The sequence below is a fragment of the Acinonyx jubatus genome, chromosome D2 (assembly GCF_027475565.1).
Source record: "Acinonyx jubatus isolate Ajub_Pintada_27869175 chromosome D2, VMU_Ajub_asm_v1.0, whole genome shotgun sequence".
Taxonomy (NCBI): domain Eukaryota; kingdom Metazoa; phylum Chordata; class Mammalia; order Carnivora; family Felidae; genus Acinonyx; species Acinonyx jubatus.
Window position 1 is genome coordinate 72,268,073 of NC_069393.1, and position 71,480 is coordinate 72,339,552.

At 50.3% G+C, this 71,480-nt stretch overlaps 1 long non-coding RNA gene across 1 annotated transcript; it reads right to left on the minus strand.

Moving 5' to 3' along the window:
- Positions 1 to 47,172: 47,172 nt before the first annotated feature.
- Positions 47,173 to 58,246, minus strand: LOC113600129 (uncharacterized). Its single transcript, XR_008292094.1, has 3 exons — positions 50,143 to 58,246; positions 48,295 to 49,136; positions 47,173 to 47,797 (listed from the first exon to the last, which is right to left on the minus strand). It is a non-coding gene; the product is annotated as an uncharacterized LOC113600129 (long non-coding RNA).
- Between the last annotated feature and the right edge of the window lie 13,234 nt (positions 58,247 to 71,480).

The window sequence follows — 71,480 nt, forward strand, 5'->3', positions numbered from 1 at the left end:
TGTCGGCCAATGGGGAGAGGGCAGCGGGCGGCAATGCTCGCACCCAGTGGGCCTCCTCCACGCCTAAACTCAATGGGGGCGTTTCGGGGGCTCGGGGAAGTTACATTTTGTGGCAGTGGTGGTGGAGTCCCCCCGGGCGCCCTCCACACCCCTGCCTCAGTGGAAGGCAGCTCAGCTTCCTTCGTCACCATCCTTTGCTAGGACAGCCTTTGTGACAAACCAACGTGTAAAACCGAAGATCAAATCCGCATCCTCTGTGAGACCGAGCGGAGAGACACGGTGTGATCTGCCCCAGCGACTGAGGCTGCAAAGCCCAGGGCCGGCCCGTGGACTCAGAGTGTCAGAGCTGGAAGGGCCCTTAGAGGCCAGGTGCCCTAATACTCCCATTTCACAGAGGGGAAGCCTGAGGCCCAGCAAGACAGAGGGATGATTTGCCCGTGGCCCTGCAGTCAATTGAGTGGCAGTCTGGGGTCTCACACATCAGTTGGTCCTTGGCCAACGCTCTTTTCCTATCATTACCATCTCCTATCCGCTTGGCTTCTTCCCGACTTTCAGTCACCCCGTCTTTGGAAAACCCCTCAATATTACTTTTCTACGGGCTGCTGTAACCAATTACCAAAAACTGAGTGGCTTACAACAACACAAATCTATCCTAGAAGTCCGTGGCCACAAGTCTCACTGGGTCAAAGTCAAGGTGGCAGCAGGCTGCTTTCCCTTCCGGAGGGGAGAATAATTTCCTTGTCTTTTCCGGCTTCTAGAGGCTGCTCACATTCCTTGGCTCATGGCGCCTGTTGGCCATTATCAAAGCCAGCCGTGGCCAGTTGAGTCCTCCCATCACCCTGCCATTGACTGTTCCGCCTCCTTCTACTTTTAAGGACACTTGGGATTACCTTGGGCTCACCAGATAATCCAGGATAATCTCTCTATTTTAAGGCCAGCTGACTGACAACCTTAATTCTATCTTTAACCTTATTTCTCCTTTGCCATGTAAGGTAGCACATTCAGTTTCTAGGGATTTGGAAGGAAACATCTTTGGGCGGGGGTGTGGGTATTATGTTGCCCTCCACGTTCTTAGAACCCACGTTCTAAGGCCCAGGTTTCTTATCCTGAAAGACCCACCCAGCTCTCTTGTTGGATTTCATGTCGAGCTTCTTAGAGGAGGGTCTGTCCTCTCCACTTCCTTCTCGTCATCAGCTGTGCTCTTTCTTTTCATTGAGATATAATTGACATACCACAATTTTCACTCTTTTAAAGTGTAAAGTTTAGCAGCTTTTTTTAAAAAAAATTTTTTTTTCAACGTTTATTTATTTTTGGGACAGAGAGAGACAGCGCATGAACGGGGGAGGGGCAGGGAGAGAGGGAGACACAGAATCGGAATCAGGCTCCAGGCTCCGAGCCATCAGCCCAGAGCCCGATGCGGGGCTCGAACTCCCGGACCGCGAGATCGTGACCTGGCTGAAGTCGGACGCTTAACCGACTGCGACACCCAGGCGCCCCAGGTTTAGCAGCTTTTAGTGTAGTCACTAGCTATGCAACCACCACCCCTATATAATCCCAGAATGTCATCATCCTACAATGGGAGGCCATACCGAGTAGCAGTCACTCCCCGTTTCCCCCTTCCTCAGCTTCCGTCAGCCACGAAGCTACTTTCCGTCTCTATGGACTTACTGATTCGATCCTGGACATTTCATGCAAACGTAGTCACAGGACATGTGACCTTTCATGCCTGGCGTCTTTCACTCAGCGTGATATTTTCGAGGTTCACTCACGCTTACACGCCTTGCAACCTAGCTTCCGGGGACCTGTCCCATGCTTCATTTGCTGAGCTCCCCCAGGCTGCCACTGTGCGGTCCCCAAATTCCATAGCCTTTCCCGACCCTCCATGCGTCACTAGTGGTATCTTCCTCCTCAGAACATTTCGTTCTTGGTGTCCATCATGATGCCTCTTCTCGGTTCTTCTTCTGCCCCTGTGCACTTGCTTCTTTTCCTCTGGCCCCCCCGTCTCTCCTTGTCTTCTGAAAAGATCTGCACTCCAATGTCCAGTCCTAAGCTCTCTGCTATTTCGTGTATCCCAGGGGTTCTAGCAGCTCATGGGCAGGCTTTTGGATGCGCCCTCCCTAAGACCGTACACGACGCCTCATACGCATCATAGCTTTTGTCAGCTTGGCAAACAGGTCCGTGAATGGTAAAGTGTTAAAAGTCATAGCTACGTAAACTTTCTGTCTTCGAGAGCCAAGTCAGCCAAGGCTCTTTGTGTGGCGAGAGGCAGGAACCCAGCTTCAGGTGAGCTGAACGAATGGGAAATTGAACAACGTACGTGCCAGGAGTAGCCAAGAGAGCCGAAGGCAGCGTAGCAGCTTTGCAGGTTCTGGGGACTGGAATCCGGAACACATCGCTGTCGGGATTTTCCCTCTCTCCGTGTCTCAATTCTGGTGACAAAGCTCTTCTCCGCCAGTTCCAAATTAAAAGTCCCGAGGCAGGACTTTGGGCACCCTGTGTTGGGTTGCACGCTCACCGTTGGCACCATCATGGGGCGAAGGGGGATGTGTGCTAGGATCAAATGGCCTAGGCCTGCTGTCTGCTCTTGTACTTTATGGGACAGGATGCAGTGACGGTGGTCCTGCCAGATGCTCATGGTGGGAGAGGAGGAAGAGCAATTCTTCAAGGTGGTGTGTGTGTGTGTGTGTGTGCTCGATAGTGAAAAATGGCAGATGACTCCTACAGTTCTCAGCTGCCAGATGCCTACTGATATCTACCTGGTTGGCCCAATGGCACCCTCAAACTGAGCTTCTCTGGCGTCCCAGTCTTTGTCAATGGCGCCACCCCCAGCAAGTCTCCCAAGCTCCCCCCAGTTCCTTGCCCTCCTGAATGGTTGTTACTGCCCTATCTGGGTCCTTACCAAGTCCCACCAAGTCCCACCAATCTTAGCACTCCATTGTCTTTCCAGACATCGTTCCCATCCCTAGTGCCCTCGCTCTAGGTCAGACCCTCAGTGCCCCTGGCCCAAGCCACCTTCCCAGTGTCTTCGTGGCTCTTCCTGCCTCAAGGTAGGTTCGGTCACCATCTGTGGAGCCCCTACTCTATGCCAGAAATGTGCCGAGCATCAGGGCTGGTTTTTAGTTTTGAATCCTCATAACAAGTCCATGAGTGGAACAGTCTTATCACTAGGAAAAGGAGGTTCAGTAAATAAAGGGCTGGCCAGTAGGGGGCAGGGGTGGGGGAAGGAGGATTTGAATTTGGGTCTCTAATTCCAAGTATAGTGTCTATTCTGGTTCCCCTCTGCTGTCTTTTCAAATATTTTCCAAATGAACTTATGAAAGATTGAATCATGCTGATTTCTTTTGCCTCAACAGCTGTTCTGAAACCTTCCCAGTTTGCAAATAAGAGCTATTTTTCCCTAGGTTTTTCTGTGTATTTTGAGACAGGTGGGGAAGGGCAGAGGGGGAGAGAGAGAGAGAGAGAGAGAGAGAGAGAGAGAGAATCCTAAGCAGGCTGTGTACTGTCAGCTCAGATCCTGACGCAGGGATCGAACTCATGAACCTGAACCATGAGGTCATGACCGGAGCCCAGCCCAAATCAAGAGTCAGATGCTTAACTGTCTAAGCCCCACAAATGAGAGTCTTTAAGCAGCCCCGGGCCTTGCCCATCACTCACAAAGGGAAGTGCTTCTGGGTGCCCTGTGATATCTGGACTTCCCTGAGAGCTTGTGAGGATCCTCCCTCCCACTGGGGGCCTGGGGCTTGAGGGAGGGAAGAAAGCCTGTTTCCGGAAAGAGTCAAGCAAAATAAGCCAGTGGCAAGCACTTAACACTGGGCACTTGACAGCGGGCAAACACCTGATAAATTGGGGGTGGCGGTGGGGGGGTGGGGGGAGCGGGGACAGCGCAGCCTCCTCTGGGCGGCTCCGGGGGCCCCGTCTTCATCTAGTTGTTTACGTGTTTTCTTTCCAGTCTCTCCCCACTCCCCCAAAACAAGCCCCCGGCAGGAGCCTTGCCTGTGTTCCTCTGAGCCGGCTGTAGACGCGTGAGTAGGTGCTCAATAAATATTTGTTGGATGGGTGGATGGAAGGCGGGATCAGATGGAGGGATGAAGAAAAGAGTTTCCAGTTCAAGTCCTAGAATGAGATGTTTTGAATTGCCTTCACATCTGGTTATTCCACTCAAGTGTGCCCAAATGGCAAATCAGCAACGACAGGGCCTCTAAACAGTTACTTGATGGGCTCCACGCTAAACGCCCCCCCCCCCCCCACTCCTCCCACAGTTAGCTTCCTGCTGTAGAATGCTGGGTGGACCTTGAATGAGGCGGTGTCTACAATCGCAACTTCACAGCCATTGATCTTGAATTGATTAAGGCAGCATTTTGAAAAGGGGAAACTACAAGAACAGGGACAAAGGACCCTATGTATTGAGAATTTCACACCGTCCATTCACCCCCCTTGCTCCACACGTCTAGTGTGTGTGTGCTTTCAAAAAAATAAACAAACAGTTAGTGAATTGCTGTGGAGAGAGGAGAGGAACTAGGTCTAACTTTCTCTCAGCAGGAGGGTCGACTGGCTGCCCAGAGCCCTGAAAGGGCATTTCCAGCCCTCATTAGTTTTAACTGGAGGGTCTGTCCATCCCCCCTAGAGTGGGCCGCTCATCGGGGCTCGGTCGGTTGGGGCTTTCTGAGTGGTTGTAAACTCTTCAGATCTTTTTTATTTTTTGTGGCAATTCCAGCACTTGGCAGAGCCCCCGGAAAGAGCAGAAAACTTGGGCTCTCCTCTTGGCTTTGCTTGGCTGAGCTTGACTGGGCAAATGACCTCACTTTTGGGGCCTCAGATCGCTCATCTGTAAAATGAGGGGGTTGGACCAGAACAGAGGTTTCCAAACCTTTTATTTTTATTTTTTATTTTTTTTTGCCCTGGAATCGGTTCTTTAAAAAAGCAAACTGGGCCACCTCTCTCCCTAATAATACGTTAAAACAAAGTTGGGGGGAAAAGATGGGGTAGGGAGAAGCAGCATGGTCCCATACTCCCCACGCCCAATCTCCCGTCCGAGAGGGGGCCTCCGGGGAACCCCTGGCTTCTGAGGCACACAGTTTGAAAACTACTTCAGGCTCCTATCCAGTTCTAATTGGAATTGCTCCTCATCTGAAGGAGCTCAAAGCTTGTGACACCTAGGAGTTGACATGGCTGCTAGGAATGGGAGCCTGACAAATAAGGGCTTGCGGAGATTAGGGGGCTGTTTATTTACTCATTTATTTGGTAACGAAGTCCACAGGCGGGCACCGTGGGGCTAGTGTGGCGGCTGCACAGCATCTTCTGGGAGAAGAGACCCAGGCTCCTTTTATCTTCCTGTTCTGTCATTCTGAAATCATGGCCGCCATTCTCGAATTTGGCTCCTAGGCAAAATATGGCTGCTGAAGTGCCAGCCATCACATTCACACTCTAAACAAGAAAACAGGGGGGCGGGGGAGGGAAGGGCAGATAGGCACACGCCAGTTCTGTCTGTTCCCCTTAAAACCTTTCCTGGGATTCTAGCTGATGTCTCCTTGGCCAGAACTGGGTCACATGACTACCTCCAGCTTCAAGGGAAGCCAGAAAAACTTACCATCCCTACTTTTTAAATCGACGTATATTGGCACTCAGCATGAAACCAGGGTTCTAACAAATAATGACGACGAAGACAATGGATACTGGGTAGGCCACAGGAAATACTGCCATGACAGCTCACATCTATTGAGCACTTATCAACTACCGGGCGCCATGCTGAGAATTTTGCAGGCATCATCTCATTTGCTTCTCATAACTGTCCGGGGAGGTCAACACTCGTCATCCTCATTTTATAGCTGAGGATGTTGAAGCTCAGCAAAGGAAGTGACTTGGCCAAAGATCCCACAGCAAAGAGATGATGAAGGCAGGATATTAACCTAGGCACACAGATGCTAAACCCTTCATCACCAGATTATACCTCTATGCTGAAGATCAAAAAATAAATTACACCCGAGGCCTTTCAATCCTGTTTCAGCATCTTAAAAAAAAGGGTGGGAGGATTGTGGGGTGTTGGGGGGGGGACACAGAGCCCTCTACACAGAGTGCCAGGGCCCCCCACCTTTTCTGCTCCTGGAAGTGTCCCTATGGTCTTCCTCCTGGGAAGGAAGGCAGGGGTAACACACTGAATTGGCTATGATACAGTTACCGGAAGGTAAGTCTTTTAGATACAGTTTGGAGGGAGTTCAGGGGAAACGTTTTCAGGGACTTGACTTGCAAGAATGATTTATGAAGCAGGGTTAAAAGAGCTAAATATATATGGGCTGGCACAGTGTGAGAAGTGAGAAGGGGAAGGAGGAAAGCAGGAAAAAAGGAAAGCACGGAGTGAGCCCGAGCGTTCCAGAAATCTAGGGGAGGGCTGCGGCAACGTGGGCCGAAGGGGTCACGACTCCCCTCCGGTTGACAACAGAAACAGAGCGAGCCTTTGGTTCCATCCCCCAGATGTTGCTTCAGCTCTGCGATGGGAGGTGGTGGGGTCTCCTGGGAGCCGAGGGGCACCGTCGGAAGTGGAGCCATGCGCTAGGGGAGAATGGTGGAGGCGGAACTCAGAGACATGGCCTCCCAAGAGGAGTGGGCAAGGTCTGCAAGCCCAGCTTTCGATTTACGGGCCGCCTCGGCAACGTTTTCCTCTTTTGATCATAGCAACAACGTTATCCTCGTTCTGCCGACGGGAAAGCCAAGGCAGAGCTGGTTCAAGTGACCGGCTCAGGGGACATCGCACACCTCCCGTCCAGGGCAGATCAGGAACGGCGAGGGTGGCCAACGTGGCGTCGTGACTCTGTCTAATGGCTGGCACGTGCGAGGTGTGCAACAAACGCCATCTCTCCGTGTCTAACACAGCTTAGAACCAAACGCGTGGCCGCATCCCCCTTGTCAGTCTGGACGGCTCTTCCGGGCAGTTTCACTTCCGTTCGTTCATCAGGAGAGACCCTGGAGAGAAGGAGGAATACTGCCCCGCTGAGACTGACGAGTAACGCAGACCAATTTCGCACGAGCCGACGCTGAATGCGAGAGCTACAAAGCTGGGAGTTTATTTTATCATTCATTTTTGTCATGGGGGTGGGGGGTCTCCTGGGGTATCGGTGACATTCTGTATCCGGATCCATCTGTGAGATTCATTGAGCTTTATCGTTGCATACTTTTGACCCAAGTACTAAATATATAGAAAGGCTCTTTTTCTTAAAGGCACCATCAACAATTTAAGATCCTAAGTTGGCACTCTAGGTAAGATTATGATATGATGGGGACTGCTAGGCATCCCCTAATTTCACACTCTTCCTTCTTAGAAGGAGACTTTTGATTTTTTTTAAGTTTATTTATTTATTTTGAAAGAGAGAGAAAGAGAGCAGTGGAGGGGGAGAGAGAGAGAGAATCAATCCCAAGCAGGCTCCACATGTGTCTCTGACATAAGGACCTGAACTCACAAACCGTGATGTCATGACCTGAGCCGAAACCGAGGGTCAGACACTTAACTGGCTGAGCCACTCAGGCACTCTAGGAGATTTTTGGTTTTCAACTGGTCCCAGAGCCAGCTAGAGTAAAAACTCCACCTTCCAGCTTCTCGTGCGACTGGGTATGGCCTTGTCCGTAAGTCTGGCCAGTGGGATGTAAAGGAATTATAGCATGCAACCTTCAAGAAGTTGCTTCACTCAAACGACAGGCCCTTTTTTTCCTTCTCTTCTCCTTCCTACATCTGCTGGTTCAGATGTAGATCAGACGGTTGGAGCTTGGCAGCTATCTTAGTCTGGGAGGAAGAAACCATGCCTTGGGTGGTGGAACTCAAAATGGCTGCTCCCTGGACGTCCTGAAGCTCCCGCAGCAGCTGTGAGCTATTTTCCTCCAGATCTCTTTTTACAAAGGTGAATACACGTCTCCCTCGCTGAAGCAACTGTTTTGTGTTTTCTGTTATCTGCAGCCAGACTTAAGCTCAATTGGTGTATATGATGGGCACCACAATCAGGTTACTTTGAGGGGGGGGAGGAGAGATTGTGACAGACTTCAACATTATTGGTTAAACCAAGGTGTTTTATAATTTTGGGGGGGGGGTATATCTGAGTATCACATGTGAAATCTTTTTAAAAGGCATCGGCAGATACAGTGTCAATGCAAGACCATGAGATGTGCATAAAAGGAAATCAGCGACTGCCAACTTTTGGCTTCGTCCAGGTCTGGATTAGCTTTGGTGTTAGGTTCTGAGTGTAGGCTCTGAATAAGCTGCATGGACAGAATAAACAAGACTTGAAGGGGAAAAGGTGGGTTCAGCTTACAGGTACAAACCCAGTGTCTGGAAGCAAGAAGGGAAGGAGAAGAAGGAGAAGACTGGGCACCACTCCCTCCCCCAAGCTCCTAAGACCTCGTCTGAGTTAGGTCAACAGGAAGCTCTCCTTGTGGACAAGGCATGGGAGGGTCTCTTGACCCCATCCCACCCTCCTGTTCTCCACCAATCCCCACCTTCATTTTAAGGGAGGAAAGGAATATTTCACTGAACACATCTTCTTTTCTCTTCTCTTCTTTTCTTTTCTTTTTTCTTTTCTTTTCTTTTCTTTCAAGTAAGCTCTATGCCCTACCTGGGGCTCAAACTCATGACCTCAAGATCAAGAGTTGCATGCTCTATCTACTGAGCCAGCCAGGCACTCCACGGACCACCTTTTCACTGCCACAAACCCAACTCTATGTGGTTTAAGTAAAACATGAGCATACCCGCCACTTGAGATCGCATCCTACCCCTCGGAGCTAGCCACGCGGAGCAGTATAGTGAGCATGTGGTTCTTGGCGAGGCCAGAGTGAAGGCTGGAACCCCAGGGAGATCAGGCAGACATCTTTGGTACCCGGGGGACCTCGGCCTGGATACCAGTCGCAGACACTGTGGGCTATGGGGGCCGGGGCAAGGGCTCTGCTGTTGAGGGGGGTAGGACTGGGAACTCCTTGAACATGTAACTCTGGTGCATGCCTGGGATCAGGATGTTCCAGAAGAGGCAACCCTACTTCTTGCCTCGACTGGTCCTCAGCCTGTCAGCCACACCTCCCCAGGACAGGGCCCAGAGCCCAGGAGGCCACTTTCTCCCACAGGTGTGACTCTCGAAAAATGGCACCAGCTCTGAGCATTCCTGAGTGCCATGGTGACAGACATCACAGAAACACGTGGATCGACAGGCATCTCTGTGGGATATCTTGAACCTGCTGAATCATGTGTCAGACAACAGGCACGCTGGACTTCTGAGGATCCAAGTTTGCGGCAGCCAGAACAGCTTGTGGTGACATGGACGTCTGTGCTGTGCCCGGGTAACCGTACAAGGGATAGCCCTCATCTCTGTTGTTAGAGGATATAGGAAGTCGTGCTCGTTCCATTCCCTGGGAAAGTCATGGAGACCACGTGGCTTGAGATAGGCATTGAGAGAGCCAGGCAAAGGCTTTCTCTTGACTTCTACAATGAGAAGCACGGAAAGGCATTTGGTTTTCCCACCGAGTTATCTTTACTGAAAAGTTGGGAATGTTCTGGTAGTTCAGACTCCCCGTGTCTGACTCAATACTGAGTAGTAACACTTACAGGCACCAATATTGTTGTTAAATGGGTTTTGGCATATATTATCTCATTAAATCTGTATGCCAAATCCAAAAATTTGGTAAATGGGTAATAGGTAAAATTATCCCCAAATCAAAGCTGAGCGAGCTGAGGCTTAGGAGGCTTACATGATTATCAGATGTCACGTAGGTAATTAATGATGGAGTACATATCCCAACTCAGACAGGTTGACTTCAGTGCCTCCTGTTCTTGGCATATGTCTGCTGTGCCATCGTCAACATATAGCAGCCCCACCTTGTCCCGGGGGGGATAATTCCAAGACCCCCAGTAGATGCCTGAAACCACAGATAGGACCGAACGTTGTACGTACCAGGTTTTCCCCTATATGCACATACTTACGATAAAGTTCATCAACTAGGCACAGGATGAGAACAACATAACTAATAATAAGAAAGAATTATAACAATGTACTGTAGTAAGAGTTACATATGAATGCAGTCCGTCTTTCTCAAAGTGTCTTTCTCAAAGTATCTTATCGTACCCACCCTTCTTCTTCTCGTGATGATGTGAGACGATAAAACGCCTAACCGATGACACGAAGTAAAGGATGTAGGTAGACGTTGCGTCAGTGTTCTGACAACGTCAGGAGGAGGATCATCTGCCTCCGGACCGTGGCCAACTGTGGGTAAGCAAAGCCAGGGAAAGCAAAACCGCAGATAAGGGGGTGGCTACAGCATTGACCTTCATAAGCCTGTGCCTCATGGTCACAAGGTGGTTGCCATCAACCGTACACAACAATGTCTAAGGGCAAGAGGTCAGAAGAAGCCATATCTTTTCCTCACATCCCTCATGAAGAATATGAAGCAGTCTGCCTTCTGGGTCTCCTTTTGTGCCTCAACCATGTCATATGTGCATTCTGAAGTCAACCACTGGCAGGGAGAATGGGATTACTACTGTGACGGGTTTGGCTCTTGACAAAGGCTACACATTAGAATCACCTGGGAAGTTAAAAAACAAAACAACAACAACAACAATAAAACAAAACAAAACCCTACGTCCGGGTCCCAGTTCTAGAGACTCTGTTTTAACTGATCTCACATCCATCCGTGGCTATCTTTAAAATCTCCCCAGGCACTCTGATGCTGAAAACCCTTCATGTAGACCAATCAGGATTCCTCCTGGGGGGAGGGGGGAAGGCTGAGGCTAGAGGTGGGAGGGAGCAGCCCGCCATGAAACACATGGTCACCTGATCCCTGAACAGAGCTGGGCCTTTTTTTTTTTTTTTTTGGTTTTTATTCAGAGAGAGTGCAAGCAGGGGAGGGGCAGGGAGAGAGGGAATCCCAAGCAGGCTCTGCACTGTCAGCACAGAGCCCAACGCGGAGTTCGATCTCACAAACTGAGATCATGACCCGAGCCGAAATCGGGAGTCAGATCTTAACCCACTGAGCCACCCAGGTGCCCCTAGCTGGGCTTCTATTTAGCGAGAAAGAAGGTGGGGCAGTGGGCCAGGGACAGCGATGGCAGCTGACATCTGCCCTCCCTGCTTTCTTGGAGGCCAGGATTCTGGGGCAGTTACAGCACACGTAGGAGATTTCTTCCTTTCTGGGCATCAGATGCTTTCACTGATACAATCGGTAGCTGAGGTCACACAAGAAAAAGAGGAAATGAGAGGCTGGGGGAAAGGCTCCTCTGGTTCACTACTTTTGTGAAAAATGTGGGTGTCAGACTTCGGGTTTTGCAAAGTCTAGTCCTTGAGCCCCAGGACAGCTTAAAATGCAGGTTCCTGGGCTATACTGCTAGGCTATCTGAAGGGAGGACCGGGGGTTGGCGTGGCAACAGGTACCTCAAGAGATTCCCCGTATACTCTCAAGCTTGAGAACCATTGAATTAGACGCAGCTGAAACGAAGTACTAGCAGTCAAAGGTTTCCGTTTCTCCGGGAAGGAGAAGCTTGACTATTCATTTTCTTTTGGGTCCCAGTGATTTGGGAAAATGAAAAATGCTCGTCTTAAAGTTGGCTCGTGGGGTCAAAAAGAATCAGCCCTGAAAATTAACGTGGTGATGATTGCCAGGCTGCTGGGAGGTGTCCTCCGTGGTGGGCCTGATTTTCCAGCCCGGGAAGCCACTGTGTGCTGGGAGGAGAGGCAGTGTGGAACGTCCCCTGAGGAGGCCACGGCCCATGGCCCAGAACGATCCTTCCAAATCTGCCCCCTTTAACCTCTCTAGCCAGTTGCCCCTCTGCCAGCTCCTTTGCTTACCCCCCACCGAAGCCCTGGGGGGGGGGGTCTCCCCTCTGCCCTACCGCACTGAATCCCCTATGGTTCACCGAAGGCCTCCAGCCCATGGTTTTCACTGCCCGCCCCCCACGTCCCAGCTGGCAAACTCACATCTTGTGTTCTAATTCATACAATGAGGAGCCGTTTACGGAAGCCAGTCCTGAACCCCCTCCCCCCGCCAATGCAGAACACGCCTCCTCTCTCATTTGTGCCTCAGTGACTCCCCAGGAAGACTTCCTTGGAAGCACTTGTGGCCCTTTATTGCATGGGCAGGAGCATGCGTCTCTTCTGGCGCTGGACGGCCCCTTGAGCAAGGCTTTATCTCTAGAATCCCGAGCCTTCTGACCAGCAGGAGCCCATCAGGTGCTTGTTGATGGAATGGATGATGTTTGGCTCAGACATCTGTTTGGAGCCGTATCTACGACATCTTGTGTTGCTGGAGAATCTCTCCACTTTCCTGGGAGCCAAAGCCTAGGGGAAATGACTCTTGCCCCCTCACCCCTATCCTTTGACTCCAACAAGTACAAAAAGCTAAACTCTGCAGGGCAGAGCCCTCTAAAAAGCAGGAGAAGCTTCCAGAGCAGGAGCTCAGTCTGCTGGGACGGCTGAGGGCAGGCTCTTCCTTGAGGGTCTAGAAGCCAGTGTGGAGGAGAGAGGGCAGGAAGGAGGGCAAGAGGAAAGGGGAGGAGCGGGTGGTGAGGGCTTCCTCGGAGTCACATGCTTTGCCATCCACTATCTTCTGTTTCTTCCCCATGAAAGCACTTCAAGTGGGTGTCCCTATTCTCCCAGGAACCAGTAGAGTGCGGTCAAGGGAGAACTTGCTCAAGGTTTTATAGCAGGAAAAGGAGGGCAGTCCGTTTTTAAATAAACATCAGGTTGGGCTAGGGCATGCTGGGACCTCCACTCATGGGAACCAACATGAGAGAGAGGCCTCCCACCTGTCTGGGAGATGGGTCCAACCAGACCTTCCAGAACCAGGCCTCTTACATACACACCCCCTTTATATACTGATATAATAAAGCACAAAGCCCTTCCGTTGTGCCGCAAAAGGCTATAAAAGGAAACACTCTGTAAAACGCGGGAATGCCAGATAAGTCTAGAAAAGGTGTGCCCCTGGAGAGGAGAGATTTTGAAATCAGATGACCTGCCACTTCTTAGCTCAGGGACCTGGGGCAAATGACTTCACCCCCCCGAACCTCAATTTCCTCATCCGCAAAATGAAAATAACAACGCGTGTCTTGCGTAACTATTCAAAGATTAAGCGTATGAAGTACTTAGCTCAAGCCTGGGTCACAGTAAGCACGCAGTGAACGAGCTATGTTATTAATGTTGTTAGTGCTGCTATCAGGATACGTTTTTGTGTCCTCCAAGTATACTGCTAGGCCCCAAGAGGGCAGGAACTGTAGTTCGTCCTCATCTCTGTCTCTCCGGGCCCCAGACGTTGTCTGGCGTGAAGCTGGCACTTGGTAAAGGTCTGATGGGTTGAAGTCAAGACTTGTTACTCTTCAGCATTAGGTGGCACTTTGCCCTTCTTCAAACCCCCTGAATGTATTATTCCGTTTGAGCCTTGCCAGATGCCTACGGGGCAGGCAGTGCAGGTGATGACTATCGTCCCCATTTTACAGCTGAACAAAACTGAGGCTTACAGAGATGATGCTTCCTGCCCAAGCCACATGGCTGAGCTGAGCTGAGCTGAGGTCAGGCTCTTCAGACTGTGGGTTTCGTGGCCACTGTTTGCGAAAACCAGTCCACAGGATGAAGAAGAAAGAAGGTGTTGCAATGAGCTGAGTTGGAAATCCCCGGAGAGACACCCCCTTCAGGAAATCCCACGGTTTCTTGCCCATGGATTCGGAAAGGGCTTCGGAGAATGACTGAACTGAGGTCATCTGGTCACGCTGATCTCGGCCCCTTTTCCTGCCCAGGCTCAGCCCTGATCTATATCCGAGGTGGATCCCGGCTGGACAGTCCTGGCCCGACCGGAAAGGGCCTGATGAGCTCTGTGGATCTCAGCACATTTCAGGCAGGGACTGCCCGGGGCCCTTGGAGGAACTGGAGCGAGAGGCCTTACCCAGCTGCGAAAGACACCTAAGGTCTGCATCCTGGCCTGGCTGACAGCCTCATTGACAGGTTTATCACCAGCTTTTATGACTTCCAAGCTTAGTCACTGCTGAAGTCAGCCTGCTCAGAAGCAAACACTTAGCAAAGCTGTGACCCAGATGCGTCAGGAGGGAAAGGCACACCCCGTCCCTTGTAGAACTGGCCTCCGGAGCCAAGTGTAGGGACACGGGAGGCAAGGAGGCTGTGGCCATGGTGTATTTCAGCGACCCACGTGGTTGTCCTTTTTTTTTTTTCAAGTCTCCATTACTGAGTTTTTAGGGTGTAGGAAGCAGATGCCTGCTCCCAGCAGGGACAGCCTAACTCAGGGCAAGGGCATCTGATCCCATCCCCAGGCCTTCCTAAAGAGCTGAGCCTGAAGGGGTGAAGCGGGAAGGGTTGGTACGTCCTCTGGCGGACAAATCAGACCCCCTCCTGGCTTCCAGTTTACATGCTGAAGACGGAAGCCTGAACTCCGACCCGAAGCAACTCTACCCCGGATTCCTATTCCTGCTGTTCCTCTACCCCCCGCCCCCAACCCAACATGGCCTCTATTCAAACCAGAAGCCTCTCCGGAACCTCTCTAGCCTCGACCCAGGCCTGTGGTCCTTTGTCTACCTGGAAACGGTACGGGCCCAGATGGAGGGGAACACACCTGGGCTCAGCCGTGTGTGGCAGAGCCCTGGGGAGAATGCGGAGCCCTGACCTTGGGGCCACCCTTCCCGCTGTAAGGACACAGGCCTCTGCTGGCGGCCCCCCCTCCAGCTCATTCGGGGCCTCCTCCCCAGGCCGGAGAAGAGGTGAGGTGCCAAGTTAGCTGGAAAGTGGCTCAGACCCAGAGTTGGGCTTTGTGGCTCATAGCTTTGGCTGGGAAGAAAGAATTTGGAGCATTGCGCTGAACTTGAGCTGGCTTACTTGTCGAGTTCCTCCACGGCGTAGCTTTAGGGCACTTGGGTCATAGCGTCTGCTCTCGTTCTCCAGCTGCTTGTTTAACTCTTCCACCCCGGATCAAGTCAGCATTGCCAGTTGCCTTGAGCTTACCTGCCGGGGCCTCCGCACTGATGTCCCAGTTGGAATGACAGCTCCCTTCCAGCTTCTGGAAGAGTCATCCTTTTTAATTTTGTTTTTTCCTCTATGCGGTTTGTATCCTCTTAAGTATGATCAATTTCCTTCCCTTCTCTTTCTTTCTTTCCCACACATACACTGAAGTTTTGTTCTAAAAGCCGCTCTTGATCTCTAGCTAAGGGTAACATTGCAAGACCTACTGGAATGCTGTTAAAGGAGGGGAAATTCAGATACACGGGATGCGGGGCAGTGTCACTGGTAAGTTTACAAAGGGACTGGTATAAGCTGTGCACTGGGCAGCTCCAGGCTCTGTCGGCCAATCGGCAACTATATCGCATCCAAATTTAGGTCATCACGAGGGCTGTGTCACTGCACGATTCCACTGAAGCAGTCCCAATACCCACATTTTGGACTTTGGCCCCAGAAAGTCCTCGATTTGAGTCCCAACTCTGCCACTCGCTGATTTTATGGCACAGGCCAACACATAAGCCTCAATGCCAGCCTCTTCATTCATAAAACCGCAGGGAATGATCCTTATTTTCAGACAGTTGCGGTGAGGCTGAAGTGCTGTATCGGCTAGCTACTGCTGTGTAACAACCAACCATCACATCTCAGCGACAGACACAGTGAAATGTTTATTTCTCCTGTTCTCAAGGGCCGGTCAGGCCAGCTGTTGCAGCTGGGTGTACTGGGAAGCTCGGCTTGGAGGCACGTGTCTGGCTCCCTCAAGTCTTACCACGTGAATCTCCCTGTGGGCCCAGCCCAAGTGGCAGCAGCTGTCTGGGGGCGGGGGGGGGGGGGGATCTCTTCCCCTAACAATGGGAGAGATGCAAGAAAAGACTGCTCAAGCACATTTCGGGCCACGGCTTACATCTCGTCCCCTAACATCCTGGGACTAAAGTGAGTCGCAGGCTGAGCCCAGGGACAGGGATGGGAAGCAGTCTGCCCACAATTGGTCCACGGCAAGAGTGCGGGAGCAGGGAGGCGTGAAGAACGGGGCTGGTCCACCACAGACGGCAATGCCCCTTCAAAGCAGCCATTGAGCTCTGGGCATGTGGTAGGTGGTTAGTCGATGGCAGCTCTGATCACGGCAGGACTCCTTACGGTTTGCTCAGAGCAAAATGTCGTGGTCTCTTCCTTGGCTAGTAGCAAAGGCAGGAATGGAATCTGGGCCTCGAAGCATCTTGCTACCATTCAACATTTTCTAGATGGTCCCATCACCAGCCTCCCATGTTGGACCTATCCCAACCCCTCACGCTGAAGGAGGGAGGTAGGGTAAGATGTAGGGGTGTAGCAGTGGCACCCTTGGGCCCCAGTGGCCCCAGATACGTCCAAGACGTGGAGACTGACATCAAAGGAACAAGCGATTGGCCCCATTTGCTTAGTGATGGGGAACTGGTGGGGAGGACAGGCTTTAGGTTAGAAGCTTGATTCTGCCACTGACTGGGTGACTGTAGGCTCCCCCAGAAGGAAGCCCTGAGTGGTCTGTCTAAATGAGGTCCCCCCCGTCATTCTCTCTTGGGGCTCTTTTGACCCTTCCTTCATCGTGTTTTATGGGGATGTGCCATTGTACATTTGTTTGTGGGCTCATTTCTTTAACGTCGTGGACGGTGAACTCCACGAAGGCTGGGGGGGGGGGGTCAGTTATTACCCAATGCTTGTTTCTCCCAGTGTGTGTTTCTCTGCGGGATACATGAGTCGATAAATCCAAACTCCCTGAACTTTGCTATCTTCGTGTGAAATATGAGCTAATAATATGTCCTTTAAAGAGTTTTGGGGAGGTGGCTGGGTGGCTCAGTCAGGTGAGCATCCGGCTCTTAATTTCAGCTCAGGTCACGATCTCATGAACCGTGAGCTTGAGCTGCACATCTGGCTCTGTGCTGACAGTGCAGAGCCTACTTGGGATTCTTTCTCCCTCTCTCTCTGCCCCTCCCCTGCCCTCCCTCTCTCTCTCAAAATAAATAAACATTTAAAAAGAATAGAGGGGCGCCTGGGTGGCACAGTCGGTTAAGCGTCCGACTTCAGCCAGGTCACGATCTCGCGGTCCGTGAGTTCGAGCCCCGCGTCAGGCTCTGGGCTGATGGCTTGGAGCCTGGAGCCTGTTTCCGATTCTGTGTCTCCCTCTCTCTCTGCCCCTCCCCCGTTCATGCTCTGTCTCTCTCTGTCCCAAAAATAAATAAACATTGAAAAAAAAATTTTAAAAAGAATAGAGGTGGGTTTTTTTTTTGAGAATTGTAAAGGAAACTACTAGGAGAATGCCTTCGACGGGGCCTGGCACGGCGTGGGGACACGGTAGGTGGTCTATATGCCCAGCACTCTACCCTTACTTCTTACCATTGGGTGGTTAAGTGTGCAGAGTCTAGAAGATTTTCAGAGCAGACCTGTACTTCTAGTTTCTCTTTCCAGCTAATTCCTCATCTCTACAGTGGACATTGGCGGCCTTTGTTCTAGATTCCTGGGCTCCCCTACTCAGCTGCTCCTGTCTAGCCAGGAGGGAAACCCCTCCTATGTGCTCCCTCTCTATCACGACCCCCTTCCTTAAAACCCGAGGTCCTTCTGACTCAGGGTGGTGATTTGGGGAGGACATACCGGTGAGGTCTCATTGTGATTAAAATATCGAAATCCTCTCATACAAGATGGCAAAAAAGGATGAGCTGCGAGACTATAAACCCACAAATGACGTTGGCCCTGGCCGTCCAGGGCGGAGGGAGGTGCTGGAGAGGAGGCCGGCAGCCTTTGGTGGCATCGAGTAAACCGAGGAAGGTGAGTACCCTCCTGCCACCGCTGAAGAGCAGCCAACCTTGGTCAGTGCAACAGAGCGGGCGGTGGGACGGGTGGTCACTGTGGCCTGGGTTGTACCTGTTTTGTACACGCCCTTCCCCTGGGGATGGTCCCCTGGTGGGGTGGGGGGGGGGGTCCACGGTCACTCAGCGTCACTTGGTTTTGCACGTGCTCTGGAGCAATGGGAGGACAGTTTGGCCCCTTCCTGGGTCAAAGGTGACTTCTTGCGTAGCACTTCTGTGTTTCTACGCTGTGTATCTTCTCTTTTTTACCTTGAGCCATGTGTTGGTGAATTTATGTGTCGGCTTGACTGGGGTCGGATATTTGGTCAAACATTATTCTGGGTGCGTCTGGGAGAATGGGTTTGGAGGAGATTAACATCTGAAACTATAAACCGAATAAAGCAGATTGCCCTCCCTAAGATGGGTGGGCCTCATCCAATCAGTTGAAAGCCTGAATACAACAAAATGCTCGCCTTCTGGCAGGAAAGAGAAAATTCCCCCTGCCTTTCCCTGACCCACACTGAAACACCGGCTCTTTCTGGGTCTCGAGCCTGCTGGCTTTTGGACCGGAACTTCAACCATCAGCTCTCCTGGCTCCCAGACCTTCGGGATGATACATGCAGTAAAACCTCGGATCGCGAGTAACTTGCTCTGCGAGTGTTCCTCAAGACGAGCAAACATTTCTAGTAAATTTTAACTTCATAAATGAGCGATATCTCGCAACACGAGTAGTACGTGATGCCGAATGTCACGTGATCACACCTGAGCCAATGGTTCTTGAAATTCACTTTGATATGCAAGCGCTTTGGACTAGTAGCATGTTTCCAGAACGAATTACGCTCGCAAACCAAGGTATATGTCTCCTGTTGGTTCTGTTTTTCCAGAGAATCCTTACACAAGCCCCAATTCCTCAGACTCCCTTTTGCTCTTTGACGTTGGGCATAGGCTGGCATCCAGCCAGGGCCCTGAGGAGAAAAGCCTCCACTTTAGGGATCCATGGCCACGGGTATCATAGCCCTAATTTCTGCTGTGTCCTTCCCCCCTGTGTCCTTCCCCTCCGGCGGCTTCCCCATCATCTCGCTGAGTCGTGCTCCTGGGTGGGCAGAGTGATCCGAGAAAAATGTTAAACTGGCCCGGAGGGGTCATTCCCTAAAAGCACTACCTGAGTCATAGGGAGACCCCCACAGGGGCCAGGCTTAGTGGGTGGTAGTTCCCGTCACTTTTCCCAAAGACCCGAGGCTGAATGTCAGGGCTGCTAATCTGCTTCCCGATGGCTCCTGGCTCAACCCACATGGCATTAAATCCAGAATTAAAATTCAGGGCTTGCTCGGGACTTGCAGGGCAGACTCAGCTGTTTTCCTCCGGGAAAAAGCAAAGCCCCAGGCTGGCTCAAGAAGCGTCGGCGTGGTCGTTTGGAGCAGAGGGGCCGCTGCGTTGACGGACTGTGTGCTGCGTGTTGAGAGAAGACAGAGTCCCTGTCACTACAGCGTTTACAGATACAACAGGGGAACCTGGGAGGGTCGCTCAGGAGGCTCAATGACCCTTAGAGAGGAAACGGCTTCCTGCCGGGCCTGTTCCTGCGTGGCAGCGCCCCCTGCAGGCCGGGGCACCCACATTCCTGCCCTCAGAGCTGCTGCCTCTGCCCCCTGAGCCTCGCTTTGGTGACTGTTTTCTCCTCATTTTCGAGTAATATTCTTCCAGAGGCTGCCTGCGGCCACAGCAAGAGGAAGGCGGGAGCCAGAGGATCCAGGCTGGCAGGCTACACCGCCCGTCCTTGTCCCTCGGGAAGCCTGCTTTACCCTCCACTCAGCTGTCCCCTCAGGCGGGCACCCAGCCAGCCTTCTCGGTTTATCCCAAGGGCCCAGTGCATAACTCAAACCTGGGGGACCCCAGGTGGAGACCCCACTTATGGGAGGAAGAGGCATGGAGTAATTCTGGAGGGACCGTCCGGATTCAAATCCCAGCTCTACCCCCTCAGTAGCTGTATGACCCCGTGGGCACCTATGTGCCTCACTTACTTCATCTGTAGAATGGGAAGATAATGGTTCCTACCTTCGGGGTTATTCCAATGAATGTCACTGATGGATTAAATGAGTTAAGACCCAGGGGCACCTGGCTCAGTCGGTTAAGTGCCCGACATCGGCTCAGGTCATGACCTCGCGGTTCGTGAGTTCGAGCCCCACGTCAGGCTCCTGCTGTCAGTGCGGAGCCCGCGCGGGATCCTCTGTCTCCCTCTCTCTCTGCCCCTCCCCTGCTTGCTTTCTCTATCTCTCTCTCTCAAAAATGAATAAACATTAAAAAAAAAAAAGAGTTAAGACCATAGACCACAGAGTCAGGCTTATCACAGGTACTCAGTTATGTTGAGGATGATATTCCCATTAATTATAGTTAATTACAGGAGGGCCACCACGACTTTTTCATCTGTTCAAGGAGATGATACTTGCCAAGTGTTGCCTGCACAGGGTTCTGAGCAGGTTCTCTGAATTCTCATTCCTTTTCTTCTTGGTGAATGTCCTTTACGCTCACGGTTGTCTGGAGACTCGGCATTAATCAATAAAGCCATAGAGATGTAATCAAGAGTGGCGACATTTCGCTCTAATACGTTGCCTTGTCTTGAAAGGCCTGGCAGTGGGGGGCAGGTCCTCCTCGATCCCAGGGTTAGGAGTGGCGATGGTTGCCCAGAGGTTTGGCCTTTTCATGGCCCAGGCCCCGCAGGCCCTACGAAGTTAGCCTGTCTTCGTGTCGTCACCCTCAAGGCTGCAGGACTCAGGAAAGCCCCAGCCTCTGAAACCACCACCAGCCTGGGATGGGGCACCTGGCTCTCAGCACTCCTGTGCTTCACAGTGAGTGCCACCCTATCTCTCTTTTTCTTGGAGTGCCTCTTCTAGTTAATTTTATGTGTCAAATAGACCAGGCCACGGCGTGCCCAGATATTTGGTCAAACGTCATTCTGGGTGTTTCTATAAGGATGTATTTGGAGGAGATTAACATAGTCAAATTGGTAGCCTGAGGAAAGCTGAGTAAAGCAAAAAATTATCCTCCTGAATGTGGGTGAGCCTTGTCCAAGCAGTTGAAGGTCTGAATAGAGCCAAAAGGTCGACCTGCCCCAGAGTAAGAGAGCATTCCTCCTGCCTGGCTTCCATCAAACTGGGACATCAGTATTTCCCTGTCTTCAGACTCCAGCTAAAACATTGGCTCTTCCCGGGTCTCGGGTCTGCCAGCCTTTGGATTGGAACTTATACCATTGGTTCTCCCGGGTGTCAAGCCTTCCAGCTTGGACTAGAACTCCACCATCGGCACCCCTGGGTCTCCAGCTTGCCCACTCAACCTGCACATCTTAGGACTCGTCAGTCTCTCCATCATCGTGTGAGCCAACTCCGTATGATAAATCTCTCTCTATACCTCCTCTTGGATCTGTTTCTGCAGAATCCTAATACAGTGCCCACTCTGCAGGGCAGGACCCCATTTTCATGCTCCACAGCCCTTCCAGAATCTCCCCCATGTGGCCCAGGAGCCCCCTCTATAAAAAGCTCCTCCAGAATCCTAGCATTCCCAAAGGGGCATGTCGCTGGATGCCCCCCACGCCTATGACCCCTCCTGACCCATAAATGCCTGGGTACTCAGGGAGCCTCACTCGGCACCCACAGGGGGCACCCACTACCAATCCCTACCCCGTCCTGGCTTCACTTACCAGGAGGGGGCCAGAAAATCCTATGAATAAAATGCATCAGCGAGCCTTGACCTGGGTGTTGGTCAGAAGCTGGTGCGGGAAGAAGCAATGTCACAATTAAGTAAATGGATGACCTCAATTCGGAGATAGTGTTTGTCGAATTGAATCTTCGGCGAGGTAACTTTCCTCATATGAGTAAAAATGATATTTGGGATTAAGTTTTCACTGCACTGAATGCATTTACTGGATTTCTGCTTCTCGTCAGTAGAAAGAGGACGTAACCTTCACGAAGGTGGTCTGTGGGGACCGGGACAGCTGGCATAGCCTCTGAGTGCCGACTGACCACAGGGGATTAAGGCCGAACACAACTCATTTCACACGGACAATAAGCTGATTTGTTTTTGTTTTCAAATAAGCCTTATTAAACTGGCTGCCGCTGGTGTTGGATCTGCGGGAGCATCACAGGGCAAGGCTTTGAAAGCCACTTTCAGATCACTACTCCTTGCTACTTCAAATATGGGAATAAGCTGGGGGGCCCGGCTCTGCCCGGAGCCCTGGGGAAGTTCCCGAAGGTGTACTCCCAGGAGGCAGTTGAGCGTGGACAGCCTTGCATCCAGCTGCTAAGTTGCGGGGGACACGAAGCACAGGTCACGTGGGCCGGGCTGAGTCTGGCCTCTCTGGAGCTCCTCAGGGGTCCTTCCCCCGACGGTGCCTGACTTCCCACTGGGATAACTTCGCCTCCCCCTTTTCCCATGCTCCCCACTGGCCCCACTAAAGACCCTGCCGTAGTTCTAGAACAGATCATAAATTCTCCAAGTGTGTTCTGGGAAGGTCTGTGAGTCCGCTGGACCCTTTCAGGAGATCCACAAGGTCAAAACTATTTTCATACTAGAATATGATGACAGATTTTGCCTTTTCCCCCTTCACTCCCTGCCCCCCTCCCCCCCAGTGTGCCATACAGTTTTCCAGAGGATCTATGACACGTGGTGACATCATCACGCTGGTGGCCGGTAGGATGTGTGCTTGTGTGTTCTAGTTTGTTAGATGTTTCTCAGTTTTAATTTTGAATGCGGAAAATACTGACAGATAAAAACCACATACATGTAAGTTCTTTGGAGTTCTTGCTATCTTAAGAGTGTGAAGGGATCTTGAAACCAAGAAGTTTGAGAACCTCTTTTCTGGATCTTTCTTTTTCTCCTTCAAAGTGAGGTATTTATTTAGTATTTATGTATTTTTTTAACCATTAACGTGTAAGACTGTGCTACCATTTTTATAGGGTTCCTATTTCTTCTTTTAAAAAAAAATTTTTTTTAACGTTTATTTATTTTTGAGACAGGGAGAGACAGAGCATGAATGGGGGGAGGGTCAGAGAGAGAGGGAGACACAGAATCGGAAGCAGGCTCCAGGCTCCGAGCGGTCAGCACAGAGCCCGACGCGGGGCTGGAACCTGTGAACCACGAGATCATGACCTGAGCCGAAGTCGGACGCTTAGCCGACCGAGCCACCCAGGCGCCCCTCCTATTTCTTCTTTAAATGTGTAACTGACCAAACTTCTGTATGTTATTCCCCCAACTTCACTTTTTCCCATGAACTTGGTAACTTTCATCATGTGAGCAAAAAAAAAAAAAATTTTTTTTTAATTGTGGTAAAATGCAGAGCGCAAGATTTAACACCTTAATTAGTTTTAAGGGTACCACACAGCGGCATTCAGGACATTCACACCATTGGGCAGCCATCGCCACGGTCCTCCTCCAGAACTCCTTCTATCTTACGATACTGGATCTCTGACCTATGACACGCTGCCTCCCCATTCCCCCAGCTCCTAGCCCCTGGCGACCACCCTTCTTTCTGTCTCCGTGGATTCGACTCGCCTAGAGAGCTCAAACGAGTAGAATCGTACAGTATTTGTCTCTCTAGATCCTTCTTGCTTCCTTCCCGCCGGCAAAACTACCTGGCCGCAGGGTCCATTGTGAGATGACACAATAAGCGGTCGACGAAGTGTCCCTGTCCTATAAAGAGGTATCCTACGCTCACGTCATTCATATCAGCTCTGGTAGCAATGGTACTGGATGGCACAGACACACTACGGGCCTTGCTTTAGAACCTGCCTCCTCGCAAACCATAAGACTCTTAAACACTGAGGACAAACTGAGGGTTGATGGGGGGTGGGGAGGAGGGGAAAGTGGGCGATGGGCATTGAGGAGGGCACCTGTGGGGATGAGCACTGGGTGTTGTATGGAAACCGATCTGACAATAAATTTATATATATACACACATACCTGCCCCCTCTGCTTTTATGTATGTATGTATTTAAATTTGAGAGCGAGAGGGAGGGAGGGAAAGAGGAGGGGGGCACAGGGTGAGCGAGAGAAAATCTTAAGCAGGCTCAACATTCAGCATGGAGCCCGATGCGGGGCTCAATCCTACAACCTTGGGAGGGGGTTCTCAACTGACTGAGCTACCCAAGTGCCCCGTGGCTGCTCTGCTTTTAAAACCATGTGGCCTTCGTAGGGCCTTGGTAGTGCTCCAAGCCTCAGTCTCCTCCTCTCTGAAACTAGGGTAAAGACTCCCTCCTCCCAGGGTGGTTGTGAGAATTAGAAAAGCCCAAGGGGGAAAAGGCAGGGAGTTCGGTGGGAGGTCTATGGCTGTGCAAAGGCCCAGTGGTGAAGGAATGGGTGGCACAAGGAGGGCCGGGCAGGTGGGAAAGGACAGCAGTTCACTTTGCCAAATGCAGAGTGGAAGGTGAGCAGAGAGAAAGAGGCCACGAAGAGCTGCACCACGAAGGGTCTCACGGCTGCTTGGAAACATCGGGCTTCCTTCTGAGGGCAATGGGGAGCCACTGAAGGTTTTAGACAGGAAGGGGACAATCAGAGTTGCGCTTCAGACCAGTCACTCCCTCAGCGTGTGAGGAACGCGTTGGGGGGGCCCAGTGGGAGGGTCGGTGAGGACAGTGCCCCGGTCACCCAGAAAGAAGCCGAGATGTCACGATACAACAAAATGCTACAGAAATCCCCTTGAAATATCGTTGCCCTTTTCTTGAAGTTTCTCTTCCCTGCTTCACGTTTCCGCTTTTCTTTCTCATCTACAGTCTCTAGAAATGGCTTCCTTACCCCGAGCAATCCCACATCTGCTTGCGCTCGCGCCTCTCAGTGTGTGCAAAGTGTTATCCGGGTAGAAACTGCCCTCACCCCCCAGGCATGGCCCCTAGGCCCCTCCCCAGCCCTCTATCTGCAGGAACTGAACACAGTAGTCACTGGAAGGAAGCTGCCGTCCGTGAGAGCAGGTCTGCCAAGAGAATCTGAGCCCATGTCTCCATTAAAATGTTTGGTTCTCCTCGTTTCCATCGTCCTGTGCCCCTCCCCCACTCTGGGCCTCGGGACCACCATCACCTCGAGAGAGGATCAGTGCAGCACAATGCGCGGAACAAGAGTTCAGGTTTCGGCCTTGAGTTTTGAAAACCAGAGTTCAAGTATGGAACAAAAGATCTGGAAGGCGGTGATCGATCCAAGCCAGTTGGCTGCTAGCTGCTCAGAGAGGAGATCCAGTGTGCCCCAAGGAGGGCTGGGCAGAGGGGCTACTGGGAACAAGAGGCCTTACTTAGGTGGGCTCCTCTTCCCCCCCCCCCCTTCCTGTGTCCTGAGCAGCGAGGCAGGGGTGGGGGTGGGGGAATAAGCATGGATAGCTGAGGGCGGAACCGGCTGTGTGCACAGGACGCAGGAGAGGGTGCAGGCATGTGCCCAGGAAAGGGCTTTGGGAAGCTAGCAGGGACGGAGCAGGGCGGCGGTATAATCTGATTTTACATTTTTTAAAAATGTTTATTTATTTTTGAAACAGAGAGAGAGACAGAACACGAACGGGGGAGGGGCAGAGAGAGAGAGGGAGACCGAACCCCAAAGCAGGCTCCAGGCTCAGAGCTGTCAGCGCAGAGCTCGACGTGGGTCTGGAACCCACAACCTGTGAGATCATGACCTGAGCCGAAGTTGAATATTGAACCAACCCCAGCCACCCAGGCGCCCCTGATTTACATTTTTTTTAAGAACACTCTTCTCAGGGTGGAGAGTGGATTAAAAGAGTGAACCTGTTTGGTATGGAAAAGGGTAAAAACTTTTAGCTACTCTCAGCTTGCCGCTTTCTAAGGAGGGTGGATCCTATGGTCTGAAAGTCCCTTTTGTCTCGCTGCAGCAAAATGTAGGAACAGAGGCTGGGGATAACTGAATTTTGGCGTATTAGAAAAGGGAGGGATTTATTATTATTTGGGGCAGTTATTTTTCCGAAAGCAAGAAGAAATATGGGGAGAAAGAGACAGTCAAGTGAAAATCAAAAGACCAAAAATGTTTGGGAGAAGTTTTAGCAATAGGTATATTGAATTTTGAGATGTAATTTCTATGCATCCTAAGATGTACCTCCTTCTGGTTCTCCCAAGGTTCCGGTATTCTGTACACACATGAATAACTGTGTGTGGGTATGTGTGTGTGTGCGTGTGTGTGCGTGTGTGTGGGTGTGTGTGTGCTATAGAAAAGGGCTCAGTCCAGGGGCGCCTGGGTGGCTCAGTCGGTTGAGCGTCCGACTTCAGCTCAGGTCACAATCTCGCGGTCTGTGAGTTCGAGCCCCGCGTCGGGCTCTGGGCTGATGGCTCAGAGCCTGGAGCCTGTTTCCGATTCTGTGTCTCCCTCTCTCTCTGCCCCTCCCCCGTTCACGCTCTGTCTCTGTCTCAAAAATAAATAAACGTCAAAAAAATTAAAAAAAAGAAAAAAAAAAAGAAAAGGGCTCAGTCCCAACGTGACATCATGAAGCCTGGGACAGAACAGCATGTGTGGGAGCACAAAATGATCCCAAATAAAATCATTTCAGCGTTGCCCAGAGTAAGGAATCGGAGGTGACCCTAAAACTTCAAACTCCTCCCCCCCTTCCTCCAAGAACTTCCAGAAAACTTGGCTGGGCCCCGACTTGGGAACATCGGCAGAATGGGGATAGGGAGCACTATTACTTAGAATACAAGGAGCATGTCCTCACCAGCTGGCATCTGAGCTGTAAATATCTCAGGGTTTGCAAAGTACCTTCGAGTTTACAAAGTAGTTTCACATGTTTTACCTGAAAGTGAAATGAAATCGGAAAAAAAAAAAAAAGGCTTTCCCTGAGAAATGATCACCCTTTGGGTTTGGCGTTGAGGATTATTCTGAAGGAGTGTGAATTGCAAGATCTTTCTGAGACGCTCTCTGGCAGTGCCTCTTTCATTTGAACACACACTTCCTCGGGCTCAGCACCCATCCACTCCAGGACTCCATGTGCACCCCACGAGAGGTGCACGGCGATTACCACAGGGTCGTTTCTAGTAACAGCAACGTCAAACCAAAACAACCAACACCCAGAACAGCTAAGGCTCACCTTGCAAACAACCTAAATGTCCATCCACAGGAGACTGGTTAATAAGATCACGGTTACTGTGGAATGAATGGTTGCGTCCCCCAAATTCATTTGTTGACAACTAACCTCCAATGTAATGGTATTGGGGGGTGGGGATGGGTGGGATTAGGGTTCGAGAGATGATTACATCGTGATGGTGGGACCCTCATGAATGGTATTGGCGCTCTTATAAAAGAGACCCCAGAGAGCTCCCTTGCCCCTTCTACCATGTGAGGACACAGTGAGAACACAGACATCGCAGAAGCCCAGACACGTAACCTGCCAGCGCCTTGATCTTGGACTTCCCAGCCTCCAGAACTGTGAGAAATCAGTTCCTGTTGTTTATAAACCACCCAGTCTATGCTATTTTCGTTATAGCAGCCTGAATGCATTAAGACAATGGTACAGCCACACAGTGGGATGCAATGCAGCTGTTAAGAAAGAACGAGTCAGAGCCACATCGCACGAGCTGGAACAATACCCCGGATGTAGTGCTAAATATTTTTTTTTTTTAAAAAGCAAGTTGAGAAATAATGTGTCCTAGTTTTGTCTGGGGGGAAAAAAAGCCAATAGGTCAATAGGGTTTTATGAGCATTAAAAAAAAATCAATGATGAATCCTCAGAAGAGAGGGATTAAGAGAGAACTCGCATATATCTTTCCCTATAATACTTTACATGTTGTATAATTTCGTTCTGTATTTACACAACAACGTAGGGGGAAAAATCTCTGTTTACTCTTAGGAGGAACTGTTATTTCCAGCAGTGGGGAAGATATCCTCCCTGGATGCCTGTTTTTTTTCTGGGGGTCGAAGCAGGACATCCCAATTCCTGATTCTCTGCCCGTACCCCAAGAAGTGCCTCCTGTACAAGAGTGTATGTCTGTGGAGGGTGAATGGGGGCAGGGGAGGAAGGGCATAGCACCAGCCAGTTCCTGCAAACCCCTTATCCCACACACCTTCATCCACAGACCCTCCTGAATAACCGAAAAAAGCTGAAAAAAGCCCGTGTGGACGATGGGATTTCTAAGGTGGAGGCTCAGCTCCCACGTGCAAAGGGAGTAGGTGGAAAATTTCACGAAACCCTGGAGATGGCTGGCGGAGTCCCAGGAAAGCTTAAATTATCTCCAGGCTTGAGTTTTTCCTGGTAGAGACTTCAATTCTCCTCGTCCCCTTGCGCGGGGAGTCCAGCTGGCAAGGGAAGAGTGAGCAACATTGGCCCCTGCTGGCCACGGCCACTTCCGCCGGCCAAGTCTCTCCACTTCCGGTCTCTCTGGGCTCCGCTCTCTCTCCATTTCCTGTCTCCCCACTTCCTTTCTCGGCCTTTGCCTCCCGCCCAGTCTTCTTACCTGTGTCTTAACCCGCCACTCCCGGGCCTGGGAGCCCAGACCCCTCTTGGACTCAGCCCTTCCCAAGTTGGCCCTTTACAGGGGCCAGAGCCGTGCCCAGGAGGCCCCCTTGGGCTCCACAAAGCTGCCCTGCTTGGAGCTGTATCAGCTGGGCTCCTTTCCTGCTTTAATTTTCTCTTTTCCCTCCTTTTTAGCTCCAGGGTGAGGAGAGGCTGGAGGCAGAGGAGGCTTTGGGAAGCTGCTCCGCCAGGCCAGCTATGACTTGGCCGAGGAAGGGATCCAGGCTCTGCAGACGGGACAGGCAGCACAGAGCAGACGCTCAAGTTTCTCAGACTTCCTTGACCCCCAAGGTTTGACGAGAGGTGACTGGCCTCTGGCTCCTCCAGCAGTGCCGGCCACGATGGTTCCCGAAGCACACTCCCTCAGGGCCCTGGCCAGAGCCCCAGCAGACTGGGGGCGTGGGTCGTTTGGCACAAAACCTATTCGGTGAACAATGACTCTCCCCACATAAGTGGCAACTTTCCACCGGGCAGAATTTATTTTCCACTTGAGAAGCTAATGAAAACCAGTCATGGTGAAAAACCCAGCCAGAGAAAGAATGTAGGCTTTCTTTTCTTCAATAGGAGAATCACTCCGGACTCTAGACCCAGGGAGAAGAGGGGGTCCCCAGACTCCTGTCGGGACCCGAGCCTTGGGGTCAGACAGGCAGCTGAGTGGGGTTGGCATTAGATGCGGGCGCAGGAAACGTGCGCACTCTGGTGGGGGGTGGGCGTGTGGGGAATTCCTGGGCAGGGGAGAATTCTGGAACATCTAAATATAGTGGGAACATCAGAGCTAGAGAGCCCAAGAGAGATGGGAACTTAGCTCAATAAATAACTCACTTTCTTAGCTGTTTCTCTCAGTTCCTGTGCTGAAGTGGGTGCAGGGAAATTCTGTGCTGAGTCTCAAATGCTCCAGGTTTCATGTTCTCTCTTCATGGCTTAATTTGACCACCGCTTTTCGCATCTCGACATGCTGCCTTCGCTGGGGTGTTGGGCCTACTCGGGCCCTCTTGACCCGCAGAGTGCCCTGCCTCCTGCTCCTCCCCCCCATCACCCGGGATACTGACAGTATGACTCACTTCTACTGGCCTGTGATCTTTCAGATGCTCTCTCCCCTGCCTAACAACCTTCCGGGGCCCTTCTACCGCGAAAGCCTCTGAGATGCCGGAATTCAGCACGCGACGCACACCGCCTAACTGTACTCTTTTTCGCCCCAGGTCCTTTTTTGTACGTGCTGTTTCTGCTCCAGAAATTCCCTTTCCCTTTGGCCGTGCCTCCTGGAGATTCTCTGCATCCTTCGAGAGGCAGCTCGGGTATTGGCCTTTCTTCACCACAACCTGCGCTGCTCTGAAAAGTCAGTCCCGAGCGCCTAAGGCAGCGTGTACAGGCTCTGGTCAGAGCACTTTGGACACCGAGCCGCGGCCATTCAGACCTTGGCCACATTGATCTTTCAGAGCCTCAGGTTCCTTGTCTGTAAAATGGGGTGACAGGACCTCCTGTGTGGGGCTGAAGCGGGGTTACTGATGAAGGGAGGCATACGAAGGGGATTACATTATTAGACATTATTGGACAGTTTGAGGCACTGTATTTTATTTATTTTCATGTCCTGAGACAGAAGCCAATTGCGGGGTTTTCTTTGTGTGTTGATGGCTGCTTTGTGGTGCGTTCTCTGTCTCTCTCTCTCTCTCTCTCTCTCTCTCTCTGCGTACACGTCCCTGTTAGGACTGAGTCCTTCATAAGGATACTGTCCTCATTCCCCCACTGTGCACAGCTTCCCAGAAGTGCTCAATTAAACATCAGCCCAGCAAACAGAGGCACAAAGGGGAAGGAGAAACTGTTCAAGCCTGCCAGTCCTGGAGGGTCGGCACTGTGGTTGCACCCATTTTACAGATGAGGAAACAGGTTCAGGAGGTGCAGACTTGCCCGAGGCCAAACAGCTCGTAACTAGAGAGGCTACAAGTTGAGCGCAGGCCCTTCTGAGTCCAGAATTTGGGTGCACAGACGCCAGGTGCAGAGTCGGAGGAAGGCACGGCTATACCAAGCGTGTATGCATTCTGTAGTTGGTGAGCACTTTCTCCCGAGTTAGCCTGTTCACTCAGCGGTAGCCCCAGGAAGGTTCTCTCCAGCTTAGAGCTGAAGAAATGGACGTTTGCACGAGGTCGGCCCACTGCATCCCGGTTCTCTCTAATGGCAGCGTCTCCCCTTGCTGGCCAGGCATGACCTCCCAGGCCCTGGTAAGCTTGTCTTCAGGAATCTGACCCCTGCTACAGTCCCAGTCACCCCTGGTGCGTCCTCAGCAGCTCCCACGTCTCCGGGCTGAGCCCAAAGAACCAAGCCTTGCGTGCAGACAGAGGGGTTTGGGAACCCTGAGGGTCTGTCAGAGCGAGCGGCCTTCCGGACTGGGGCTCCCATTGCAAGGTCGACCTCAGCCACCTGACTCCGGGCATCACCATCCTCACTAGGTATAAAGGCTCAGCTCCCTGAACAGGGGTCCGATCCTGAGCTGATTCTTCTTCAGGAGTCACTGCATCTGGGCCCTGGAGTCCCCCGGGGGATCCCTGTCCAGTGGTGAGAATCAAGCTGAGCCCTGGCTAAACAGGTACCTCCATTTGGCCCCCAGATGCTATTATCAGAATGGCTGTCCCCAGATGTACCCTTCAGGTGGGATGGGGCGGGGCTCGCCCGGCTGGGCGGGAGCTTTACCTGGGGCCTCCACTTGGAGGTTTGGGTGACGGGCCAAGTTTACTGCCATCAGAAAATTAACAACAACAAAAAAATGTCTACGTATGTGTCAGGCAGGGAGTGGGAGGTGTTAGGGTAACAGAAGAAGACTGGCTTGTTACAAAATGCCTGAGTATCTCTGCAGAGTTCAACATGTACAGGAAGAACACGGAGTGAGTTAGCCGCTCCCATGTGGCACAGGGCACTGCGCCTGGACTCCCAGTGATGGGCAGATGGGCTGAGGCCCGGCCGGGCGGGGACCCTGCCCCCGTAGCCCTCAGCCTCCACAGCCCCCCGGAGAGCAACGCGGGGTTAGCTGGGAAGGTCCCTGTTCGCGTGGGAAGCCCAGGGCACGGCTCAGGTCACTTCCTCCCATCTGAGGGGCAGGAGCTGAAGCTCAGAGGCTCACTCTTCTCCTCTGGTGTCCCCATGACACACATGTGACAGCTCGGTACTTGTCCCGCAGTTCGGGGATACTCTGTTCTGATTTGTCCAGTCTTCGTTCTCCCTGATTTTTGGCTTTAGAGGTTTCTATTGACAGGTGCCCGGGCCCAGAGACTCGTTCCTCCAGCTGCATCATTTTTAACAGCTTTGTCAGGGTTAGGGGTGGCCGTGGTAGGGCTTCCTCGGATTTATTATTTTCAACAACTGGGGGCCAGGTTCTTTTCTGTCTCCGTCACCAATTCCCACCCGTCCTTCAGGCTGTGTTAACTTGCCGGGCTGCCCCAGCAAAAGACCACAAACTACCCGGCTTCAACAATGGCAATGTGTTGTCTCACATTTCTGGAAGCCAGAAGTCCAAGGTTAAGGTTAACAGGGTTGGTTCGCCCCGACGTTATTTCCTCCTTCCTGTGAGGCAGGATCTGTTCCAGCTTCTCTCCTGGCTTGTGCTGGTTTGCTGGCCATCTTCGGCCTTCCTTGGCTTGTAGACGCATCGCCCTGATCTTTGCTTCCGTCGCACCTGGCATTTTCCTGTGCTCATCTGTCTTCAAATTTCCCGTTGGCCGTGAGGATATTGGCCCTATTGATTAGGGGCCCACCCTAGTCCAGTATGACTGATTATATCTGTAATAACTCGATTTCCAAATAGGGTCCCATTCTAAGGTACCAGGGGCTAGGTCTTCAACACATGAACTCGGGTCGAGGGAGACCACATCCAGTCTGAAACAAAGGCTCATCAGGGAATCTCACCTCCTCCAGGAAGCCTTCTGCACCCGCTTAGGCTCATGCAGTCCCTGTTCTCTGGAACCCCCACAGCACATAGTGTTAGAGGAACTCAGTGGCCTCAGCTGTGCCTGGCTTCCTTGGGTGTTTACATTCTGGTCTAAGGCTGGACTGGACTCCAGGTCGGTAACATTTCCAGTGTTGGAACACAGCACAGCGCAGCAGAAACCCTCTGATCTAATATTATTGGGACTGGTGGTTAGGCGGTAAATTGGAAAGCCGGAAGGAATGTCAGTGGAAGGCTGGCCAGTGACACGGGTGCCGCATGCAGCGGGCAGCAGATTTATGCAGGAATAGAAAGCAGAGGTTAGGCGCTGCATTGGGTGAGTGGAATTTGGCTAGGAGAGATTCCACATAAAAAACAAACAGCAGCCCTTGAACCCGAGATGAATGAAAACTGGATGCAAAGTCATCGGACCTCCCATTGAGAGTGCATTTTTTTTTTTTTAAAGGAACCATCAACACTCTGGACCATTTAAGATCTCTGCCTGCTTTGGATGTCGAGGGAAGTAGCCCTACAGAACCATCTGGGGACTTTAGAGCGGAAAGGAATTCTGGGTCAGAGTAAGGGGCCCCCGCGGAGCCTGGATTCAGAGAAGTAAAGTGGTCTTCTGACAGTTAAGCTGCAAAACAAACACAGTAGGTCAGAGCAGAGAACAGCGAGGACATTGTTTCGCGTGACTCGCGGCCTTCTCGTGTGAGAATGTGGTCATCGGAAGCGAGTGCATGTGAGCTCGTGTGTCTGTGCGTGTGTGTGTGTGTGTGTGTGTGCGTGTATAGTCCAGGGAGGCCCAGGAAAGAGAGAGGATACTGCCTTTGCTTAGCCAGACTAAGCCAAAGCCAAGCAGGGAGTCCTGGCTTTCACCAAGGGACAGAGGGGACCAGGGGTCTAGGAAGGTGAGTGCCCAACCCGAACCAAAGCTCTGTCCACTGGGGGGGATACAGGAACATTGCGGGTGCATTGAGGTTTTATAGTGTGATGCCTCTATGATTAATGTGACCTATACCCTCACCACCCACCGCCCATCCCTTCATCAGATTCCAAGCTCACCCAGCCACTGACTGGTGTTCGGAGCCCTACGCGGAAGGCACATGCTCACGAGCGGAAGTGGAGACCCAACCTGTGAGGACAGAGGCTCGGGGCCCGAATGGGGCTTAGCCCGCCTGGGCACGAAGGCCAGTTTCTCTCCTCACTGGCTGGGTGATCTTTGGACAGTGGCCTCATCTCTCTGAGCTTCAGTGTCCTCACCTTTGAAGTGAGTTTAATAACAGTACCTGCTACATAGGCTGCCGTGAGCATTCGCAAGATGATCCGTGTAAAGTGCTCGGCACAATGGCTAGCACAGGGCAGGCCTTTAAAACGTATAAGCTACCGTCATAATTACAAGTATTGCAACAATTTATACATCAGCCACATGCCCTTGAGAAACGGACCAATCCCAGGGGGCTGACTGCAGCCAGCTTCTTGAAGTCACAGCATCCGTCTTCATTGTCGTACCCCAGTGCTGACGGCGGTGTCTGTGTACTAGGTATTTTTTGTGCACTAAGTATTTTTTGAGGCAGTGAATGGATGATTGGGTGAATTAGCGAGTGGCAAGTCAAGTTTCTGGTCTGGTAGGTTCAGGACTGGAGTTAAATTTGAAAAGGTAAGCTGCCTTTTTTTTTTTTTAATATTTGTTTATTTTTGAAGGAGAGAGAGACAGAGCATGAGCATGGGAGGGGCAGAGAGAGAGGGGGGAGACACAGAAGCAGGCTCCAGGCTCTGAGCTGTCAGCACAGAGCCTGACGCGGGGCTCGAACCCACGGACCGCGAGATCATGACCTGAGCCGAAGCTGGACGCTTAACCGACTGAGTCACCCAGTCGCCCCCGCAAAGGTAAGCTGTCTTATACGCCTGGTGACCAGCCCACCTCTCTCTGGGGACAGCTGACCCCAACTAACCCTAGCACACTCCTAGCTCGCTCCTGGGGGAGGTGGCAGGGGGTTGCAGACAAGGAGCTCCCCTCGCAGCCACTTGGTCACCAGCCCGGAGTTTGGGTCATTTCACCAAACTTCCCAGGCTGCTGAGTTGGGTCGCTTACACCTGCTTTTGTTTTATAGCAGTTTGGGGGAAAGCAAAATCGTCACTGAGCAAACGCACTATCCTCCGGTGCCTTGTTACTTACTCCAAGTATGTTCAATGGACCAGCGAAACTGATCTCAGCGAGGAACTTGTTAGACATGCAAACCCTTAGGCCAGGCCTATGGAATCAGAACCTGCGTTTCTGACCCCCAGGGACAGTGTGTGTGTGTGTGTGTGTGTGTGTATCAGAGTGACAGAGCGCTGCTCCAGTGCAACTTTCATGGCGAACCCACCCTCTACCTAATTGACTCTGGCAGAAAAATCCAGCATCTAGCGGTTGCCACCGCTCCCCAGCTCCAGAATTTGCATCCCAGGGGCTGCCCAACAGGACAGAGGTTTGTGCTTCTTCCTGCCTTGTGATCTCCCCTCTTCTTTCCTGAAACTCCTATACTGCTCCACAGCCCTGCCTTCCTTTATCATTTTAATGACATCCCTCTGCTATTTGCTGATTGACTCAGTATTTGTTTCCCTGAAAAGCACGTTTTATTTCAAGGGAGTTGTCCACGTGAGCTCTACTGCTGTGCTCTGTCCCGTTGCTCCTGGCGGGTGCTGCTCCAGACCTGGCATGCACCCTCCGGGGCTCAGGAGCAAATAGGATCCTTAGACTTCCAGACAATCCCTGCGCCCCTCTGTGCTTTCTTCACCTGCTCAGATGTGCAGACCTAGCACGGAGGAACGCCCTCCCTGCATTCTTTCTCCCCGTTTCTTACCTGCTCTGGAGAGAATTCAAACACAAGCCAATGACAAACAGAAAACTCCAGTGACAGCCCAAGAACTCCTAAATTTTCCAGATTGCTGGCACCACTTCCTCTACCTTTATATCCTTGCATGCCTAAGCAAGCCTGCCCCTCCGGGCCCAGCCCCAGCAGCTGCAAGCAAGTGCCTGCTCATTCCAGATGCTTTGAGAAATTGCTGGGGCTCCAGGGATCAGTCTCTTCCGATCTCTTCCCAGAATGGGGTACAGCTAAGGAGCGTGGTCCCTCGGAGTGGGGAACAGAGAATGGAGCCCAGAACTCTCTCAAATCCAACTTTTTCAAAGGCTCCCTTGGCTTCTCACATGGAATATCAACCAACCAACCAACCAACCAACCAATCAACGAAACAACCAATAAATAAACCTGGTGAATGCGCCATAGGAATCCCAAGGCAGATAAAGAAAAGCTCCCAGTTGGCAGGGTTGTGGCAAAGAGCTCTATCTCTATCCTGGGCAGCTGTATGTGGGAACTCAAAAGAAAGGTCTCGAATTTTCCTCAGGCACCCAGAAATTACGTTTCTATCCTCAGAGTCAAGTTGAAAATAGTGGTTGGAAATCTTGTGTCACTTTGCCAGAGAAGGGGGATTGGGAGATGATGTGATTCCCAGTTGGTTCCTGTGGTCCCGCATTTGCAAAGGGCTTGGTAAGGTAGAGACTCCACACTGGCCCCCTTGTGCTCTCGATAGGTGCGAGGAGGCCAGTATTTCGCCTCCAATCCTTTTATTCTCTAGAGCAGAGTTTTTCATTTTGGGTGGGAGAAGCAAAGCCATTGAATAATTCATTTCGTAATGAAGAGTTAATCATTTCTTAAAGCCTTCCGCCTCTCACCAGCTGACCCTATAATTAGACCAAGCGTGATCATTTCCTGCTGGCTCTCCAAAGCAAGATCTATTAGTCAGGGTCTATCAGGAAACAGATGACATGCTCAGAATAGGATAATTTAACAACTCCTTTAAAAAAAGAACTATTTACGAGAGGTGTAGGGAAATCAAATGGGATAGTACAGGCTATGGGGCCAATAAATGACTGTGGGACTCTTACCTCCCTGGGCCTGAATGGGTAAGGGCAGAGAGCGTTACGGGAGTCTGGAAGGAGACAGTCGAATGGAGAGGGTCATTTTGAGAGGAGATGGGCCCGTCGGCTGGGGGCCTTAGCCAGCCTGAGCGACCCTGCGAGAAGGGAGCCAAAGGAATGACTACTCCAGCCTCAGTCTCCTTCTTCTCTGGGATCTTGTGCTGCACCCTCACCCAACCCCCACCTCCCTCGCCGACCCAACCCCATCAGGAGCCTCTTAATGTAGTACAGGTGAGTCACTCTCGCGGGGCAGAGAGTAGGGAGGAGGAGGTAAAGAGGGCATCTGGGGCGGCCAAGAGGAGACGCACAGCATTCGTCCTGGAGACCCCATCTGATTAATTCCTTCTGCGGCTACAGCGACACAAACATCTTGTCATTTTGCTCCACTCCTGTGTCATCATCAGTATGCATGGTGTAGATATCTTATCTCCTAGACCATCGCATTAACTTTGGGGATAGAAATTGTGTCTTGTCACACATTGCCCCTGGGTTCCTCTCTTGCACATGTAGGTGCTAAGTGTGTGTGTGTGTGTGTGTGTGTGCGCACGCGTGTGTGCGCACGTGCGGGCATGTACATCATTGAGGACGGACTAAGTAATACTGCAGTAATGACCACCAGATCTCGGCGACCTTGCACAACAAATGCCTTCTCTTGTTCGTGCTACCTGTCCAGGGCAGGTCCGCAAGGGGCGCTCTGTATGTCATTGACTCTGGGGGCCCAGGAGAGCTTCCTCCTGACACACACACATCCACAGTCACAACAGAAGAGGGAGGAAGAGGGAGTGAGTAACATACTGGCTGAAGTGTTTGCCCAAAGTGTCACTCTGGACAAATGTCACTGGCCAGAGCGCGTCTCATGGCCATGCCTGACGTTTACAGGGGGGGAAAGCAAAATCCTTGCATTCTGAGAAAGCGGAGAGCCAGAACTATTTGGTGAACAGTCCCCACAGTGAGCAAGGATGGTGTCCATCAGGGAGCCATGGAGGGGCAATTCATGTTTTTGAATTTAATTGAACAGTAGGTGTTAATAAAAATTAAATGAATAAATAAATCAGGTGCCCAGGGATGGTAGAATTCAAATGATTTCTAATGGGCAGACTGGCTTGTATTCCAGCATCTATTTCTGGCCAGTTTTGGCAGAGCCTGTTCTGTTTCATATGAACTGCTCCCGAGATACGGATTCTTTCACTCCCCCCCCCCCCCACCAGGTTATGTCTTATTTTCCAGATTTTCATGTCCTTGGCTATTCTTAAAGACTCCAACAAATCAGAGGGGGCACCTGAGTGGCTCAGTCAGTTAAGTGTCTGACTCTTGCTTTCGGCTCAGGTCACGAACTCCTGGTTCATGAGATCGAGCCCCACGTTGGGCTCCATGATGATGGCTCAGAGCTGGCTTGGGATTCTCTCTCTCCCTCTCTTTCTGTCCTTCCCACATGCTCTCTCTCTCTCTCTCTCTCTTTCTGTCTCAAAATAGATAAGCAAACTTAAAAAAAAAAAGACTCCAACACATCGGCATGGCTGTGCTTATTGATCTTGACGCCTTCTTTGGCTCTGCTCCAAGGAAAAGGTAGCTGCTGGCTACTCTCCTTTCCCGCTGTATGTGGAATGTTCCCCAGGAAGGGTGCTCGGTGCCATCCACACACTTGCCCAATCCTGGGCCCCCAGGAAATCCCTGAGCCTCACAACACGTCACATCACCTCACAAATAGGAAAGGAAGGAATAAAACTTTCCAGATCTGGGCAATCTCTCTATTGAATGAACATATTTCAAAAATGTAATCCAAGTTCTCAGCATTATTTTCAAAAGTAGAAAAGCCTATTCAATCATCTTCAGAAATTGCACCTAAGAACTGTGTGGGTGGTGCCCCTGGCCAACTTTACCATCAGTGTCTTGTCTGCTCAGCTTCTCAAAGAAATTGCCTTGAAAACACATGAAGAGGCTGTGACCAAAGGTGTGAAATAAGGTTATATACAAAAACCAAAAAAACAAAAACAAAAACAAAAAAGCCCAGACAAGGTTACAGTGTCCCTTCTCTGCTCCCTCCTATTTTTTTTTTCTTGTAATCTTTTGCACACCACAAGCCCTGAAAGGAAACACCTTAAAGTGAATTGTTAAAGGGATTTTGATGGCTGGACTTAGGCAGATAGATATTTTCTTTCCAATGGCAAACCAGATCTCTTGGAATGAACATTAATTCACGAGAACCGTAGGGGCCTCTGGGCGGCGAGAAGGATGAAAGGGGCCCTTGTCACGTGAAATGTACATGATAGAGTGATTGTAGCAGGAATCTCAGAAGCCGGCAAAAGTGATGGCTGGCAGGGTCCTTACCTGTGTCCCCAAAGGAGCGTGGGTCAGGTCAGCTCTGGAACCTTCCTGAGGGCCTTTTTAGCCCTGCCCGTCTTCTTCAGCTTTTCCAGCAATTTGAATTCTGATATAACCTGCCAGGCAGGGAATGAAAATGATCAGAAATAGTAGCTCACACTTTTCTAATGCCCTTCCTGATTAGTATAAGCTCGCTTCAGAGAATTCCAAAAGTATGAAAGATAGAAGAAAATAAAGAAAACTGTCTTTCCTCAGCCAGTGATAATCACCATCGATGTTCTGATACCTCTCTCTCCCTTTTTTTAGCTTTTAGTCTTGTCTTCATTGTTTTTCTTATTGAAGATAATTAACATACAATATTGTATTAGTTTCAGGTGTACAATGTAGTGTTTTGAAATTTATATACATTATGGAATAGTCACCACGATGAGCCCACCACCATTGTCACTGTACAAAACTGTTACAATATGATTTAATGTTTATTTATTTTTGAGAGAGAGAGAGAGAGAGCGAGCCAGAAGGGGAGGGGCAGAGAGAGGGAGACAGAGAATCCGAAGCAGGCTCCAGGTTCTGAGCTGTCAGCACAGAGCCAGACGCAGGGCTCGAACCCATGAATCGTGAGATCATGACTTGAGCCGAAGTCGGACACCTGAGCCACCCAGGTGCCCCTACAATATTATTGATGACATTCCCTATACTGTACATTACATCCCCGTGTCTTATTTATTTTAAAACTGGAAGACTGTACCTCTTAATCCCCTTCACATGACTATTTCATCCATCCCTCCACCCCTGGCCCTCTGGCAACCATCAGTTTGTTCTTCTATCTATGAGACCGTTTCTGTTGTTTTTTATTTTTTGTTTGTTTTTTAGATTCCGCATATATGTGAAATCATGTAATATTTGTCTTTCTCTGTCTGACTTATTTTACTTAGCACAATACCTTCTAGATCCATCCATGTTGTTACAAATGACAAGGTTTCATTCTTTTTTATGGCTGCCTAATATTCCAGTGTGTGTGTGTGTGTGTGTGTGTGTGTGTGTGTGTGTGTGTGTTTTATATATATATATATATAAAACATCTTTATCCATTCATCCAACCTATGGAAGCAGGTTGCTTCCATATCTTGACTATTGTAAATAATGCTGTGATGAACATAGGGGTGTGCATGTCTTTTCAAATTAGTGTTTTCTTTGTTGATTTTAAGGTTAAATATTTCCATCATTCATTCATCCTTATGTTTTGAACACATACTATTGTCCTGTTCTCAGCCCTAGTGATATAACAGTAGAACAAACAGACCAAGTGTGGTTCTCATGAAGGTAAAATAATATCAGAGACAGTTATTAAAATTCAGTGAGTGGAAAGACAGCAAGACAATTGCTTGCAAATTAAGCAGCGTGCTTCTAAATAACTCATGGGTCAAAGAGAAATCTCAAAGGAAATTACAAAATACATAGAACTTTAGCGGGAGCTAAAATATAACATCAACCTATGTGGGGTGCAGCTAAAGCAGAACTGAGAGGGAAATTTATAACACTGAGTTCTCCCAGTAGAAAAGAGAAAATGTCTCAAGTTAGCAACCTAAGTTCTCACTTCTAAGAAAAAGAAGACCAAACCTAAGTCAGCAGAAGGAAGGAAATAATAAAGGTAGAAGCAGAAATCATTGAAACTGTAAGTGGAAAAATACAGAAAAGATCAAATGAGAAGCTGGTTCTTCAAAAACATCAATAAAACGGGTAAACTTCCAGCAAGACTGACAAAGAAAAAGAAGACACAGATAACCAGTATCAGAAATGAGACCGGGGATATTGCTATGAATCCTGCAGCCATCAAAAAGATAATAAGCAGATACTTTAAACATCTTTACGTTCATAAATGACCACTTAAAAGAAATGGAACGACTCCTCAAATACCACAAACTACCAAAACTCGGCCAACATGAAATAGACTGGCTGAAAAGGCATTTAACCATCGAAGAAACTGAGTTTATAAAATTTAAAAAGCTCCTGAAAAAGAAATCTTCAGTCTCTGCTGGTTTCCCTGCAGAATTCCTCCAACGTTTAAAGAGTTAACATCAATTTTACATCATCGTTTCCAGAAACTAGAAGAGGAGGGAACATTCCTCAACTCCAGTAGTGAAGCTAGTGCTCTCCTCATGTACCCAAACCAGGCAAAGTCGAGGGAGGAGACTTTTGGTTTCCAGTCTGGTAACGAAAGGGTTTAGAAGGTACCAATTTATTCCAACAAATAAAAAGCCGAACAGACTGAAAAATGCACCACTCTTCTTTGATCCATCAAAGTAGTGAGGTCACAGGGCAAACCACGGCGCCCCCCCCCCACACCCCCCAATTGGAGACACAGACCAGAGGATAGAGAAAATCACAGTTTGCCAGGGCAGAAACCCACCAGCAGAAACCTCTGGGGAAATCAGTGAGGGGGTTGAGGGGGAGGAACCCGGAAGTGTAACGGACAAAGGGTGGGAGGCTCAGTGCACACCAGTCTGTGAATTAAAAACTCCAGGGGGCTCCATCATGGTGGCCCTCACGGTTTTGTGAGTTTTATCTCCAGGAGCGCCACCAGGTTCTCGCGGTGAACATCCCAGAAAAATCCCCCTGTGCTTCCAGCAGGAGGGGTGGAAAAAGGGAACATTGTAAAGATAGTTCTGTTCTTAAGGAGACTTGCCCTGGAGAGAAGCTATTTCCTTGAGACTAACCTATTGGGGTTTTATCAGAGCCTAATCGCCATGGGTGAGGAGAAATACTAAACTCGAGCCTGGTTCAGTCCTTCGTGGAAAGGAAGGGGAACACACAACTTAGCTCCATCCCATCCTTTCCCACCTAAATCGAGGGTGGGTGGGGACAGATGTACCTGTGAAGTTCACAGTCCATGCCCCTGGACTGCTAAAGACTGCTTCCCCACAACCTACACCCGCCCCGCCTTACCAATACATCCCTGAAGCCCTATTTATTAACAGGCAAAAAAAAAAAAAAAAACCCACAAGAAACCACAGTTTGAAGAGACTGAACAAGCATCAGAACCAGAGTCGGATACAGCAGGAATGTTTGAATAATCAGACCAGGAATTTTTAAGAACTATGAGTAATACACCAAGGGCTTTCCTAGAGAAAGTTCTTCCAACAATAGCAGAATACATTCTTCTCAAGCTCACATTCACCAAGTAGACCACATTCTGGGTCATAAAACACACTTTTAGCAAATTTAAAAGAAAAGAAAGCATTCGATGTCTGCTTTCAGACCGCAATGGAATTAAGCTAGAAATCGATAACAGACAGATAGCTGGAAAATCCCCAAACACTGGGAGACGAAACAATACGCTTGTAAATAGCGCATGGGTCAAGTGAGAAATCGCAAGAGAAATTTTAAAATATTTTCAACTAAATGAAAATGAAACTGCAGCTTACCCAAATCTGTGGGCTGCAGGGAAGGCAGTGCTTAGAAGAGAATTTATAACATTAAACACATATATTAGAAAAGAAGAAATATCTGAAGTCCATAATCTAAGCCTCCACACTAGGAAACTAGAAAGACAAGGGCAGATGAACATAGCTGGAAACCTAGACGATCTTGGGTATGGAAGTGACATTTTAGCTATAACACCAAAGGCACCATTCATGAGAGAAGTAATTTGTAAGCTAGATGTCATTAAAATTAAAAACCTCTGCTCTGCAAATGACAATGTCAAGAGAATGAGGAAAGCAAGCTACAGACTGGGAGGAAATATTTGCATAAGACCCATGTGATAAGGGACTACTACTCAAATAACTCTAATACTCAACAATAAGAAAACAAACAGTCTGGCTTTAAAAAACCAGCAGAAGGTCTGAACCGACCTTCCCAAAGAAGATACACAGATGGCAAAAAAAAAAAAAAAAAAAAAAAAAAAGAGAGAGAGAGAGAGAGAAGAAAAAAAATAGCTTATCATAAGTCATCACATGAATGCAGACTAAAACAAGACACTACCACACATCTATTAGAATGGCCCAAATCCAAAACACTGACACCACCAAAACGCTTGCAAGGATGTGGAGCCACGGGACCTCTCATTCGCTGCTGGTGGGAATGAAAAATGGTGTAGCTACTTTGGAAGATGGATGGACAGTTCCTTCCAAAACGAAACATACCCTTACCATACAATCCAGCAGTTGCAACCCTTGGCATTTACACAAATGGCTTGAAAACTTATGTCCACACGCAAAAAAATCTGCATGCAGATGTTTATAGCAGCTTTGTTCCTAAGAGTCCCAAATTGGAAGCGACCACAATAAGCCCCCAGTAGCTGAATGGATGAACCAACAGTGGGGGCATCCAAACAATGGAATGCCATTCAGCACGAAAAAGAAATGAGCTACCAAGCCATGGAAAGACATGGAGGAAACTGAAATGCATATCACCAGGTGAAAGAAGCCGGTCTGGAAAAGGTTCCGTATTGTATTCGTCCAACTATATGGCATTCTTGGAAAGGCAAACTGTGGAACCAGTAAAAAGATCAGCGGCTGCCAGGGGTTGACGGGAGGGAGGGCAAATAGGCAGAGCACAGAGGATTTTCAGGGCAGTAAAACCAGTCATTAGAATATACCACACTAAGAGTGTTCCCTGATGTAAACTGTGGACTTAGGGCAATAATGATGTGTCAGCGTAGGTTCAACGAACGTACCAGCCTGGTGCAGGTTGTTGATGGTGAGGGAGGTCGTGCATGTGTTCCGGCAGGGGTTATATGGGAGCGCTCTGTACTTTCCACTCAATTTTGCTGTGAAGCTAAAACTGTTCTAAAAAATACAGTTTAATAATCAAAAGAGAAAACCACAGTCCACTATCTTTCATGAACTCAGATACAAAAATTCGCAACAAAATAATAGCAGATAGCATCTGCATTCAGGAGGTGGGATGGTTTAATGCAGTGAGCTAAGACTTCAAATTCAATTACACTTTCTTTCAATTACCAGCTTCCTGTTTGGTGCAATGACTCTGAGCCTCAGTTTACTGATAGGTTAATCAGAAATAGGACCTATCACTTAGGACTCGTATTTGCATTTAGTGGATGGTGTAATACATCTAGAAATAGTCAATGGACCTTATTATTTTGCCATGTTTGCTTCGGGTTTTTTCTTACAGAGAAATAAAATGCTACAGATGTGCTTAAACATCTAGTTCCATATCCCATTCTCTTTTTCTCCCCCCTCTGTTTCTCATCAGGGATCGTTATCCTGAAGTGGTTAATGTTTATATTTCTGGTGAATGTTTTAATAATATTACTATTGAGATACATCTTAAAAATATTTATACAGCATGGTTTGTATTTTTTAAGTAAATGCAAATGGTGTTATTTAGTGTCTCCAGTATCTATCCCTTGGTATCATGCACACGCACACACACACGCACGCACATGCACACGCACACACACATTATAACAACCGGGAGTGTACTGAACGTGCTTTTAGAAACATGAGCACCTGCTTTTGAAAGTTTGACATCCTATTACAGCTAACATGACATCCTGCTAGAACATACACTTCCTGAGAGTTCAGTGTTGTTCCTCCAGCGCCTAGACCAGCGCCTGGCACGTTGTAGGTGCTCAGTAAAATACCAGGGACACGAGGGAAAGATCCCGTTAGTCCCCTCACCTACTCCATGAGTATTGACCTTCCCATTGGCGCAGCAGCTGGGAGACAATAAAGAATTCGCCTCCCATCCCTAAGTTGGGAAGCGGCAAGTGTGGGATTTAAAGCCACCTAATTGGCTGCCACAGCTCAAACACTTCTGACCTCTCTACGCTGGGCAACTGAGCCCACTCACGACTCTGGGGTTCTGGGAGATGGTCATCTCCTTTGGGCGGGGCTGTGGTGGGTCTTCCCCTCTGTAAGAAACCAGGGGAAGGGTGGGCTCCACTCCCGAGAAGAGGGGCGAGCAGCAGAAGTTGCAGGAGGCAAGATATCCAGGGACATTTGCAGGACTGAGGGAAGAAGTCAGCCTGCTGTATGTAAATATGCCAAGAGGACAAGAGCCTTCCCGCTCACAGGGTCTGGGGCCGAGCTAGTGGGAAAGGAGACTGAGGGGCTTGACAGAAGCCTCAACTGTCCCAGCAGACATACTGAGGAAGCAAGCTTGTGGTATAAATAAAGGAAGAATGAAGCATTCAGTCACTGAGTATTTGCTGCCTATTACACACATATACCCACACACAACCCCCCCCACAAACACATCCTCCAACATTCGCTCATGCACACACTTACAGACCACACACACACACACACACACACACACACACAGACACGTCACCGCGGCCCACATGGCTTGACTCTATTTTCTTGGCATTCCCAGCCTCCAGAACTGTAAGAAGTAAGCGTCTGTTGAGTAAGCCACCATGATGTTTTGTGACGGTAGCCCAAGCCAGTCAACCCCACCAACGGCCCACAAGCCCCTGCACTATCTTGCTCGTCTCCCCCTTTCTGAGCACCTCTCTGACTCCTCTTCCCTGGCTCACTCCATTCAGCTGCCCTGGCCTCCTGACTACTCCCTGAATGCACAGAGCACAGTCCTACCCCAGGGCCTTTGTACTTACATCCATTCTATGAGGAAGGCTTGTTATACTTCCATGGCAGATGCCTTTGCTTCCTTCCATCCTTTATTCAAAAGTCACCTTCTCAATGAGGCTGGCCAGGAAAACCCTTTAGAATTGCAACTCACCTCCCCCACCCGGCACTTCCCACCTCCCTTACATGTTCTACTTTGTCCTCTTTTTGCCATGCACTCACCCCCTTCTAACTTACGGTATTCTTTATTGTTTATCATCGATTGCCTGTTACCTCCTGCAAGAACGTAAGCTCCAGAAGAATAGAAATATGTATCAGTTCTGTTCACCGATGAACCCCAAGTGCCTAGAACCATGCCTGGAACACGGCTCCCCCTCAATACGTGTTTCCTGATTGAACGGATGGACTTCTTCACCGCTGGCGCCAGGCGTGGAGACCGTGTCATACCAGCATTGCCCAGCAGATGGCAGCCGATTCACGCCAGAGACAGCTGGGAGCCTGCACTCTTGAACTCCAGGTTCCTCCCAATTAAATCCAAAATAACAAGCCAGGAGACAAAAATCCGGTTTAATTTACTCTTAATGCAGCCTTGTATTTGTAAGAAAGAAGTTGTAGGTAGAGGGTGAGCTGCTGAGCTGATAAAGCGTTTATCTAACACGAGAGACTGTTTACCCACAATTCAAGGGTAAAAAAATGAAAACAGCTGTCGAGAAGAACCAAGCAAGGTCAGAGTCCTCCCACGGTGGGGGAAAATGGGGGTGAAGAAGGTTTGTGGCCCCGGATCTACATCCTTCCTCCAAAGGATGGAAAAGTGACGCTGGACCACTACAACCGAGGGAAAGAAGGAACGCTAGAAATTAACACGGCACCTGGGGAGTGGAAGTTTCCCGGCTTCCTCAGAAGGTGCCAGAAGACGCTCTGTTACAAGAACCTTGGGTCTCGCTCTGCAATACCGTCCTCTGGGCCCCCGCCAAGCCTCCCTCTTCCTGGGTGCTTCCGTCACTCGTGTCATCAGGGAGACGAGTTGCAGCCGTAACCAAGTCTTCAGAAGCCAAGATCAGGTGCTCCTGCCTTTGATCAGATTCAGCCTTTGAGTGAGTCAGGTTAGGGGGAGGCTCCCAGGCAGACACTGCTTGCGAATCTGCGTCTGCTGACCCAGAACTATCCAAGCCAGCTGGTCAACCCGGATGCCGCTGCAGTGAGGACGAGAGCTGCATGTACTGGGTGCTCCCCGTGCACCAGGCATGCGCGGAGGGCACCGCCTGCATGATCTCATTAGCCCTCTGAGCAGCTCTCTGAAGCCCATGCTGTCCTCGTCCCCATCTCACAGATGGCACAAGAGAGACACCGCCTGCCCAAGGACCCAGTGAGTTGCTCTCCAGCTCACTCTCAGCCACTGGGAGGGGGGCATCTGCTGAGATGCACTGTGGATCCTGACGAACTTCAGAGAACAGTTGATGCAGCCCCTTCCGTTCGCAGATGGGGAAGCTGAGGCCCAGAGAGGGGGAGGGAGCCGCCCAAGTTCACTCGGAGAACTGAGAAGCCCACCCACGCTTCTATGCACCAAGAAGTATCCTGCACCTTAACATCCCTGACTCGTGTTGGGAGGCCACCCCAATAACCAAGTCGCAGGCTTTTATTTTGCGCTCGCAGATTCCAAACTGGCTTCAGTCCCTGCTGGCAGTACGCACTTCTGCATAAGCTCTTGTCAAAACAACAACACATCTCAGTTTAAGAGTTTCATCAAATTTAGGAGCCTCTCCAGCCAGGCGCACTGGCCTCTCGTGATGTGAATTCTGGCTTCTGTGGCTCGTTGGCCGATGTTCTTGGTCAAGCCACTCAGCCGCTGAGCCAGTTTGTTCATCAATAAAATGGGGATAACAACATTCACAAAAGGGGGTGTTATAGGCCCGTGCTAACACAAATGTAACAGGAGCCACAAATGCAAGTCACAGCCGTAATCTGAAGTTTTCTAGTAGCCACTTAAAAAAGAAAGATAAAGGAAGGGCGCCTGGGTGGCTCAGTCAGTTGAGCGTCCGACTTCGGCTCAGGTCATGATCTCGTGTTTCACGAGTTCAAGCCCCGCATCGGGCTCTGTGTTGACAGCTCGGAGCCTGGAGCCTGCTTCGGATTCCGTGTCTCCCTCTCTCTCTGCCCCCTCCCTGCCCACGCTCTGTCTCTCTCTCTCAAAAATAAATAAAAAAGGTCAAGGGATCAGGTGAATCAAAGTACATTTATGCTCCATTTTTCATTTTTCTATTTGGTTTCATTTGACCCAGTATATTCAACATATTATCATTTAAATATCTAATCAATATACAATTGTTAACAAGATACTTCGTGTTTGATTTTCTCTCCAAGTTTTCACACTCTGGTGTGGATTTTGTACTTACACCTCATGGTAGTTTGGACTAGCCACATTTCAAGTGCTTAATAGCCCCACGTGCAAGTGGCTACTGCCCTGGATGGTGCTGATCTCGGCCTTGATAAACATTGTGAGCACACGGCTCTATATTTTAAGAGCCTGTGTGTCTCTGCCTTGTCTGGGACAGACCGACTTCATGGAGCCTGAGGATAATCTGCTGGGACCCTGACAGGCCTGGAAGGTCTGCCTTTGGGCTCAGCAGTGGAGGTGATAACCCCCCAGGTCTTTCCTGCTCTGAGCAGGTCACTGGTGCCTTTGAAAACCTTCCCTCCCCAGATTCATTTCCTCCAGGGTCACACACGGGACTTCCGCACGCTCTGCAAATCTTCGTGTCCACTTTGTCCTCGGTGTCATTGCCAGGAGTGTTCATAACAACTGCACAATAGACGAAAGCCCAATCAGGACCAAGAGCGGAGAGGAGGGCGAGGTGACAGGTGACGGGAACTGTGCCCTCCCTTCCCCTGTGAGATCTGGGCCCAGGGCTCTGGTCACCATGGCGCCCAGATGCTGTCCTTGTTTTCCAATTTAGAACATGGCCTCACTGCCCCTGGCTCAACTCGGTGGCCTGAACCGAAACTCGGTCTTTCCAAGGGGAGGTCCCCCTCTTTTGCCAATATTTACGTTTGATAATTCTTCGGGGTCAGGGGTGCAAGTGCTCAGGGGCTGTGCTCAGAGAAACAGCCAAGGGCCCACCCACAGGGGGCTGAGGTGGGAAAATGGGACCACTCTCTACCTGGATTCCCCTGACACTGGTCCCTGGGGTTCAGGAGGGGGACCAGGTGCCTGGGCTGGGCCAAAGTGGGTGGGAGACCCAAGGTCCTGGGGCTCTGGTTTCCCATTGGTTTGGGGGTACTTTGCCACTCCCCCTTTACCTCCAGCTCCCAGACAGTTCCTTGTCTTCTTCTGGAAGGCAGTGGTTGAGGGCCAGAGCTCTGCCTTCCGACTGCCTGGGTTCAGATTCTGACCCTGCCGCTTACAGTGTGACTCCAGCACGTTCCCAAGCTCCGTTCGCAGCGGTGTCCTCATCTACAAATGGGAGAATAACTCCCTCCCTGGGTCTGCTGAGGACTGAACGAGGCAATACAGGTAAGAGGTAGCATCATGGCAGGCTACTATCAGTAGATTTTACTGGGGAGAGAGCTGACTCCCCAACACTTTGGCTGGTGCTCAGGATAAGAGGGCCTTCATGATTTTCTCAGTTAACTAATTTTATGGATTCAAAACACAGCCTTCGCGTCAATCCATGCTGCTAGAGATCAGAACGATCTCTGAGATATTTTGTTAAGTGAGAAAAGCAAAGCGCGAATTCCACAGCCGCGCTGTGGAACAGACAAGCGCGGCCTGTAGTTGGAATGATACGGAAATTACTCGTAGGCGGGGATTCAGGCGGGAGCCAGGGGCAGGGGTACGAGAGGGGTTGACTTTTCATGATCCCGTCCCTCGTGAGATTCAACGTCATCGGAGTGGTACTGCCTCTTTCCTTCTCTTCGAGCATGCAGTCCTTTTTCCATGAAAAAATTACCCACTGAAAAGCTCTCCCTCCCCCCACCCCATTACAAAGGAAAGCATGGTCATCGTAGCACATTTCCGAATTTGGGAGAAGAGCGTGAAAAGGTTCTGTCATTTCATCGCTGGACGGGTGAAGACCCAAAGGTCCTACCTGGGGAGATGGTCTGCTGCTAAATTCATTGGCCGTGTATCACTGCTTAGACATCTGTTGGGATTTAATTGGGGCGAGAGGAAGAGACCAGAGGGGTTACTAGCGCCTGTGGAATCACCCCCCTCCCAACAAACAAAGCACAGCGCACACACACATACACACACTGAAGGGGGACTGCGCACTACTCTGCACCTCTCGACAACCAAAGCACTTAACACGCGCACGTGCACACACACACACGCGCGCGCACACACGCAGTAATCCAAAGGGCTTCACATACCCATCCAGTAATCAAAGCACTTCATATACCCACACCGATGACCAAAGAGCTTCGCACACATACACGCCTGACCAGCCGAAGGGTTCACATGCCCACCCACACCTTCCCCAACAACCAAAGCTCTCCATACAGACACCCCCTGCAAAAGAAAAACCCAAAGCACTTTGATGTGTTTGCCGCCACAGCAGATACTTGAACATCGAGACGTTGGGCAGCGACTTTCTTTTCAGATTAATGAGCAGAGAAAGATCGAGGCTGGGGGGGGGGGGGTGCGGGGAGGCGGGAGAGAGCAATTACACCTAAATCTTTTCTCTGTTGATTAGGGATTCCTTCTCCAGCCCGCTTTGGCTCCTGCTAAATCTTTTTCTAATGAGATGTGGCTTAGCCAGATCAGAGCGCTGAGAAAAAAGTTGCAATTAACTTTAAGAAGTAAAGGAGTGAGTGAGAAGGGGGAGGCGGGGAAGGGGCTGGGCTGGAGGGCAGGGAGAGCGGGCGCAGGGGAGAGGCTCTCCCGCAGGGCAAAGGGGCCCAGGCCCAGCCCCATCTGGTCCATCCTCCACTTTGATTCCAGAGCTCAAGGAAAGTCCCTCGTGCCCCCTATCCCTGCCGGGTCAGGCCTCTCGGCCACTCCAGGCTCCGGTCAAGGGTTGGGAGTGGTGAGGGTCCCCGGGGCCTGGGCCTTCTCCGCTCCGCACCCCCAGCACCTGGTGGGGAGGGCGGGGGGGCAGGACCCTCTCAGCCATCTCTCTCACACCTGAGCTCTTCCTTCTGCCCACTTACCCCTGCAAAGACATGGGGGCCCTCGACGGCGTGCCAGGAACCTCCCTGACCCCGGGTGTCAAGTCAGCACGAACTTCCAGACTTGCTGGAGTTGGCTGGCTCTCTGTTGGCAGCCAGAAGCAGCGGTGCCGTCGTGCCTACGGCACTGAGAGCCACAGCTGGGGTCTCTCTAGCTCTCGACCTCGCTCACTGCTCCCAGGGGGCAGTCGGGCCCCAGCTATTTTCAAGTGAGCCGCTTAGAAGGGCAGAGAGGGTCTGGGATTGAAAGAGACACTTCATCTAGAAATGGTGGAAAAAAAAGGGGGCGCCTGGGTGGCTCAGTCGGTTGAGTCTGGCTCTAGATTTGGGCTCAGGTCACGGTCTCATGGTTTGTGGGTTCGAGCCCCACGTCGGGCTCGGCACTGGCAGTGTGGAGCCTGCTTGGGATTCTCTGTCTCCCTCTACCTTTGCCCCTTGCCTGCTCTCTCTTTCTCTCTCATAAATAGATGGATAGATAGATAGATAGATAGATAAAATGTTGACGAAGCTTCCAGAAGCTTCCAGAAGCAACACAGAGTCACCTTCATTTGTTCCTCTATTGATACACTCAAGCTCCACCAAGCTGCAACTGTAGGAGGCGCTCCCCCTCTCTGGCGCTCAGTTTCTCCATCTCTCGAGAAAAATAAAGACGGGGCCGTGGGCAGTGGATCTCCAGGGGCTTTGCCAGTCCTGATGCCCGGAGATGGGCAGAAGCCCAGGCGGACTCAGGAAGTCCTGGTCGGAGGGGTGACACCGGTGCCCTGGCCCCCGGGCCCTGCCCTGTGCCCCCACAGGACACGGACCCATCGCTGCAAACTATTATCCACGCACAGACTGGTTTCTGCGCGATTTGGCGATCAGTATCCAGCAGGGCCTGAGGGCAGCTTTCGCAGATCTTGGCGTCTGTCTCTAGCCCAGTGCTTGGGGTGGGGTCTCAAATAATAACCTGGCATCTGCATGCCAGCCGAGCTGGGGACCCCACGCTTGCATCACCCGAAATTAGGAGAAGCGGGGTAGACGGAAGGCCAGGGGTGGGGCACACGCTCCACAATCTTTAGTCACACGGAGTCATATATGCTAAAAAGGGTCCAGGCAGACCGTCCGAGTGGATTCCTTCACTCTCTTATCCACACCACATCCTTTACCGCACCCCACGGACCTCCCTGTGCAAAAGAGAAGGGGTTTTTATTGCGCTGCTGGTGACTTAGGGGGAAAAAGTGAATCCGGGGCCTCTAAATCTTGGCCCACCTGATGAGTTTGCATGGTTCCCAAAGGGGAAGGGCCTGCGAGTGTTGGTGGCCACCCAGAAACACAGTTCCCTCAGGAGGATATTTGGGTGACCCCTTACCTCATAAGCTGTGGAGATGACACCAGGCCAGGGGACAGATAAGCTAACCCCATTTTTTTTCCCGGGTCTTGAGTTCCCGAGAGGTCAACCTATTCTACAACCTTAAGGCCCAGGAATTTCCTTAGAGCCTGGTTCCCTGGGCCCCTGGTCAGCCCTCCTTTCTGCTTCTGCCCTCCACCGTGCTAGCTGCCGGAGACAACCCTGAATTTCTCCCATCTTTCTCTGGCTCGCCAATCTAATAAGCATATGTGCTAGAAATACTAGCTGGAGTGCTAAGTTAGAAATTCTTCTTAAACGTATAGTAAGGTCAGATGAAGGGGGGGGGGGCGGGAAACCCAGAAAACAAAACACAAAACTCCGAAACAGAAATTGGACACAGGAGGGCAGATGTAGACTGAACAGGAAGTGCTGGCCCTAGGCTAAATGAAACAGCTGTCACCATTGTTCTAGACTGAAAACTGCCTTTGCAAACTCCACGCGGCCCAGGCTCAGAAAGCAGATGTTAATAATTACAGCACATGAAACGAAGGGCACAGGATTAGGCAAGTGACGAAAAAGAAATGGTACCAGTAGATTTATAACTCGCTCAGGCAAATCTGTTTGGGCGGGTGGGGGTGGGCAGGGCGGCCCCCTTGCAGATGCCCCCACCCAATCTCCTTCCTGGCTTGGCATTTTGGCTTCCGGGGTTGTCTCCAAATCAGGGGATCGTTTAGTCTATTTTAGGGTCGTGGTCCCCGGAGGCCTTTTTCCCAGCTGCCTTTCTGGGGACCCCAGGCCTACAGGCCACAGCCCATTGCCTCTGATGTAAAGGAAAAAGATAGACTCCCCAATACCCAACCCAAGTACCCAAAGGGGATCTTTGGGCAGACCGAATCGCGGAGTCCGGCGGCTCACCGGCGAACGGGGACGCACGGACACGAAGCCGGGCAGCCATCCCTGGGGCTCTTGCTTTACCACGTTTAAACCCAGGAGCTCAAGTTCTTTGCAGCTGAAATTGATTCACACTTTAAAGTCAGCCAGCCCCCAGCGCCTTGGAGGAGGCAACGGGGCGCTGGGAGAACGTTGGGGCCACTGAAGGAAGTGCGCAAAGCAAGTTTCTTGGGTTAATTACATAAATAGAAAAGTCAGAGTCTTCGCATGTTTTCTGAACATTCCTTGGTGCTTTTCCATGTGCGCCTGAGTTGTAAAAGGCAAAACAAAACACACACGCACATCCACCCCCAAATCCTCCCGTCCCACCACCCCCTGGAAAGGACGTCTCCAGGAAAGGTTAGAAAGAAGGTAAAGCATGTGTTTGCCATCTTTATGCCGATATGGAAACCATATGCTTAAATACACTAGCAAACATACTTAATATAACACTCTCTTTTATTAAATGTGGTTTTATAAACGCTCTCCCCAGCCAGGGCACCTTTGCTGTGCTGGAGGCTGGAACTTGGCAAAATAATCTCCCCGCTGTTACATCTATTGATACACATTTTTGGAAAATGAGTCTCGGACCCTCGGAAAATAGACTGGTTCTGATTATTATTGCAAGTGGGAAGGGGCACACGAGGGCATCTTTTTTCCTCTGATAAATGAAAAGAAGTGTAACGGGTGCTTTCTGCAACCTGTAAAAGGGCAGAGCCATCTGTGATTCATTTAGCAGCTCCTTACAGAAGATTTATTTGATTAATTCGGTCAGAAGAGAGAGAATATGGATTTTCCCCTGCTCTGAAAGGCACATACGCACTCACACATGCACACAGGCACCCACCCATGGGTAGACATCTCAGGAATGAAAAATGACTAATCGTGTTATTGGAACTGGCCAACGCGGGGCCCCGGCGGTGAGATAGTGGGCTCCCGCCCTGCCGATGGGAGGGCTGGTTTCGGAATAGATTTAATATCCTTGGGCCCAACGCCACCGAAGAGTGACCTTAGGGAATAATCCCATGAACCCTGGATCGCTTTTATCAGGTATTGATTACTGGTGCCAGGCTCTGTGCGCAGCACTTGGCACGTGTTACCTCATTGCACCGTTGCGACAACCCCTCCGCTTCCCAGACAGGGAGACTATCCCCATTATTAGCGGTCCTTGTTCAAAATTATTTTCACTTTTTTTCGGATGGTGCTTGGCTTTCTTAGTCCTCTATGCCTAAACCATGCGGAGAGAGGCCACAAATCTACATTCGTCTCATATTGGGTAATCTTGGAACAGGTCATCCACATTGGCTGTGCTCCGTGCCCTGTGGGTTCCAGTTCGGTGTAGACAGAGAAAGACTCCACTAGGGGCTGGAGGAGAGCTGGCCTCCTCTGGCCTTGCTTGTCCCTAACTTGCATGGCCCAACCCTACCCTATAAGCAACTGTCTGTAGACCACTGTCAATTCCCAGGGAGTAGGAACGGCCCTCGAAATGGGTCCTTGAGGAAGGCAAAGAAAATGGTGACAGTCAAGAAAAAGTATAAAATCATGTGAGATTGGAGCCAAAGAAGGCTTTGGATATCAACGTCAGGAGTGGCAACATCTGACAAGGGATTGGTGCCATGACTCTCCTTCCTTAGACATTGCTAATTGGTCCCAGTTCTCGCCCTCCCCTAAACCCTCAAAATCCTTCTGGACACAGTTCTCTGGGCAGCCTCTACCAAAAGATCAGAATTAGGGCATGAGTTGAAAGCTGTTGGTAGTCCCTTCCAGCCAAGTGTTCCATTTTGTGGCAGGAGAGACGGGCTCAGAGAGAAGTCGGCTACAAAGCCAGTTGGGAAGACAGTTCCCACTTCTCTGCCCACTAGTCCTTGAATCCACACCAGTGGGGCTGGTGGAAGCCAAGGTTCAGGGGGTCATAAACCTCTGTGTTCGGCTGAGTTTGCTCTCTCACCCCTACCCGGGCCACCCCCAAAGGATGTCACTAACACTGCTCTGTAGGCAGGATAAAAGGCATCCCCTGGAATGCTACAGAAGATTGAAATCTCTCCGTTACTTTAAAATAGTTAACTTCTTGGGACGCCTGGGTGGCTCAGTCAATTGAGTGACCAACTTCAGCTCAGGTCATGATCTCACGGTTCATGGGTTTGAGCCCCGCATCAGGTTCTGTGCTGACAGCTGGGAGCCTGGAGCCGGCTTTGGACTCTGTGTGTGTGTCTCTCTCTCTCTCTCTCTCTCAGCCCCTCCCCTGCTTGCACTCTCTCTCTCTCTATTTCTCTCAAAAATCAATAAACATCATTAAATTTTTTTAATAAAAAAAATAAAATAGTTAGCTTCTAAACCAGGATAGGGTGGGGCAGCCTGAACCCACAATATCTGACAGCCTGGAGTCTAAGATTCTAGAAAGAAGTGGAAAGTTTCACTCTGGAAACACTAGGGTCAGCAGAGACTCTGCACTCTGGTCTTTCCCACCTCTCTTCACTCGCTGGACCACAGGATCCAAGGCAACTGGCACTCGGCAGGCTGAAGGCTTAGAGTGCTTGTCTCGGGGGGTGGTCACACGGTCCTCAGACTTTTCAGCCAAGTGCAATTTCTCTGTGGGAAGATGAATGGTTGTGTGAACGGAAGGAGGCATCTCTAAGTTTGGAAGTTCTCTCCAAAACTCCTTTCCTGCGGGTCCTTCCCAAGACCCATCTGAAATGCTTCTCAGCCCTGTGTGGCCCAAGAGAGACTTTGAGGCTCACTATCTTGTTCTGCTGAATCTGATTTTCCATGGAAGAAGCGAGGCTGAGGACCAGGACTGGTTTGGAGAATCAGAGTGAGTCTTATATGCCACGGATTTTAAAGGGAGGCTGTCATGGTGTGTTGAGCACTGAGAGTCTCTCCACTCTCCCATTTAGCAAGGTTGTGTGTTGGATGGTTAGGGGACCTGTTTAAAGACTGGGTAGGACTTGTGTGTGGCCTGCATCTCAGCTATTGGGTCTCTGTTGGGTGTTTCCGCAATTTTTGAAGAGGTTTGAAAACACTTTGTCGAAACATGCCTCCTGCACTCTTGTTTACGCTATGAATTCGTAATTCACAACGGAGAAAAGCTTGCTAACTGAATCATACTCTAGCCCAGCAGAGCCTCTTGAAAGGATCACAAATATTGAATGAGTGAGGTCCCAAATAATGAGGATTTTACAGTGCTCAAATGACACCCCTTGAAGGGGTTTGTTGACCAAACGTCATTTGTCGAATAAAGGGGGTTTGCCTGCCTTGAAAAGTGGTTTTCTGGAAGGTTCCTGAGTGAGGGAGTGAATTGAGCAGGCTGGAGAAGGAGCCAAGTTTGGGTGGGGGTCAGCATAGGGGTGTGGGTGAGGAGTGGGGAAGCGGCAAGGAAGAGGGGGGGCTCTTGGCACACCAATTTGGATTCCATGGAGGGATACATGAGCGGGCTGAGGTATGTGTGTGTTGCCTCGGAAGACTGATAAAGGAGGAAGCAGGTGTCACTGGGAATGACCAACTCCGTGGCCGAGCAATGGCCGAGCAGGAGTATTCACTAGCCGTGGGGACTTTGAGCAAGTTAGGCAATCTCTCCGCACTTCAGTTTCCTTCTCTGTAAAACAGTGGTAATAATAACACTTTCCTCATAGCGCTTCTATGAGGATTAAATAAGATAGAGCGCGTGTAACAGCCATCGAAAGTGTAGGATCAAGGAAACGTCTCCCAAACTGATGACTGGGTGAACAAAATGCGGTATATCCATACGATGGAATATTATTCTGTCCTAAAAAAGGGATGCGGTGCTGAGACACGCAGCTGTGCGGACGAACCCGGATAACACGATGCTAAATGGAACGAGTCAGACACAAAGGCCACACGTTACCTGGTCCCACTTACACGAAACGCCCAGAGGAGGTAAACCTATAGAGATAGAAAGTGGATTAATGACTGTTGCGGGCTGGTGGAGGGGGATAGAAAGGTCGTGAGGTGATGGTTAAAAGGGTACAGGGTTTCTTTACGAGGTGACGATGATGTTCTAAAATGGACCGTGGTGATTGATGGTTGCACAATCAATATGTAATAAAAACCATTGCGGATATGGTGAAAACCATTGAACCGTATGCCTTCAATGAGTGAATCGTGGGGTGTGTGCCTTTTATCTCAATAACGCTGCTAAGAAAAAGAAAACGTTCTCTTCCGTGTTTGAGCGAATGTGGTTATAGCAGAAATGTCAGTGCCTGTGACAGCTGGGGAGTGCCTGCCCCACTAGAGACATTCAGGTTAAGGAAACCCAGAACATGCCTGCGGGCCGGACTTGGCCTCAGCTTCCCCATCTACTAGCAGGGACAGAAACTCTCCCTTCAAAGGGCTCTTGGAAGGAAAAGTGAGATAATCTGGGCAGAGCTCTTAGCATGGAGCCTGGCATGTCCTAGGCACGGAGGAGACAGAAGTGGGCATCACCACTATTCCATTAGAGTCTAGAATTCCAGGCTGGAAGGGGCTGGCCAGACAATCCGGTTGGAAAGGGAGGGGGTGAGCAGGGGTCGTGTACTGAAGCCACAACATTCGGGTGTCACGCCTACTGCATCAGCTTTGGTCGTGTGTTATAGTTTGAAGATATTTGCAGAGTTTTCTAAAGATGCTTATATTCACACTTTCATAAGGTTGAGGACAGGTCTATACCACATGGTAACATTTTTAAATTTGAAGTGCCTTTGAGCTGGTGAAGGAGGCTGATGACGATTATAGAGGATGTACAGTCTCTCCCATTCCTGGGGCGTCGGGGTGGCTGGGTCGGTTAGACGTTCGGCTTTGGCAGAGGTTGCGATCTCACCGTTTGTGAGTTCAAGCCCAATACGCGGCTCTGCACTCTTGGGATTCTCTCTCTCTCTCCTTCTCTCTCTGCCCCTTCCCTACTTGCGCTCTCATGTGCTCTCTCTCTCTCAAGATAAATAAATAAACTTAAAAATAAAGTCTCTCCCATTCCTGCAAGCCACCCATAGGTGACAACAGTATTGTTAGAATTAAGTATTAAAGACAAACGTCGTGTACACAGAGCACTGAAGGGAGTCCAGGGCTGGACTCTTGGGCTGACTCAACCAATCCCAACTGTTGGACTTCAGGAGCATAATTTGACTTCAGTTTTTTTTTTTCCATTATAGACTGAGAAGATAGTGGGTGTGATTTCTCTCCTTCAAGCAAAAATCTTCAGCGTCCATAATAACGGCCCAGATCTTATTGCCGGCTAGGTAAGCCACTCCAGCTGTTCCAAAAGTGTGGACACAGGTTTCACAGACTGGAGCTTGTCCTTCTAGTCCAAGGGCCTTGAGTTCTAGAATCCCAAGATGAAGGTCACAACACGGGGGCCAGAGAAGAACCTTGCTATTATCTCCAACTTGAGTCCTCCCCGACTGAAGCATCAACCTGATTCCTTTCTTACTTTGCAGCTGTAGACACAGGGTTGACTATTGTTCCCCCTACTCCGAAACAACAACAACAACAACAATAACAAAAACCCACACAAAACAAAACAAACCAAAAACCCACTTATATGCACCTGAACTTGTGAATGCAACCTTACTTGAAAATAGGGTCTTTGGGGGTTCCCCGGGTGGCCCACTTGGTTAAGCATTGCACTCTTGATCTAGGCTCAGGTCATGATCTCACAGTTCATGAGTTCAGATCATGATCTCATGGTTCGTGAGTTCAAGCCCCATGTTGGCTCTGTGCTGACAGTCTGGAGTCTCTTTGGGATTCTCTCTCTCTCTCTGCCCCTCCCCAGCTCATTTGTGCTCTCTCTCAAAATAAATAAATAAATAAACGTTAAAAAAAAAATAGGGCCTTTGGAGATATAATCAAGTTAAGGCAAAGTCATACCGGACTAGGGTGGCTCTAATCCAATGTCTTTATAAGGAGAAGGAAATTCGGAAACAGAGGCAGCTACAGACATAGAGGCCACGTGAAGGTGGAGGCAGACGTTGGACTTGTACGTCAGCCACCAGCCAAGGGATGCCTAAGATTTCCGGCAGGTGCCAGTGGCCAGGAGAGAAACATGGGACAGAGTCTCCCTCGGCGTCTCTGGAAGGAACCAATCCTGATGACAGCTGAGTCTTGGACTTGTAGCTTCCTAAAAAGTGAGAGAATAAACTTCTCTTGCTTTAAGCCATCCGGTCTCTGGTACTTGGTTATGGCACCCCTAGGAATCTTAGATGAGGCATGAGGTTTCTGCCCCCCGGAGTGCCAGCACCATCTGGGTGAGGGGAGGACCTCCAGCAGGTTGAGGGAGGGAGAAGGCGGTCACGTGGGTGCTAGTATGCTTTGTCCACCGTACAGGCCCGTGGGGCTGCCACAGAAGACTCTGCCTCTCCCTGGCTGTGACATTGAACGTGGAACTGGGCAGCAGAGGGCTGGAGACAGCACACCCAGACTGTCACGGAAGGCTGCATTTGTCGCCGGGGTTTCCCTCTGTAACTTTGTGGTCAACGGTCAGAAATACATTTTACATTGCCACCTAGTACGCATACCCACAAAATGAATTTCATGAAATACTACCCGTTCTTCCTTACACTTTGACATTTTCTATTCTCTATTTGTTAAATGCTGGTTGCTACCCACCAAATTGACTTAGGACCCACTAACGATCATGACCCACAGTGTGAAAAACACTGAACTGGAGGAACTAGGAAACTAGTAAGGTCCGGCCCCTAGCCTGTTCTCTTCCGGACTTTTAGACCTCCGAAAGACGGTCTTAACCATCCCCAAACTTATTCATTCAGCAAACATTTATTAGCAACTTCTTTGGCTTTGAAAGATCAGGGGCTAAGAGAGAGCAGAGATACCAAGATAATGAGTAGCACTTAGAGAGCCACTCCCGCGGGCCAGGCATTGTACTAAGCACGGTGTGTGGATTTTCTCAGTTACGAAAATTAACGCTCAGATCACGGGCCCAAAGTTAGGCAGTTAACAAACCAGCAAGATCCGGATTTGGGCTCAAGGCAGCTCAACCCCAGAGTCAATGGGGTTAACCACTTGGCTATCTAGGAACACGCAGATAGAGGAAAGGCTCATTTGTGAACGTTTGAATAAATGCAGCAAAATTACACTTTTCTTCCTAGCCTCAATCACTGTCAACAGCTTGTGAAGGGTCTATTCAGACCTTTCTCCCTGTGTTTGGAACATGGATACAGTTGCAATAGGACCCTCTCTCGTGTTTGTGCTCCTAGGAGGTGATACGTACAAGGAATCTGAGTTTCCCAGTGTCGTTTGCAGACGTATCTCTGACACGTTTTTATGGCCGTGCGCACAGCCATCTCAGTGTTTCTCACCCCTGAATGTTAGATTCGTTTGTACATTTTCACTATGGGAATGAATATTTTTCTACTCGTGTCTTTGTGCACGTATGACCTCTTCTCCAGCGGGATCACTGGAAGTGAGTACTGATTTCAAGAACGGGCGCTTTATGAGAAATGCTGTCGAGTTCTTCTCCGTGAAGGCTGTGCAATCGACATGTTATCGTCAGTGCGCGACAGCATGTTTCCCTGCAGCCTCGCTACAGTGGATATTATCAGTTATTGTGGTTTGTGTTATTCTCCTGGGTGCAAATATAGTATTTGTTGATTTAATTTGTGTTCCCTTGATTGCACGGAGCTGGGTACCGAATCTGTGTGACATCTATGGCATCTGTCGGGTAGCCCAATGACCACATGCCAAGCACATTCCTATGCCTGGCCCCGTAGCCCCAGGGGTGTAGAGAAGGAGGAATTGCCTCCTTAGATTTCCATAGTGGAGGGGGGAAGCAGGTCCCCCTTGCAATGGGGGACAACTTGCAATGGGGAAAAGGCCACTGTGCCCTGAAAGATCAGCCAGGCGTCAGGAGGAATGGGGTTGGGATGCTGTGTGGGACGAACAATGACAAATGCCCACAGCCAACCTTCACACATTCGATGCCCCTTTCTTCACCTGTTAGTCAATGGGTCACGCCTTTGCCCATCTTCCTCTTAGCTTGTCTTTTGTCTTATTTGTCTGTAGAGTCCTTTATCCTGCACGCTGCCTTTTCCCAGATTGCTCTGCCAATGGGGCATCTTTATTTCTGGGGGCATAGTGAGGCCACCACTCTTCCTTCTGGTTTGCCCAGGAAAGTGTCAGTTTCCCAAATATAAGCGGCTTCTATCAGGATGGCTGGCAATCATTCAGTACCTACGAGCACATTTAAAAAAATTTTTTTTCAACGTTTTTTATTTATTTTTGGGACAGAGAGAGACAGAGCATGAACGGGGGAGGGGAAGAGAGAGAGGGAGACACAGAATCGGAAACAGGCTCCAGGCTCCGAGCCATCAGCCCAGAGCCTGACGCGGGGCTCAAACTCACGGACCCCGAGATCGCGACCTGGCTGAAGTCGGACGCCTAACCGACTGCGCCACCCAGGCGCCCCTCTACGAGCACATTAAGAAAAGGGGCCTCTTGCCCAAGACGGGTCGCTTCTGCCTGATGGAAAATGTTACAGTATGCTGATTTTATTAGAATAGACACTTTATTGCAACCCAGAGAAATGGAATAAATATACAAATCTTTGATATCCAGGATGTGGCTGCCATTCCTTTGGTGAGGCTGCCGTGGAGCAGTGCCCCGTCTGCCCAACTGTATGAGGCGACCCTGACCCTGACATCTGGCGGCCGCTTCGTGGAGCCAAGTCCCCGTTTGCGTCCCCTGGCTGAACGAAGCCTGGTGCGAGTAACCAGGCTCCGGTTCTGGCCTCTCCACCCCCATCCGGCTGGCTGGCTTCGGATTTGTCACAGCGTCTTTCTGGGCCTCCGTGACATCTGCTGCATCACCCCCCTGAATAAGGCTTGAAGTGACACTGCCCGCAGGACGCCTTTGAAGAGTCAAAAGGCACCTTGGAGAAGTTAGTGATACTACGGAAGCACATTAAAGTTAACACAATCTAACAGTGGTAACCGTACTTTCTTTACAGAAAGACCTGTGCTCAGGTCTTTACAGAAAGACCAGGTGGTCCTGTGCTCATTCGGCCCTCCACCCAGAAGTGCATCGTGACCTCTGTGGCTGTCCTTAGAGGAGTACCCCCAGGTACCGGTGGCTGTCCTTAGAGGGGAACCCTGGCACCCCCAGGATTTCTTGGTATATCGTGCTATCTGGACTAGCTCTGCACAGTCGCAGAGAGGCCTCTGTGTGCAGCCAGGTTTCTGTCCTCCACGTGTTTAGGGGCCAGACAGCTCCCCAGAAGCTGTCCTTCGTCCCCTCCCTGCGTGGCATCAGTGCCGAACGTGGCCTGTGGGTCTCCTCAGGGGCCTGCAGCGGTAAGCAGGGATAGCGACGGGAGCTGGCTAGTCCCTTGGCCACCAGCAGCCCTAGGCAGGAGCGAGGACGTAGAGCGCAGTGATCCCAGGGCTCTGGGGTTAGCCGAGATCATTCTGTGGACTCCTGAGCATTTCTGCAATTCCGAAGAGTCTCCGGGAACCGTGTAGTGACTCCCAGCAAGGTCACTTGGGCTGACTGACACTTCGCGTTCCTTTGCAGTGATATGGAATGGCATCAGCCGGACATGATGACGCTGTGTCTCCCGTGACGGTCAGAAGGTGCCCGTGTGGCTGCAGCTAGAACGGACTTTTCAGGATAGGCAAACAATTGGTACATAATAAGTGCATTCGTTTGGTAAACAGACAATTTTCAAAATGTAGAGCTGCAGGGAGGAGCAAAATAATTCCAAGTGCTCTTGGTGGGAGGAAAGCCTTTACTTTATGTAATAAAGATACCTTTGAACAGCGCAGTGTGCCAGGCCGTGCCCTTGGGCCTGGGGACAGTGACACACGGGGGACTTGCTCCCATGGAGCTGATGTGCTTACGGCAGGAGACAGACGGTAAGGAAGACAATGAAAGGGATTTTCTTAGGTGCTTAATAAGTGATCGTTATTGATTAGAAACAATGTAAATGTCGCACAATCAGGGATCGGTTTCATATATTGTAATACACCCACGCTGTGAACTATTTTGTATCCATTTTAAACATGGTTTTGAAGAATGCCTAATGACACCGAAAAGTGGTCATGGCTCCTTTATTCATTCAGCAAACATCAGCTGAGTCCCTACTCTGCCAGGTTCTATGCTGGGCTCTGGAGACAGAGCAGGGAGCAACAGAGGCAAAGCTCAGACAGGCTCCCGGCTGCTCTGGAACTTATATCCTATTCAAGGAGACAGTTAATAAACAGGTGGGGAAAATATCCAGACAGGAAAAAGTCAGATGGAGACAACAAAGAGGGTGACAGAGACTGCCTGGGGCATAGAAGGGATGCTTAGGCTGAGTAGTCAAGGAGGGCCTCTCAGAAGAGGTGACCCAGGACTAAGAACTGACCAAGAGGTGGCCAGTTGGTGAAGATGAGGAAGCCCTACATTTGACCATCTTTCAAGGGCAAGGTGAGGGTGAGGACACATTGATATTTGCCCTGGCTTGGCAGATCGGAGCTTTTGTGGAAAGTTTAGGACCGGCTAGACTTTCCTTAGTGCCACAGATAGGGAAACTGAGTTGATGTGGTTTGTTCTGGAAACTTGTGCAAAGCCAGGGTACAGCCTTGGGCATGGGCCCCCTGGACAGTGCTCTTCCCATGCTGTGGACCACCCTGGCTCTCAGTAAAGGTCCCTTCTGGGTGCTTTTACAGATCTCGGGCCACACGAAGGCAGTGTCTCTCCAGCCGCCAGCTCTCAAGGATTTCTGGAAGGTCTACAACGTGCATGGTGCTGTGCCCACAGCCACGGACAGACTGAGCCACGAGGGATCCATACCCACGCAGGAAAACGCAAGCAGCTCCCTCTGGGAGCCTGGATGTGGACCCAGCCTCCCGAGGTGCCACCCACAGGCCGCGCATTGAAGGGAGCCCCAGGACAAGGGGTCACTGCAGCCAGGCCGGGCGACTGAACTCTCACCTTTTCACAGACAATTTCTCACCCCCCATTTCATTGGTTCCCCAGTCCCCGACATGGGATCCAGGGGGGGAGAAGGGGTCATCGCCTCGCACCCCAAGTGGGGAGGGGTGTCCCAGGTCTTCAAAGAAGCCCCAGCCAAGCGATGCAGCCACAGGAATGATATGGGACAAGCCCCACCCCTGCTCGTTTCTGTTCCTCGTTGCTGGGCCAGCCCCACTAGCTTTGATCTCGGTCCCACGGAGCTTGGCCCGGCTGTGAGGTCTCCTGCTGTGCCGCCGCAGGCTGGTTCTCCAGCTCTAGGGACTCACTCTGTCTCTCAGTATCGCAGCCTGGATCTGGCCTCCTGCCTGCCAGGCTGTGGCAGCAACATCCCTCGGGACCCAGGGGGAGGTAGCAAGGGGGAAACGTAACCTTGGGCCAGACTGGGGAGGGGTTTGCATGCCCAGGACAGCTAGGCAGACGCGCTTTGATGGGCAACGAGAGACACCCCATTCGTGACCACCTGGATGGCACGTACGACCCAGCGGAGAAGGTCGTAGGTAGTAGTCGGGAGCTCAGGCTCCGAGGGGCTCCGGCGAGAGGTGTCCACATTCTGTTCGAAGCCATTTCCTCCCTGGCTAACCATGGCCACCTCTCTTTACCACAACTTGCCTCAGTTTGCTCATCTGTAAAATGGAGATAAGAAAATGAGCCACTTCCTGTGGTTGTTATGGGGACAAAATGACGAAATCTATGTGACAGCAGGTGGCTCGTTATAAACACTCAGCTGCTGGCTGTCACTGATGTCCCCGTCCCAGATGACTTCGGGAGGAATCGGAGCCAGCCCTTTGGAAGCACAGCGACAGCGGTTCCTGGAGCCTCCTGTCCTGCGTTCTGCACAAGAAACGTGTAACACCCCTTTCCTGAGTCCTTGTTCTCTTCTCTCCTCTGGCTCCCGGCCCGGGTTGGATGGAAGGATCTCTGGGGGATCAAAGGTTCCTCCTTCACCTTCCTGCTCTCCGCCTCCCTCTGCTCTGGCTTCCCCTGCTCCCAGCTGCCCAAAGGATTTTCCAGCCCCTGCTGGAAGGTCCCCGACTCGCTCCCCAGGAGCGACTGCCCAGGAGACAGCAGTCAGCTCAGCCCTCCTCAGCTTTTAAGACCCTTGATGGTCTGACCCTTCCTTAACTTTTCGGCCTAAGGTGGGTCTGGGAAGTTTAAGCCTGAGTTTGACTCCGGTCTCGACTGCATCTGAGCTGTGAAACCCTGGGAAGTGTGTGTCACCCCTATACATCTTGGTTTTCTTATCTACAAAATGGAAATAATTACACCTGCCTTATGGGCTTCTCAAGGATGGTTGAGGGACGAATGAGCAGGGTGTGGACATCTGGAAAGCAACTCACTGTTCTGGGGCCATACTGTGGTTTCCCGTCTCTGGGTCTTCGTTCTTGCCATCCCTCCCCTGGAATGCCCCGTCGCCCTCAGTTACCATTGTCCAAATGGGTATATCTTCTTGCCCAGGGCAGACGCCGCGTCCTCTGTGAAGCTGCCATTGCCACCCTGCCTGACATGATCTCTTCCTCTCAGGTTTCCGGTATCGTGTCCCTGACACCTCTCTCCAGCACCTGGACAGCCTCACGAAATACCCGTCTTCGTGTGTCTGCCTTATCTCCTGGGACTGTGAGCTCCTGGAGGGCAGGGCTACCCTTAAATCAGCTCTGGTTTTCCCATAGCACCTTGCGCCCCCTGACCCACCCCCACCCCCCCAGCCCCTGCCCAACAATAGGTGCTTGGGGTGTGCTTGCTCAAGGACACGTGACTGTGTGGATGAATGCATGAATCTGGGCAGAGCCATGAAACACCAAATCAGAGATGGGCCTGATCCCCCGTGCAGCCCATGGTATGGCCTCAGACGGTTGCATCTCCTCGGGGCAGTCATTTCCTACCCGTGGCCCAAACCTGCATGGGCAGAATGGCCCCCGAGTGCTTATATAGGGAGGGCTTAGGGCAGAAATCTGATGGGCAGTTGGGCCAGGGTTTGTCTGGAAGCTGTGTTACACAGAGCAAATATATATCTAGATCTCCCCTTTATTGCCCAGGAGGTTAAGGGTGGGAACCGGTCATAGACCAGGACCAGGGGGTGGGGATAAGTCAGCACAAGACATCACTCCCACCGGAGAGGTGGGGTGTCTCCAAAAGTACCTTTCTGGGAGGGAGTGGGGAAAAGCGGGGTTGCATGGGAGCTGGGAAAGGGACTCCTGGTGACCTGAATTGTGTCCCCCACACAGGAGCACCTGATTTATTATCAGGGACTGAACCACGCAAAAGAACAAAGGGCCCTGGGGACATTTGTGACCCAGCTGCTCCTTCTCCATACTGAGCCCAGGCACGGCACTTTCAGGAGTTCTCAGAGGCCCCGGCTCCTTCTTTGCCTGAGCCCCCCCCTCACCTCGCCCCCCCACTGTTTCACTCTGGGGCCTCACACATTCCTCAGGCCATGCTGAATCCTAAGTATTTTAATGCCTGATATCTATCTCCGTATGGATTTTTGTTTTATCATGAGGCCACTGGAAAGGTTTTTTTTTTTTTTTTTTTTTGATATCTCTTTGAAACAGATGTCAGCAGAAGCTTCCAGCACAGATCAAGGGCAGGTTAAGGCCTTTGAGACGGGTCTGAATGTCCCTTTAACATCGTTCAATCTAATACCCAAATATACCTCGAGTCATTACCCTGTTTTTATAAGAAGCTCTGAACCATATGTTCGGGAACTAATTAAGCATACAAATCAAGCCCTGGGATCAGGTGGAACTCTGTTTAAATATCTTAACCTTTTATGATTATCTTAATTTAGAGAAAATTCAAAACACATTCAGAAGTCTTAGAAAATGAACTAACTGGGAATTTACTGGCTGGTTTCTTTTTCTTGATGTTGGGATCAGATCTTTACAAGTCCAGCCTGGATTCCTGGGGAAATCCTCTGTGCTCAGGACTTTCTGGGAATGCAGACATCCGTGGGCCTGGGAAGCCCAGGAGGGGCCACACCTGACTACCTTCCCCCCCCACAGCTTCTCCCAGTCCGAAAGCCCAGCATTCCCCACTGCCCAGCCCAGATGTCTCCTGGTCTCCAGAAAGAAGAGGGAGAAAAAGAATGGACACCGAACCGGAAGTTTTTTCTTGTTTTTTAATAAAGCAAATGAAGTATCAAGTGAGTTGGTGTGAAATATTCTTACAGCCCATGTTGTTTCGGGAAGAGCCCTGGAAGGGAGTTCAGAGCAGGGGCTGAGACGTAACTGCACGGATCTGGCTCTGTGTTGGCTGCAGGTGGCTGAGAGAGAAGGCCAGAGCATGCAGCCTGCCCTCCTTTTTGATTCCAGGTCTATTCTGCCAGGCGGCAGCGAGGGCTGGAGTGGCCAGTGGGTCCACCTTCTCACCCCCTTCGGGGAAAGGAGATGCTTGATCCATAAGGTGTGTTTAAAATATACATGCTTACCTTAAAAAAAGGCGGGGGCGGGGTTGCGCCCGGGTGGCTCAGTCGGTTAAGCATCTGACTTTGGCTCAGGTCATGATCATATGGTTCATGAGTTCGAGCCCCATGTCGGGCTCTGTGCTGACAGCTCAGAGCCTGGAGCCTGCTTCGGATTCTGTGTCTCCCCCTCTCTCTGCCCCTCCCCAGCTTGCACTCTGTCTGTCTGTCTCTCTCAAAAATAAATAAGCATTAAAATAAAATAAAATAAAATAAAATATACAAACTTACCAAATCTGACTTACAACAGGGTCTTACAGTCTTTCAGCTGTTCATTCAATACATCTTTATCGAGCACCTACCAGGTTCTGTAGGGGTCCAGGTAGTGGGGATTCAGTGAGCAAGAAAGTCACAGTCTTGGCAAGGATATTAAACCACCTCTGATACAGGTGCTCATTTAGTGGACCAAGACTGAACCGGATCTCAAAACACTCTCTTAAGGCTCTTCGGACCCTTAAATCTCTAGAATAGGGTCTCTGGGTAAAATACAGAATGCTTAGCTAAATTTTAATCTCAGATAAACAACCAATACTTATTGACTATAAGTATGTCCCAAATATTGCATGGATCATGCTTTTACTAAATAATTATTGTTCCTCTGAAGTTCGAATTCAACGGGGTATCCTGTATTTTTATTTGGCAAGTCTTACAACCCCACTTTAGAAAAAAGATAGAAATCGCCGGGAGTAAAAGCATCTGAATCTTGCATGTTAAATACTCATTTTGGAGGAACACAGCAGGAACACAGTGTCGTGCCAGGCCCCTTTATCTGTTATTTCATCTAGATCTCACCGCAACTCCATGAAATAGCTTCTATCATCGTCGCCATCTTGCCTATGGGTAGATGGAAACTCAGAGAGGTTAAGTGACTTGCTCAAGGTTGCCCAGCCTGGGCTTTTTCCATGGTACCCCAGTTCCAAGCTGACGGCAATCTTTGCAGAGTTCTTATTTTCCTAGCTTGCCCCAGCTTCTCTCAACTTCTTCCCCCTTTCTCCCCCCACAAACGCTCAAGGAAAGATTCACTCCCATCAGATCAATGTCACTGCCATAATGAAAACCACTGCCCAAGCCCATGAAGGACGAGATCTGTCGAACCCTAATGAGAATGGTTCCGATTATGCAAAAAGCAACCTCATGGTTATTCTAATGTTACAAGTAAATATAAAACATTTAGAAATAGTTGGCTTGCGCTGTTTTTTTCAAGTACAGATGTCTGACTCCCTGCCAGTTTGTTATTAAAAATGCTACGGTGGTTTGGGTACAAAGATTGCTGTAAAAATAAAAGCCGATGCACTCCGAGGGCTTGTTTTGACTTTGCAGGCAAAGTCAGTGACGGCGAGGCTAAAGCACATGGCGGCTAGCGGTGGCTCCAAAGCGGGAACCCTGTCATTCACGGCTCAGTCACTGCCCCGCTTAAAAGCCTGCGGGAACTCTCGGTGCACCTCAAATCCCAGATCGGCTCCCACAGCCCTCCGGCCCTACCTGCTCCCTCTCCCCCCCTCGCTTAGCGGCTTCTGGCTTCGTCCAGCGCCACACATTTGCACTTGGTGCGTCCTCCGCCTGTGTAAGTTTCCCCCTGGGCTCCTCATTTAGCAGGCGCCTCCCAGCCTTCACCCTTCAGGCCGGTCTGGCCACCTTCTCTGATGTGGGTGTCGCCCCTCCCGGCTCCCGCTGCTTTCCTTTGCTTCCTTCTCACCCTGGAATGACTGTTAACTTTTTTGTCTTTCCCTCCAGAGAGTAGGTCCCTGTCTGTTTCATTTCCACACTTTGTCTCCAGCGAGTAGAGCAATGGTGAGGCACGCGGTGGTTGCCCAACGAATGTTTGGTGAACAAAGTAATGAACTTACCAAAGCACCTGAAGTCTTGCATTGCGGAGTCCCCTCCGGGTCCATGGGCCAGAAGGAAAGGGGCAAGTTCTGCACATTTTAATCAACTCACGCAAAGCACTGAAACTCGGGAGGGTACTGGACCTCTGTGAGCAGTAGTGGTGAGGCCAGCAAGAATTTCCAGGATGGCGCTCCCGATCTCAGCAACGGAAAGCTTTAATTTGCTATAGCTATTGCTTGTGTCTAGCAGGAGAGGTATAAAAGAGACAGAAGATTGAGGGGGTTCAAATGCACCAACACAAATATTGTCACCCTAATAACCCTGCTATTCTGGGTAAACGCACTGATGTGATGAGAATGATTTTGGGGCACGGGAGAGGGAGAATCCCTGGAGCCTTTGTACCTAGCTTGGCATTCAAGGCTCCTCATACACTTGCTTCAATCTCCTCCTTCAATTTCTTCTCATGCCTCTCTTCATGCAACCTGCGTCCCTTTGGTCCTGAATTATTTGTCACACATCCCATTCCCTGCATGCTTTCGCTCTGCCTGTCCCTTTACTCCCAAGGAGCCCTTGAGCTAGAATGCCCCTCCCCCACCTTACAGATCCAAAGCCCACTCCCTGGTTCAAAGATCATCTTCTTCTCGGACTTTTATCATATCCACCCCCCGCCTGGCAGTGATCTCTCCCTCCGCTGAACAACCTGGGCATTTTTCCCCCTTTAAGGGGAAAGTCATGTCTGGCTTGATATCAAGCCCGACTTCATGCTCCATAAGGGGCAGGAGCTGTGCCTCATTTTTTGTGATAAGTGAGTCAATGGCACTTCCTGGGCACACGCAGCCTTGTGTCATTAGCTCTGCTCGAGCTCGAGCATGGGGCAGTGTCAGGAAGCTGCACTGATCGGAATCCAAAACTTAACTCCCCTTCCCCAAGACATGAGAGAGATACGGCTTATAGACTGGGTAATCTAAACCAGTGTCTATAGGACCCTACGTGTCCAGATGAAAGGTCCAGAAAACAGACTGAACTTTCCCCCTTTGCATTCAGATGTTTTCCTGTTGGGTGGCCAAGAGCCTGAAACAGCTGAATTCCTGGGCGTTCGACAAACCTCTCCCATCCCCAACTTTCCCAAATATTTTATTCCAAAATTCTGTCCAAATAAAAAAATCCCTAAAGAAACTCAAGCACTAACACCGAACACATGAGTGCAGGAACCAGAGACCCGAGTGGAAATAAACACCCTGTTTTTGCCAGGTAGACGTTGTCAAATATAGGAACATGCAAATATATTTATCTCAAGTGGGTCATAAACAAAGCAGGCATCTCCCACGGGGTCCGCGTTCACGTACAAGAAGTCGGTAACTGGTTTTGGAGAATCTTGCACATATCAAGCTAGGGATCCTCCCTTGCTGCGTGATCCAGGAGATTTGGAAATGTTCTGCGAGCAATGTGGTTTGAAAACGAAGCCCAGTACAAGCGTTTGATCCACACAGGACAGGATGCGTGCATCTGCAGCCGTCCTGAGTCAACGGGCTAAGGGTAAGCACTCCTATCACATAAGGAATCCGGATTTATTATTTTGCTTCGGGACACACATGTCTTCCGCGTTCTCTACATATAGGACACATGGAGAGGCGAGGTACGAGTCCCGTGACTAACACCCAAGTGTGGCCTTGGCAGCTTCGGGGCCACTGTCATATTTTCAACAACTGATCGCTGTTTGAGGGTGAACTAGTAAAAATGTTTCCCTGAACTCATCATGAATTGCAACAGGAGGAAACACTCCATCACTGAGAAGTGACACTAATGTATTCTATTAGATTTGCTTATCATGTTAAAGAGCATATTAAAAGGAAATGTTTGGAAAAGAGATGCCATAACGTCGTATGACGGATTGAGAATTCCTAATTTGGAAAAAATGTGCTAAGACAACATGATTGATGCGAGTGACCTACTTTATTTTATAAGAAAGTATGAGTTGCCTTGGGCTCATTGGTACACATATTTGGAAAAAGTTGGTTTTTTTCCACATTAAGTTTTTATTAACATTTTCAAAAGAGCAGAAACACCATAGAAGGATATAAGTTGTGACTTGTCAATGCAGATGTGTTTGTAGTCATTTGTTGTGCAGAAAAACTTACCCCCTTGCTGGAAGGGTTTCTGAATTAGGAGGTTCTTGCCAAGGGAACACCTGATGGGGAGAAACATGACACCGTTTTCCCTGATAAAAAATGACAGGGAATAGGGCATTTTTATTGAAAGCACAAATGGGTCTTCTGCTACTTATAGCTAGTGATCTCTCAGAATGATTAACATTTCGTGGAGCCCCCTGGCCACCTTCCTGCAGCAGAAAGCAAACGAAATCGAGGCTGAGTTAACCATTTTATTTCTCCTTTGGAAACTGAAGCCCAGGGGGGCGCCTGGGTGACTTAGGCGGTTAAGCGTCCGACTTCGGCTCGGGTCATGATCTCGCAGTTGGTGAGTTCGAGCCCCGCGTCAGGCTCTGTGCTGACAGGTCGGAGCCTGGAGCCTGCTTTGGATTCTGTGTCTCCCTCTCTCTCCGCCCCTCCCCTGCTCACGCTCTGTCTCTCTCAAAAATGAACAAACATTAAAAAAATAATAATAAATAAAATAAAACGGCCCTGGAAACTGGAGCCCAAAGCTGGGGTTTCCCGTTATCAAACGAAGCCACTTGGTCTGGAAGTTGGGAACTCTTGGATTTATCCCAGAAACAGAGCTGTGGGGGCTCCGACAGAGGGCTAGTGGCAGGAAAAAACACTCTGTTCCTGTTAAAATGACGTTGCCAGTGAGTTTAAGACTTCAGAA